General features: G+C 38.9%; 7 protein-coding genes, 1 long non-coding RNA gene and 1 other non-coding gene across 10 annotated transcripts; 6 read left to right on the top strand and 3 right to left on the bottom strand.

The window, feature by feature from the left end:
- Positions 1-13,890: 13,890 nt before the first annotated feature.
- On the bottom strand, positions 13,891-14,888 carry LOC145034975 (uncharacterized). The gene is made up of 2 exons (XR_013678278.1): positions 14,396-14,888; positions 13,891-14,284 (listed from the first exon to the last, which is right to left on the bottom strand). It is a non-coding gene; the product is annotated as an uncharacterized LOC145034975 (long non-coding RNA).
- Positions 14,889-15,021: 133 nt separating this feature from the next.
- LOC145034974 (F-box/LRR-repeat protein At3g26922-like) lies at positions 15,022-17,911 on the top strand. The gene is made up of 4 exons (XM_078983553.1): positions 15,022-15,273; positions 15,986-16,981; positions 17,056-17,235; positions 17,333-17,911. Exons 2-4 carry the CDS (start codon positions 15,989-15,991, stop codon positions 17,618-17,620), a joined length of 1,461 nt encoding a protein of 486 aa, XP_078839679.1. The 5' UTR covers positions 15,022-15,273; positions 15,986-15,988; the 3' UTR covers positions 17,621-17,911.
- A 25,049-nt stretch (positions 17,912-42,960) lies between these two features.
- On the top strand, positions 42,961-43,068 carry LOC145038099 (U6 spliceosomal RNA). The gene has a single exon (XR_013679168.1). It is a non-coding gene; the product is annotated as a U6 spliceosomal RNA (small nuclear RNA).
- A 2,528-nt stretch (positions 43,069-45,596) lies between these two features.
- LOC145035317 (ubiquitin domain-containing protein DSK2a-like) lies at positions 45,597-47,519 on the top strand. Its single transcript, XM_078983880.1, has 7 exons — positions 45,597-45,655; positions 45,731-45,797; positions 46,248-46,403; positions 46,489-46,598; positions 47,055-47,083; positions 47,166-47,255; positions 47,344-47,519. The coding sequence occupies exons 1-7, from the start codon at positions 45,597-45,599 to the stop codon at positions 47,517-47,519; spliced, it is 687 nt and encodes a 228-aa protein (XP_078840006.1).
- A 764-nt stretch (positions 47,520-48,283) lies between these two features.
- On the top strand, positions 48,284-52,925 carry NEF1 (no exine formation 1). Its single transcript, XM_078983546.1, has 4 exons — positions 48,284-49,588; positions 50,516-51,087; positions 51,172-51,391; positions 51,462-52,925. The coding sequence occupies exons 1-4, from the start codon at positions 48,362-48,364 to the stop codon at positions 52,809-52,811; spliced, it is 3,369 nt and encodes a 1,122-aa protein (XP_078839672.1). The 5' UTR covers positions 48,284-48,361; the 3' UTR covers positions 52,812-52,925.
- A 51-nt stretch (positions 52,926-52,976) lies between these two features.
- Positions 52,977-53,938, bottom strand: LOC145034973 (7-dehydrocholesterol reductase-like protein). Its single transcript, XM_078983552.1, has 3 exons — positions 53,791-53,938; positions 53,470-53,628; positions 52,977-53,341 (listed from the first exon to the last, which is right to left on the bottom strand). The coding sequence occupies exons 2-3, from the start codon at positions 53,621-53,623 to the stop codon at positions 53,106-53,108; spliced, it is 390 nt and encodes a 129-aa protein (XP_078839678.1). The 5' UTR covers positions 53,624-53,628; positions 53,791-53,938; the 3' UTR covers positions 52,977-53,105.
- Positions 53,939-54,051: 113 nt separating this feature from the next.
- On the top strand, positions 54,052-55,718 carry LOC145034972 (E3 ubiquitin-protein ligase At3g02290-like). The gene is made up of 5 exons (XM_078983551.1): positions 54,052-54,222; positions 54,540-54,741; positions 54,835-55,249; positions 55,329-55,438; positions 55,523-55,718. The coding sequence occupies exons 2-5, from the start codon at positions 54,628-54,630 to the stop codon at positions 55,547-55,549; spliced, it is 666 nt and encodes a 221-aa protein (XP_078839677.1). The 5' UTR covers positions 54,052-54,222; positions 54,540-54,627; the 3' UTR covers positions 55,550-55,718.
- A 523-nt stretch (positions 55,719-56,241) lies between these two features.
- CYP51G1 (CYTOCHROME P450 51G1) lies at positions 56,242-58,179 on the top strand. The gene is made up of 3 exons (XM_078983548.1): positions 56,242-56,406; positions 56,515-56,977; positions 57,061-58,179. The coding sequence occupies exons 2-3, from the start codon at positions 56,516-56,518 to the stop codon at positions 58,051-58,053; spliced, it is 1,455 nt and encodes a 484-aa protein (XP_078839674.1). The 5' UTR covers positions 56,242-56,406; position 56,515; the 3' UTR covers positions 58,054-58,179.
- A 267-nt stretch (positions 58,180-58,446) lies between these two features.
- On the bottom strand, positions 58,447-60,372 carry LOC145034971 (FKBP-like peptidyl-prolyl cis-trans isomerase family protein). Of its 2 annotated transcripts, none has more exons than XM_078983550.1 (9): positions 60,161-60,372; positions 60,005-60,074; positions 59,779-59,916; positions 59,607-59,692; positions 59,448-59,498; positions 59,289-59,369; positions 59,110-59,210; positions 58,944-59,019; positions 58,447-58,835 (listed from the first exon to the last, which is right to left on the bottom strand). In XM_078983550.1, the coding sequence occupies exons 1-9, from the start codon at positions 60,233-60,235 to the stop codon at positions 58,740-58,742; spliced, it is 774 nt and encodes a 257-aa protein (XP_078839676.1). In that variant the 5' UTR covers positions 60,236-60,372; the 3' UTR covers positions 58,447-58,739. The 2 variants fall into 2 exon arrangements, with proteins under 2 accessions (XP_078839676.1, XP_078839675.1); XM_078983549.1 differs by having other exon boundaries at positions 59,779-59,919; positions 60,161-60,371.
- Between the last annotated feature and the right edge of the window lie 9,960 nt (positions 60,373-70,332).

Below are 70,332 nucleotides of genomic sequence, written 5' to 3'. Positions count from 1 at the left end.
CAAACAAGGAACAGGGAATGAGGCGGAAGGCACACCCCCTATTGTTTGTTAGATCATCGTTGTATATAACCTTGGCATAATCACTTGGTACTCACGAAGTTAATTGCAATAGTTCCTTTATATTTGATGAAAACATTCTTTAAGAAAACCCTTATTTCTTTTAGTAAAAATGGTAACCACAATGGTTCCTTCTATAATCATTTGGTTTATACTGGCTATATGTAATCTAATATCGAATGGATAGTTAGTTGTGTAAATCTGCCCTAAGCCCACAACCAAACAAGGAACATGAAGTAAGGTGGAAAGCACAAATCCAACTACCTATCGGGTATTAATTATATATAACCCTAATGTGTAGACCAAGGTATTATAGAATTAACCACCTAAGGTCCTTTAAGTTATACTAGTTTAATAAAATGAATTAAACCCTTTACTAGTAAGTTTCTCGTTGTGTCCACCAAATGTTCTAATTGAAAAGTATGTTTTTGTGCTAGAAAACGATGTATTGACTTTATATACTATGAGCTGACCGATACCTGGTACTCCTTATGATTACTTGGTGTATACGGGATATATATATATATATATATATATATATATATATATATATATATATATATATATATATCAAATCGGATAGATAGTGGACTGGATGGATCTGCTCTAAGCCCACAACCAAACAAGGAACATGAAATGAAGTGGAAAGCACACATTCCACTGTCTGTCGGATGCTGATTAATATATATCCCTGATGTATCTACTAAGGAATCATAAAGTTAGCATTATAGGCCCCTTTCTAAGTGAATGAACTAAGACTCGACCGAACTGTTTATCTTTTGTAATAATAAAAGTATACAGTAGTATTTTAAAGTGACTACTAAAGTACTGACTACTTTAAAACCAGCTTGTTAATTAAGGTTAAGATGTGATGTGGTTGTAACCATACTGATACGACACGTGATGAACCTGACGCCCTAAGGCGTCAACGCGAAATGTGATATTTGTCACCCTTGGACGTGAAGTCCTACTCTAGCTAGCAACAAGGAGTGGGGGTGTCAATCACGTATAGATCTATACACAAAGGAGACTCTGGTTACAAAACGCAACCTAGAAAGTAAATTTGCTAAGTCGTGAAGTAGTCTCACATATATGTTATCTTGTTCTTGTTTTAGTATGCTCCTTCTGTTCTAGTATGTAGTGTGTTCCTCCCTGTTTCTCATTATAGTATGTGTTTACACCCCTAAACTATACCTATTATAGTTTACTAGTATGTTTGTTTTGAACTGTTACTGACTTAAAGAAAAGACTCATTTTATCTACTAAGTTATGATTGTAGTTTAAAAACGGAGTTTTATAAACTATAAAGTAACATAACTTTAAAAGAGTTTTTGAAATGTTTTGATCACTTATTAATACGTAAGAAATCCTTAACAAGATGTTTATAAAAACATTTACACAATTAACATTGTGTTCAACTTGTATCCCCCCCCTGAAAGTAGTTAAAAACATTTAAACGTTTGATTATAGGGGTATGAACTCACCTTATGTTGGGATCCAAATGATGGTTCAAGTAAGGATGAGAAGTTCCACGAATGAAATCCCGAGACACAAACGAGACACTAAATGACATATAATGCCATATATGTATACAATTACTGTTTTAAACAACTAATATGCAAGGGAACCAACTTAGGGACTAGGAAACACTTGAAATGAACTGTTGAATCACATGTGATTGTATGAAAGAGGGTTCACTGTAGTGCCCCGATTCTCAGGTAATGTTAATATGAGTTTTTGGATTAGGCCCTGCTCGACGAGTTGGTTTACCTACTCGTCGAGTAGCAGTGAAAAGGATTGCGGGTTAAGTGACCTACTCGACGAGTCCATATTGGGACTCGGCGAGTAGGAGCTGGCAAGTGAAACCCTAATTCCTGGGGTTTGCACCCCTATTTAAAGGGACCTTAGCCTCCCTTGGGCCCCTTATAGTTCCAAAGAACCCTTGAGAGCCTTATTCGTGTGTGTTTTTGAAGCTTGAAAGAGAGTTCTTGGAGGGAGAAGACTTGGAGGAGAAAGAGATTGAAGCAATTGGAGTGTGGGAATCAACACTCATCTCAGATATCAACTTCAAAAGGTACCCAAACTGTCATTCTCATTATAGATCTCCTTTATTGGGTGAGTTTTAGGGTTTTCATGGAATATCAAGTTGGTATGATGAGCTATGGGCTAGATCTGAAGTTGTAACTTCAGATCTGGACTCTCTTTGGATTCTAGAAGCATAAAGTTGCAACTTTAGTCGTGATTGAGGTCCCCTTTGTGCATAAAGACCCATCAATAGCTTAGATTTGCCATTTTGAGCCTTTAAAGTCATGCATGCACGTAAATTTTGCAACTTTACGTGATAAGCATGCCCTAGAAGCTTGGATATGTGATTTGGTGTCGTTGCATGGCTCAAAATGGATATGTATGGAAAGATGACTGAATGGACTCGGCGAGTCACATGAAGATGGCCATTGAACTTGATGAGTTGGTTGAACAACTTGGCGAGTCCGATGAAGATTGACATGAGACTCGACGAGTTGTAGAACAACTCAGCGAGTCGGATGAGTTTTAACCAAGAATATGTTCGCGAGTACATCCGTCGAGTTGCATGGAGGGAACTCGACGGGTGGCCTTAAGGTCCGATCGGGATTCGAAGGAACTCGAAGAGTCACCTCGATGACTCGGCGTGTTGGTTTGTGCTTCAAGGGACTTGGCGAGTAGCTTGGTGTACTCGGCGAGTTGAGGTCAACATGGACTGTTGACCTTGACTGAGGACTTTGACCTTGATCAGGGGTTGACTATTGGGTTATGGAGTACCTTATAAGGTTAAAGACTTATGCGTATATTGAACAATGGTTATAGGTGGTGGGCCTATGTCGAGTGATCCGAGAGTCGGAGTTTACCTTCCGAGTCGACATCTGCAAGGTGAGTTATCCTCACTATATCGATAGGGTCTACGACACCAAGTCCGACCCTTTAGCTGTAATTGTTATGGAATGTTGCATGTGGTTATGATTTGTTAGTTTGGAATCGAGGTAGACATTTTATGATCCGTAGGGATTGGTGTGATAGTGACCTGCTAGGTCGGTACTCTAGTTACAGGAGAATTCTATGATTGTGATCAGTGAGATAGATATTGTAACACCGTAAATTTCAAAACAAAATTTTCAAATTTTATAAAACATGATTCACTTAATATTCATAAAACAAACATATTTGAACATTCGATCCAAGTAATACAAAAAATTCCAAGATCTCAAAATCATAAATCCCATGCGTGTGTACTGATCAAGCTGACGCCTTCCCACGGTCGTCACTAGTACCTGAAACAAATAACACCAAACACTGTAAGCACAAAGCTTAGTGAGTTCCCCAAAATACCACATATAACACATATTAGCCACTCAAGGCTATAACTATGTGGGTCCGTGCACCCAAACTCTGTGAACCCTCAGGTTCTAACTCTGTAAACATGCACAGCATAAATCACAAAGAATAATGCAGTGCAACACATAACATATAAATATAGCATACAAGCATTGTATCACATAACTCTATTTACCTACTCAAGGTAAATTATAGTGAGAAGACTCACCTCACGTATCTCGGTAATTCGTAAATCCCTGAAATCACTAGTGCGTGATCTCCCGAGCTATAGTCCTCCTATAACACAATACATCTCTAATTAACACTTTCGCAACTAAGGTTGACTATCCCTTAACAAGTCAACATAGGTTAACACCGGTCAATGGTCAACGGTCAACTTTGACCGGACTCGGCGAGTGCACTATAGCGATTCGGCGAGTCTAAGCGCATACAAGGATTTCCCTGGGATCATCACTTGACACGTCAAGTATTCTCCTAACTTGACGAGTTCCACCTGGCATGAGTTGTGGGGCCTCCATGACTCAACTCGCCGAGTCTCAAGAACAACTCGGCGAGTCTTAGCTTGACTCAGTCCACCTGTCAACCCACTCTGACTCTCCCAGACTCACTGAGTCAATCCCTCAACTCGGCAAGACCACTCGCTGAGTGTTGCTGGGCAATCTTCATGCTACTCGCCGAGTCGGTTCTTCGGACTCGGCGAGTCAATGCCATGCAACGACTCAAACTCACTCCTAAGGTCAGATCTATTCCACTAACTCATAGATCCAATCCTTCCAAGCTTATTTATCACGTAAAGTCGTTATCTTGATGTACATACAACATCTATATGACCATATATGATGATTTAGCCACAAATACCACAACTCAAGGTCATAACCTCCATTGCTCTTCATAAAGCTTAATGAGTGAGGCTCTCTGGACCTCTATGGATCCAGATCCAAAGCCTCATCACTAGAAAGGGACTATTTGGGCATCAAATCAACCCAACAAAGGCCACAAGAAACCCTAATTCCAAATATACTTCATAAAACAGAAGATGAGCTAAAATAATACCTCAAGTTCGATGATCTAAGCTTCAAATCCATAGTATAGCAACCTCCTTTGCTTCCTCTTGGCTAGGACCTCCTTCTTCTTGCTAAACAACACCACAAAGGTCAAGAATGGTTTCCTTTCTCTCTCGAAATGTTCAAGCACTCTAGGGTTTCTCTCTATGGATTGGTGAGCACAAATGACGGCCATAAGGCCCTTTAAATAGGTCTCAAACCCTGGGAATTAGGGTTTCATTACACATTGTGGACTCGCCGAGTCCAGACGCGAACCCGCGTCCAAAATCGCGATCCTACTCGGCGAGTTCGAGCTCCAACTCGCCGAGTCCACTCACAATTCTAAAAAATGCACCAATAATAAATACCTGGAAATTCCGGGCTGTTACAGATATGTTTGATGTTTGTATATGCCAGTATATGATAGCTATGCGCACATGGTTATTTGCTTGTTGGTTAGGTTGAGGTGGTCCTGCTTTGTGCTGAAGGCCATCATACCCTATGAGCGGTCCGAGGAGACTGTAGGCCCATGTGGTGGACCAGTCATACCGAAGGCTCGGGATAGATCCAAACAGACTGTAGGCCCGGTAGGGCGGTCTAGTCAGGCTGATGGCCCAGTATGCATGTTGATTGATTGATTGATTAGTAATGTTAAGGTATTGACAGTGTGGTGCTGGTATTTTGGGGGTAGCTCACTAAGCCCTCGGGCTTACAGTTTTCAGTTTACTGTTTCAGGTACTTCAGGAGATCGTGGAAAGGCGAAGGCGTGACCGTACCGCTCATCATCCTTATGTTATGATCTTTGGGACACTCTGATGGAAAATGATTTGAAAACATTATGTAAACAATGCTATGTGGTTTTTATTTATGATTGAAAAAGTTTAAATTTGGTGTGAATTTTATGGATGTTACATTCACGGCCACACACTTGGTGTTTACGGCCAAGATAGATGAGTTTACGGCCAGTCAAGGAGTTTATGGCTATAAACTCATGAACATTATGCGAAAGAGAGTAGTTTAAGGTCCTATCTATCATCCATTAGGGGTTCAAGGCCTAATGCTTGGGTATGAGAAGGGTTTGCGGCCAAAATGTGTCCAAATCATGGGTTTACGGCCAAGGAAGATTCCATGGCCGTAAACTCATGATGTTTATGGTAAAGTGGTTGTTTTAATGATGAAATCAAGAGCTTCTAATAAAAATCAAGTATATGGAAAGGATACTTACGATTTGGAAGCTAAAAGAGGTGAATATGGCCCAAAGAACTAGTGTGTGTTCTTGGTGTTCTTGGTGATATAACAAAAAAAGGATGATTTCATGGATGAAATCATGGAGTGATACTAGATCAAAGAGTGAATCAACTAAACAAAGGAATAAATCACTTACATATTTGAAGATCAAAGTGAAAGGCTCGATGATACTTGAGAGAGAATGGAAGTTTCTTGAGTTGAAAGTGTAAGAATGAAAGAAAGTGAAGGAAATGAGACTTAAGGGGGGAGTTTACGGCCAACCTAGAGTTTACGACCGTAAACTCATGTGTTGTGGCCGTGAACTCCTTTTGGTGGTGTTTAAGGCTTGAATGTTGTACAATAACTCTAGCAGGTACTTCCTAACACTCATTCCTTGAATGTACTAGGCTTGGAACACTCAACAGACTCTAAATAGTGCTAAAGATAGCAGGAGCGATTCTGACTTAATGTTGATTGGCTTGAATTTACAAGGCAAAAAATTTCGGGTTGTCACAAAACATATGACACATACCATAAGTAAAGTCACGGAAGTGCCTTTCGAAAATCCACATACTCCAGCTTCATTAAAGACTTCTTGAGCTTGCAAAATACAAATAAGTTTACTGGAAACCCGAGAGGTAAATCAAATAGTTTTATATATGGGAACAAAAGTTCCAAACTAAGATATGGAGCACAAAACGTTAAGGCTTACCATGAAAAGTGGCCAAGAAGATCCATGGGCTCGCTGAAACAAAAATGGTTGTTCAAAGGTTAAACACACACATACATACAAAGAACTAATTAACAACCAGAAAGAAAGTATTTATGGAACTTTAAAAAGATAAAGACACACTTACACATGATTAGATGAATGGATTAGTGTGAGGGAGACCTCGATGGTGATGGCAGTGCGGGCTTCACGGGAGTCCTGAAAATCCAGTTAAATCGTAAATTAGAAAGAGATGAAATCGATAAAATCAATGATGGTGGTTTACATGGTGGTGTGTGGTGGTGAACGTTGCCGGATAGGAAAAGAGATGGAGGAGAGTGTTGGTGGTGGGTGTTGCCTTCTACAATGTAGATGATGGGGGTGGCAACATTCGAGCTAGATTTGTGGAGAGAAAATAAGAGATTCGATCTAGTGTTTGTGGAGAGAAGATAAGAGAAATTTGTGAGTTGGATTGAACCCTATAAGACTCAACGAAGGCAAATGGTCACTATATCCAGGATTTAGAATAGAGAACGCAAAGATATGGGAGAAATGCTGAGAAACATGAAGGAATTTGTCAAAATAATAGACGATAGATGTGAAATCTTACCATTATAAGCACCAAAAATTTCAAACTACTTAATATTTCTATATATATGTTGCAAGTAGAACCATATCAAGACCTACATGTAGTTGGTCTTCTTGATGGAAATTAGGGCTTTTTAAAGAAAGAGAGAGATTTCGACAATGAAAAGGGTAAACTGTAATGGTGCTCTGGTAGGGGTTACTCATGGCGGTGAAATAACACAATCTGATATGCTTGATCAGATCCCCCCTCTATCCCCACCAATATGAACCATAAGTCGTCGATAAAGGAGATAGTTTATAGGGATCCAACAGTGGGGAAGAGAAGGTGGTGTGTAACGCCCGTAGATCCGTGCTAGTCAATTTAGAAGCAGTAGGGGTCGAAAAATGACTTTTCGATAAAATATTATTTAGAATAAATAATCTTAACCAAGTTGTGGAATATGTCACAAGGTTTCCGTACATATAAAGAACGCCGAAATCCGAGTTATAACGAATAAGTTATAATCCGTCGAAGTTTCGCGACGGAACCGGCACGACACCGGGGAGCGTAAATAGTGAATCTACGATAGAGCGAGATTTAGCCTTAGCGATAAAAACAAAAGTCGTAGAATATGTTAAACTAAGAACATCGATAAAAAGAATGCCCAAATCTAACTTCGTATGAAGAAGTTATGATTTTTTGAAGTTTCGAGTTAGCAGTGCACAACCCGAAATTCGAATATTAGATCGAGCAGTTTTTAGCCAACACGACCTAAACGAGAATCAAAGTTCATTAAGAGTAGCGTAACGAGAAAAAGATGGGTGAAAACGGACGTCAGATGAAGAAGTTATGAGGATTTAACGGACCAATCCTGTCCCGGTCTGTTGAAAATATAAAATTTAAAATCGAGTCAAAATTAGCCGATGAAGTCTAAATGAAAGTTGTAGAGTATGTTCCCACCTTCGCGTGGATATAAAGAACGTCGAAAAAGGAGCTCGTATGCGAAAGTTATGGTTGTTAGAAGTCGAGAAGGAAAATTGCGAAACTGAGATAACGTGGCAACATCTGGACCCTCCATCGCTGATCAGACCTCGCTTCGGATCATGCCACGAAGCCTTCGCATTACGCCCTGCGTACGAGGTCCGGTACGCCCCGCGTACCTTCGGTCTTATCCGGGTCCTGTCCGAGTGCGAGCCAGCTGGAACACGCTTGTCCGCCTTATCCGACGCTACGCCCCGCGTAGGGCTTCTGAACGCCCAACGACGCGAGGCCTCTCGGCCTATAAAAGGGAACCGAGGGCAACCTCATTTCTTGCACCTTTCCACCTTCTTTCTCTCACTACTTTCTCTCTCTAGCTCCTCTAAATCCCCTAAGCCCTAGTTAAACCCCTTAGCTCCCGAGGGAAGCCCCGAGGCTCCCGGAGTCCCGAGAAAAAGTGTCTTTCGGTTTCGAAACGCTGCTCCAAATAAGTTCCGGTTTTCGATAAAATTCCCTGTAAGTGTGCTACACTTACACAATTTTTAATATAGCATTCAAATAATTATAGGAATGTTATTAGGTCCTTAAAATAATTATTTGGGCTATTATTATGAGTTATATTGAGTGTTATTAACGTTTATATAATAATAATAATAGTTAGACTAATTAATTGGTCGTGGTTATCGTTAGACTAAACCCTAGTGGTATTAATACTAGATTTTATCGAAGGAAAGTTGTTTTGAGAATATCGAAACGTTGTCCGAGTGCTGAGTCACCACCTTTCAAGTGAGTGCATAGTCCCTTTCATCTTACACATATATATGAAATATTTTATATAAACTACGTGTTATGTGTGCATATTATCTGAATACTTGCTGCCTATGCTGGATGAACGTTTTATACACGTTTTAAATGATTTAAACTGTATACGTATTTTATATATACGAATATGTTGGGTATGACATGGGTAGATGATTGACGAGAGATATAAGATGATGAGAGTATACATTGGAAGCTATAGACTTAGTGCCTGTTGGACAAACACCGGTAGCTATGGATTTAGTACCTGTTAGACGTTGGTAGCTATGGATTTAGTACCTGTTAGGAATTGGTAGCTATGGACTTATTACCTATTAGTTAGATGCTGGTAGCTATGGATTTAGTATCTGTTAGGAATTGGTAGCTACGGACTTAGTACCTATTAGATGAACATTGGTAGCTATGGATTTAGTACCCGATGAGTAGACTATAGCAGCTATGGAATTAGTGCTTTATGAACGAACATTGGCAGCTCTGGATTTAGTGCCAATCCTATAACCCTGGAAGTAAGGGACTTCGGAATAAATGAATGCAGGATAGATGACTCTTAGGATAAATCCTTAAGAGTAAAGAAGATAATGGGGATGGGTAATTGGGTTGATTGTTTGATTGTTTAAACATAATAATTATATTATAGTGGGTTGAAAACCCTATGTACTCACCAAGTTTCCCAACCTGACCCACTTAGTTTATTTATATCGCATATGTTGAAATGAAGTCACATTACACTGAGAGATTTAAAGAGATGTAGATCACCAGTGTAAATAAATGTAAGTTCTGTTTATGCTTATGTTTTTGTATTAACGATGACATCCCAAATGTTTTGAAATGAATAAAATACGTTTCTTCGAAAATGTTTTAATAACGTATTTATCATATTTTCTCTGGGAACAAATTCCACAACATTTTTATTAAAAGAAGAACTCTGATTTTTATAAAGCATAAATAAAATCGGTCTTTTCTGGCCGTGAAAATGGGGATGTCACATGGCGGTAGTGATTTTAAGAAGAGAAACAGAGGAGAGAGATCGATAGAGAACATCTAAAGCAGAATAACATCGTGTAGGCAGAACGATACTCTATTTGTTGGAATTGTTTCTGTTGGCGGTGGCAATGTTTGTTTATAAACATAAGAGAAACAAGAGAAAATGACTCAAATCCCTTATTTCAAGGAATAGATCGGGAATAAGTCTTCCATATTTAGTTTGATTCTCGTTAGTTAGGTGGAGATTTTTAAGGGATATAAGTGAGACTATGTATTATATCGTTTGACTAAATAAGATTCAATGCATAAATTCATTGTATATGTTGCATAAGGTCTTGTATCTCTTAAAATTCAACAAAACATGGTAAATGCTTATTAAGGTGTGTGTGTGTATATATATATATATATATATATATATATATATATATATATATATATATATATATATATATATATATATATAGAATCAAGATCAAATAAGAAGGAAATTTTTGGTAGGAAGGTAAGAAGTTTTTTTTCTACATATCTTTTTCACGAACAAACAAAATGAATCATTAGATGATTCATTTGTAAGATGATTCACAAGAAAAAATTCTCAAAAAAACATCTCGATGATTCATTTATATAATGATTTTGTTGTTATTCACTAAAATTATCATAAAAAGTGAATTTTTTCTTAATTTACTTAAAAATGAATCATAAAGATGTTTTTCTGAGAATTTTTTCTTGTGAATCATCTTACAAATGAATCATCTAGTGATTCATTTTTTTTGTTCGTCAAAAAAATATGTAGAAAAAAAACTTCTTACCTTCCTACCAAAAAAAATTTCTTACCGGATCTATATCATATATATATATATATATATATATATATATATATATATATATATATATATATATATATATATATATATATAGAGAGAGAGAGAGAGAGAGAGAGAGAGAGAAAAATTTTCAATAGAAAACCATTATTAATTAAGGAACCAATGAACCAATCCAAAGCGTTGAAATTTAAAGCGATCATGGACAACAAGAATGGTTGTAAACTTTTACAATGGACGCACATGCATTGGATTATAACAAAACTCACTTACTTTTTTTTGTTTAAAATTTTTTTTAGGCCATGTTTTTTATCGAAAAAAACCCGAATATACCGTTTTTCATGATTTTCTTCATCTTTCCATAGAGATCCATGATAATATATAAAAAACAAATTTTTTTTTTTCAAAAAAAAACTCACTTCATTTTCTTTCTTATAATTCAACTTCTAACATGATTTACTTCCAAAACTTTTATAAATTTCACATTTATCTTTCTTTTACATGATTTTCATTTTCAACTATAATATGCATAGCTTAGTAGGTGTTTAGCAAAAAGATATGATGTAAGAGAAAGATAATAGTGAAAATTTTGAAAATCTTAAAAATAAATCAAGTTAGAGATTGAAGTTTAAGAAAAATATAATAAATATATCAAACAAAACCACGTATTATGGTGGGTTTGGGTACCTAAGTTTATATACCCTTAAGGGTATATTCACTTTTCCATATATATATATATATATATATATATATATATATATATATATATATATATATATATATATATATATATATATATATATATATATATATATATATATATATATATATATATATATATATATATATATATATATAGAAAGAGAGAGAGAGAGAGATAAGTTCAAATGTTTTCACTATCTATTGTGTGCATTTATGATTGATTCTGGACCAATCATTTTAGTTATTTTAAGAAAGTAGTTAATACATATTAAATGCTGAATATGTAATAAATACCCATTATATCTTCAACATGTAATATGCATTAATTATTTTCTTAAAATAACTAAAATGATTGATCCAGAATCAATCATATATGCACACAATAGATATTGAAAACAAAATAACCTAACCCTATATATATATATATATATATATATATATATATATATATATATATATATATATATATATATATATATATATATCTTCTTTTATAATAAATGAAACCTAAAAATGACACGTGTCGGTTTTTTAGAATGTCTCTTTGACACGTAGCATTTTTCTATGATCCTTCTTAATAAATGAATGTTTTTTTTTTGCCACATGTCAATCTCTCATTAGTTTTGACATTTGTCATTTTGTTATTTTTGAAATAAATATTATCTACTTGTCAATTTTTGGTTTGTCTCAATTTTTAAAATTAAAGTTGTACAGTTATATTTGTAAAGTATTAATATGATATTAAATTGCAATAAATATGTTTTTTTTATTTTTTATTTTTTTATTTTTTTTAGTTATACATTAAAAGATATTTTTTGTTTACACTTTAATGTTTAGTGTTTTTTAAATCAACTCGTGTACACCTAGTATATATATATATATATATATATATATATATATATATATATATATATATATATATATATATATGGGGGGGGGGGGGGGTGAATAACATGAAGAAATAGAATTTTTTAAAAATTTGTTTGTTAGAAAGAATTGAATGGAATGAGCAAGTCATCGCATTGCCTGATCATGTTCGGTTGAATATTGATAAAAATTATTAAAAAAAAAAAAAAATTGTCATTAATATGAATTAAAACCGGTTATATTGGAATTTATAGAAAGGAATTAATAAAAAACACCTCTTGGCTAAGTAATGAAAATTAACAAAAAAAAATTCACACTCTTTCAAAAATTGTCCATTCCATTTTAATTGAATAAAACAATCTCATTCCGTAGGAGTGAACAATTCCATTCATTCCTTGTCTATCATACAACACCTTGGTTTTCAGAAATATTTCCCAAAAGAAGATGAACATATAGAGAAGAAATAATTCATTTATCTTAGTCACAATTTATCTTTTCATTTTCGACATAACATAGTGAATTGTGGCCTTTTAATGACATCAAGATGTTACATTAAAGAAGAAATTTAACATTATTATGGTTGTTAGGTTCTTTATACACATGAATAGAAACTTAGTCTATCCTCTTGAAATTTTAGGCAATTGCATTGCAATGATCTTTGGAATCTGATGGATTAATATGAGTTTAAAATACGAGAAAGGAATAAGACAACCAACCCCCAACACCCAACAAGAGGTTATAAACCGAAACCACCTTAAAATCGTAAGTGTAATACAATGAATCAAATAGCAACTCAAAGTTTTCTCTTGATACTTTTGGCAATGCCATGAATAAACGGCTTTTTAGTGGCTGAAATAAAAATTGCAAACCACAAGTTTTACCTAAGGTAAAGCCGTGGAAATAAGTGATAAATAGAAGAATGTTCAGAAGGTCTATGAATCATTCCAATAATTAAAATACAAAAGTTGTTGCCTCTATCTATTAAGTTCTTCAAACAATTTCATACATTGGTCCTAATCGAGGAAGCCGGTGTACAGGGCTCAAAAACTTTTCCGATAACATATTTGCACTATCATGGTTAAAGAAACAATAATGAGTTTAATTGCACATCCAAACACCCCTAAAAGATAAAAGAATGGACATTTTCTACTTAGAAAATAAAATGAATTGAGAAATAAGAGATACCCACCTAAATCTTGAATTAAATATAACAAATGACTAAGATGATACACACTTTGATTACTTGGCATTCGTATCTGTAATTTTCCATTTAGTACCTAAACTAATTTTAATCTTTATTACTTTATTCAATAGTTTTGACGGCAATCTCAGTAGCTATGAACAACAATCTTTAACATTTTCAGATGTTGGGTCCATCAATATATTTACACCACTATGTCTATGTGGACCCATGGTAAATATAATAGATTCAGATTTGCGGTTTCTTGAGGCATATCTTCAAAATCCGAGAGTCCTAACTTTGAGCAAACAGAGAATATGATTCTCCATGAACCAACTAATATGAGCATATCCATCAATCAGTGCATTCAACACTAAAAAATTTCTTTCAAACGTTTTCATCAAACAGGTTATAGGAATCCGACAAAGCTCCTATATATGTCCGAATCAGAAAGTGACTAACTTCCACATGTGCAATCTTTAATGCTTCCCTATTTCATAGCATTTAATCAATTATAAATGAATTTTTCTTAACAACGATGCATTCTTTAATCAATTATACATGAATTTTTCTTAACAACGATGCATTCATATTATTAATTGTCACATTTAAATGAATATAATGATAAATTGTAAATATTATTACACAAACTTCAAATCAAAGGTTTACCACTTTACTTTCTGCAACAAGATACTTGTTCTTGAAATTAAGAAGCCCTAACATTAGAAAAGATAAAAAAAAGGAGATGATGATGCAGGTTCACTTAAGAACCTTGAAAATTCTAATCAACCGTGATGCTTGAAATAAAAAGCAGTCTCACCTAATTTTCAATTTGAAGAACATAGACCAGATGCTATGAAACCCCATTGTCGCAACACCTGAAAACCCTCGATGTAATCCAATAAAGATTCTTCATCTTCGGGCCTGAACTGCTTCGCTTTCGAGTATCTGCATTATGCCCTGGAAAAACAAAGCACATTGTTGATGATGAGGTAGAGAGAAGGCGTATGGAAAACTGAAGAGTGATTGAACCAGATTGAAGTTTGAATGGAAAGAAGATGACATATATACCGTATTTCTGTCTTCAAGATGTGTATGAGAGGTTGTGACGATTCCGATGCATCGTTTTCCGGAAGCTGGCTAAAACCGTGTCGATTCACCATGATCCCTTAGACTTTAACACGACGACATTTGTCTTTCTCTATGATCTCTAAAAGCAAGTATAGGAAAATTAAAACCCAAATTTTCAGAAACACATACCATAGAAACCAAAGCGTCTCCCAAACAAGTTACCCGACGTCCTTGGAAAACGAGTAAATGCGATGTGGACGATACGAGAGAAAAAGCCTTTATATAGAAGGTGAGGAACGATGATAACAAGGATTGAATCGGCACAATGGTAAGTTGCGTCGTTCTGTTGTGAGGATGGAAGCAACGTGTCCGGGATTTGGAAATAGAAGCCTGAAAGAAAGCGTTTGAGGAAAGATGTACCTTTCTCTTTGAAACGTCTTGTCTTAAGCGACGATTGACTGTCTTCCACCGTTTGTCATATGCGCTTTCTTGAGGCATGCTTCACGCGTTGTACGCGCTTTCTAAAAAATAAAGTTTTTTTATAATATATATATATATATATATATATATATATATATATATATATATATATATATATATATATATATATATATATATATATATACACGATTTGGGAGTGTATCGTCGGAGAAAACAAAGAGGTTTCTGGTTTTTGTTTTTTTTAGATCCGTTATAGAAACCTGGTGACGAAATGCAATTATTTCTGTTTTACGGAAACGGTTTTCGTTTGCGGTTGAGATTTGAGATCCATTCAGTAGACCCAAAGCGAAAAATTTCCGTTTCCGGATGATTTTCGCTATGCATGATTTGGAGGAGGAGATCCGTTAAACAGATGCAAATCCGTTGAAATCCAACAGGTCAAGAACATTTTTTTTCTATATCTTTGTTGCTTGTTGTACAATATCCAGAAAATTGTGTTACAACTGTTTAAGGTTAAGGGCGAAGAAGACGCTGGATGATTTTTAAAAAAAATCTCGTTTTACAGCTCGATTTCGTTGTTTGTTACAGAAAATAATCGCCTTTTATTATTATTATTATTATCGATTTTCGTCTTGAAATCGTGTTTTTTAATTTTGAAAAGTTTGTTAGAGAGTTTTAACTTTAGTTTGGTTTGTTTGGTGAAGATCGTGAGTTATCGATTTCGATTTGTGTGTTCCAGATGGAGACAATTCCCCATCGTTGTTGCAAGTTATTTTTGAATTTTTGGAGTCTTGAGATTTTTTATCTTTCTCTCTTGATCTCCCTTTGATGATCCTCTGCTTAGTCACTGGTTTGCAGGCTAATAAATATTTTTTGATTTCGTTTAAAATAAATATTGATAATAATATATAAATGAATAAGTAAAATAATAAAATAAAATTCGCAAATAGCCTTAATACATCTATGGCAAAATGATTTAAGATATTATTGCTGCTGTGTTCCATATTTAGTTCCATTAGGTTAGGCGTAAGAAGTTAATTGATTTAACTTTTAATTATGGAGTGCAGATATGGATTTTTAAATTATTATTGGAATCACTAGCTAGAAAACTAAGATTGTATTGTATTTGTATGCTGGGTCTTGATGCAGAGAATGGAGTTTGATCAAGATAATATCAGACCAGTGGTAGAAGAAGAAGAAGAAGAAGAAGAAGAAGATAGATTGAGCAGGTTGCCAGATGAGGTTATTCGTAATATCCTGTCTTGTATTGACATGAAATTTGGTGTTCAGACATGTTTGTTGTCAACAAGATGGAAGCTTGTCTGGACATCAATTCCTTGTCTTAATTTCTCAAGTCGGAAATTTGGTTGTTTACAAAAGTTTTCCGAATTCGTGACTAATGTTTTGTCTAAACGCAACAATCAAATACAAGTGTCATCCATCAACCTGGTATTTTCCCATAGACAAGATTATTGTGAAGTTATAGTGAGAAAGATTGCAAATTATGCCTTCTCTCACAATATCCAACAACTAAATGTCGCTGATGATGATCCTAATAGGCTCCATGAATTCCCTGCTTGCCTTTTTAGCTCTCACTCTCTAAAACATTTTACACTTCGTAACTGTTGTATAAAATCACCACCCACAACGCCTTGGGATTTTCCAGCTTTAACAACTTTGCATCTCAGTTACATCGTATTAATGTCTAATAAAACCACTAAGGACTCTGTACATGATAACATTTTCACCAAGTGTGTCAACTTAAAAGACCTCACTCTGGAACATTTCCGTCTCATGGGCATGAAGGTATTTGACATGGTAGCCCCTCGACTTTCTAATCTCATTCTTATCGAGGGAAGAAATGTAAAAGTCGTCAATGTGATTGCACCACAACTTGAGAATCTCACGATAATTGACACCTCATTGGAGTACTTGAATGCTCCAGCAGGAGTTTCATCTTTGTGCTACAAGTGTTATTATGGTCCTCCCCTGCAATTGTCTAAAGATGGATTTCACTCCCTAAACCACGTCAATATCTGCTGTTTGGGTTGCTATCCAGTATTTGAAGATGCTCGCAAAATTATTAACATTCTTCAAGAGCTCCATAGTGTCAAATATCTAACACTTAATGTGCAAATTATTGAGGTATATATGCATGTTGATTTCATTTCAATATGTGCATATATATTTTTATGTATAATATATATGCACGCTTGCAGTGTATTTCCTCATTTCCGGATTATTTATCGCACCTTCCATCACCTTTTGGCAACTTAATTTGCTTGAGTATGGACTCTCGCATGAATGTGGATGCATACAAAGTAAGAATGTGTAGTGCAGCTAGAAACTTCTTGTTTGACAACTCCCCAAACGCGACGTTCACCATGGACTTACCCGAGGTACCACTTTTATAGTTGTAGATTATGACATCGAGTTTCTGTTTAATTAAAATTTTTAATTAGGGTTAGTTGATATTTTTAATTTTAAATCTAATAGGAAACGCCTGGGCTTGCTGTTACGCCGATTGACTGGTGGAGGTATGTACGTAAGTACACCTTCACGGTGTCAACAGCTGCCATTGTAGACGATAGTCATGTATTTAAGAAGACCAAGAAGGATAAGAAGAAAAAGGAGGAGGAGAAGAAGTTGTCACGTCTGGATGCCATCATGGTGATTCAGAGGGCTTTCCGAGCATATGTGATAAGGAGGTCCCAGGCTCTTTGCCTGCTACGTGACCAGGCTGTTGCAAAGGGAGAAGTGCTTAAGGATCTCTGGGCGTGTTGATCTAAAAGGAAAAAGCACGTCATGATTATAATTAATTAATTATTTATTTATTTAGGTTTAAGAAAATAACTGTTTGACCCAAGTTTGATATTTGTGCCTTCTCTGGTTCCATGCTATGTTAAGCTTGTAGTTGTATTCATAAGCTATGGCTACATCGAGTCTAATACTCGTTTACATTACCTTGTTCCCATACCCAACCTGTGAATCAGGCTGCTGGCCTGATCAAAAGAAATCAACCTGCAATAGTGAAATATATGACCTGGTCTAGGCCTTAAGCCCTATTGATTTTGACTTTTGTGATGCTGGAGGATAGGATTGTTGCGTAATGTTGCATTTGTGTTTTATTATGTATTAGCCTGTTGGAACTTTGTTCTACAAAAATACATGTGAGATTTGTCCCACTACAGGAAGAAGAGAAAACCTTCTTAAAATCTCACATATAGGAAGAAGAGAAGAGAAAACCTTTTATGCTTTATAAGACTTTTCCTACTCATTTAGGACTAGGTAATGTGTTTAGTATCTTGGGTTTAGGTTTGGGTTGTGGTGTTGCAATATTTATTATATATATTAATCTTTATTTATTAAAATTTGTTAAGTATATAGAATTAATTGTTTGACAGTTTATTTTTATTTATTAAATTTTGTTAGTTAGAGAATTAACTGCTTGACAATTTTTAGCAGTTATTTTTGGTTGATGTTTTACAACCACCATTGGAAGCCTATAAATATTTGGATTCTAACCCGACATAATCCGGAGGCTAATGAAACAAACACATTCTCTTAAAAATTGTTCTTGATATAACATGGGAGCATGGTGATCTTCGACATATTCAAGATTTGTTTTTTAATTGATTGTTGTATCCTCAAGACAGACCAATACCGGACACTGTAATTCGCAGGATTCAATCTACATATTTTCGTGGTTGTAAATCTGTTTTATACATCAACATTCAAGTATGTATTATGAATTGTGAATCTTTAATATATATATATATATATATATATATATATATATATATATATATATATATTCGATTGATTTATATTTCTGTTTGTTAAATTTCGTATTTGATTACTTTTGACATAACATAGCCCATGTGAACGATTGGATTTCATGGAAAACTATTCAATCAAACTGAAGGGTACTCTATCCTATTCTAACACTACCCTATGTGAAATTATTCAACTGTCAATTTATAATTCATTTAAATGATTTCCATCAAATAGCAAATATTAAAAGTCTTGACCCAGAAAATTATCATCAAACTTCTATCTCATATTGTTTCTTTGACAACATTAGAAACATAAACATTAAGGGAAAAAAGATACATAAGTATATTTGTATATGCTGTTATATTTGTATAGTTTATTATGTGTACCCAAATGTATGTCAACCATTACCCTTGTATTGTATTTATATTCTTGGTGGGATACAATTTTGGATTATGGGAAAATCACTCTATTAGATGGTATTAGATATCTCCTAACCCTACCTGAACTCCTAACTCCACTGTCGACTTTCTCTTTGTAGATCTCCTCTCCATCTCTTTTTTTTTTCTTATGTTCTTTGTTTTATCCATGGACACTCCATGACACGAGGGATTAACCCCGTGTGTTTTTACCATCTATCACACAAAGGCTCCATGATATGAGATTGTATTGACAATTTCATGTACTCTTCAACCATCAAGTGTAATTAAATACCTCCACCTCTCTTTCTTCCTTGACTACATTTTGGAAATTTGATCGAGCTCACAAAGAACTCCAAAAAATGGTGATATACGCATGTGTTAGAATTTCAGGGTAATAGAGGCACTTATATATTCTGAGAATTGTGATTTCACTGTCAAATCAAAGTATTGAGTGGTACTCCCTAATCTTTTATTGGATAAGACTCAGAAGAGAAAAGAACAGAGAAGGAAATGTATGAATTTCATATGTACCAGAAAAACTGACCAAAATTGGTTAAGTACCTCCTTTGTCTGAAAACTGTCAAAACTATCATATAACAGTTTGGCAACCGTAAAAAAACTGTCATAATCCAGGGTTTTTATAAGGATTAATATCAGCTCGATCCCAGCTAGGGGCTTTGTCCCTTGGACCCCGCTAGGGGCTGCCGCCCATTGGACCCCCGTTCCTTCAGGGGCTTCACCCCTAAATGACAATTTACTTTTAATCTTGAATAAACTTAAACAAGTGTGCACTCCACACCTTCCTTACTTGTTTAATATTTATCAAGATCACTTTTGGTCAACAAAGTAATCCCATTACACTTACATAACATCAGTGAAACGAATCACCAACAACATGTGGTAGCCAAGATGTGATAGTTACCTCATGGACAAATTTGAATCCATGTCGAAGATTATGGGGTTGTTCCTGAACAAGAAATAATTGTGGGTTTGTGGGATGGTTTTGTGACAACCCGAAATTTTCTATTCCGTACAATCCTTCGCTTCAATAGAAGTCAGATCAACTCCTGCTAATTTTCAAACTTTTGGAATAAGTTTGAGCATATTAGGATTAACACTTTAGGAGATATCGGGAGAGATGATGCCCTAGAGTATTATGTGCATCTTAAAAGTTTCAAAACTCCAAGAGTTTGGAGTTTACGGCTCAAATGATAATTTTTGACCAAAAACCCCAAGGGGTATAAATATGGCCCTTAGCCATTTTATTTCATTTGTTCCTTTTTCAACTAGAGAAAACCCGATTCTCTCTCAAGGATCTTCAGGCTTTCGTCCCAAATCATAAGTGCTTCTATCTTAGAGTATAATAGGGCTTGTTATATGTCTATACATCAAGAAATCACAAGGAATCACCAAGATCAAAGAGTTTACGGCCCAAGAACACCTTGGACCGTAAACCCTTATTTAAGGGCCAAAAGTGTGCCCTAGTCCCTTCCTTCCCTGTGAAACTACTATAGACTCATACCTTAATGAGTATAGGACTTGAAAGCACAAAAATACCATGGTCCATATGAGATTACGGCCACAAACACAAAGGGATTTGGCCTTAGGGCCGTAAACCCCTTTTAAGGGTGCAAATGGCACCCTAACACCCTAGTGAGCCTTGGATAGTAACATAGAACCTTACACCATTGAGCTAAGGACTTCATTGCACGAAATGGTACTCCTTACCATGATTTTACGGCCGTAAACTCATGGGGGAGTGGTCCCAGGGCTGTAAACACCATACAAGGTCATTTTAGGACCTTAAACCCACCCAAACCCTTGTTTAAGCTTTGGAGCAGTTAACCACTTAAGCCCTTAGAGATTTAGGCTCCATTTGGTGACCCAATAGAGATTTTATGGCCAAGAGTAAACTCCCCTGGGCCGTAAAACTCCTTAAGGTATGGTCCCTTGACCATAAACTCCCGTATGAGGCCTTGCACTTCTTTGTTGCAACCCGATAGCCTCCTAGCACTTAACCAAAGTGTTTTCCTCACAATAGGATGTTTTTACATGTTTAATTAGTGTTATAATAACTAATTGTTTATATACATATGTCTTCATATGTAATTAGGATCATTGTGTGTGTCTAAGTCTCCACTTGACACCAAGCACTTGTCCGACACTTCCTTCCGATCCGCTCACTGCAGGTGAGTTCATACCCCTTAATCAAAGATTTTAATGTTTTTAAATGCTTTTATGAGGGGGGGTATACAAGTTGAATGATGCTAGTTATTATATTAATCTCATGTGATTAATAAGTAGCATACATAAGGATTTACTACTCTTTTAGCTGTTTTACCAAACAGTTTACTTCAAATGGCTTTCTTAAACGTTTTTACTCAGTTAAAACTCTTTGTTAAACTGTCTTGCATATTGAGTGTATCTTTTCAAACCCTGTTACAGTTGTGATTCAAAACAAATGTTTTCCTTATACTTTACATTGTTCTTATCAAACAAACTGCTTTCAAATCGTTTTACAATTTGACATCAAGTCATCCTTTCTTAGATCGAAAACTTTTCAATGGTTTTACAAAACTTCTTTTATGCTTTTATATTGTCAATTTCATGCCTATATATGTATAGTTACATAAGTAATGTTTAAAGGACTTAGGAATGTTAGCCCGCTTTATTTCCTTTTCCCCGTTGGGATGTGGTCTGGTAAGGTATCAGGTATCCGTTCGAAGGTCGTTTAAATATTAGTTATATATCATGTGTACATATATAGTCATAAAGGTTCTTCCAGTCAGTTCAATACCCTTAGGTAGCAAGGGTATACTTCCATGTTCATACGTACCAGTTACATTACTAGTAATCTACCATAGGGGTAGTTCAAGAAGATACTAGCACTATTACTAGAACGCAAAATCATACAATGAGTTAGTTCATTCACGAGTCAATACTTGCTAGATAAAGAGAGAACACACATTACAGCTAGTACACACAGTACATTACTATACATGATAAATAGAGAGAGAACACACATTACAGCTAGTATACACAGTACATTACTATACATGCTAGACAGAGAGAGAACACACATTATAGCTAGCACACGCAGAACATTACAGTACATACAGACTAGACAGAGAAAGAGTACACTTTACAGTAGCACATTTATTACATGTACATTCATGCAGTTATGTGAACCATTAAACGGGTCATGGCACTTCCTGTCATGACCGTTTGTGTATACTGAATCTCCTTTATTGGGGAGCGTCTGAGTTTGCGTATAGATCTATACTGGATTGACTATCCTACACCTTGCTGCTCGCTACAGTGGGACTTGCAAGTCTACGGGTGCCAAATGTCATTTCTTATGGCGTCTTACATCGTCGTTTTACTAGAGTCGGTAGCAGGATACATGTCGATCACATGTTACTTTAAATTGCGTTAGATTTAAGGTAGTTAGTACGGCTGTAGTTATTTGATACTACACCATAGTACTATTTCATTTTCCCATTACATTCACTTCGTGAACATTCACACGATGCACGGTAATGTAGAAACTATATTTTTGGTTAATGATAGTCAGATTTGGGAAAATACACACTCTTACAATAGACACACATAGTTACTAGATGCCTTGGTAGAAGGCTACTTTCAGTAGGAAGCATAGGGCTTTCTAGGAGGTTCAAAATGTTTTCATACTTACATTTCATATACGTACAAATACTTACATTTCATATATGTACAAATACTTACATACAAATTAAGACACTAAAATACTTATGATCTCACCAGCTTTAAAGCTGATACTCTCTTTCAAAATAACTTGTATCCTCAGGTCAACAGTAGACAGGTACCGATGCAAGGTTTAGAGAAAATGGTGCTCGTTCAAGACTCATCTTTCATTTTGATTTATACTTTAATGTTTATCATAATTTGGCAGAACACACTTGTATTAAAATTATATTATTAATATAATGGATGATGTTGTTGCTTGTTTACTACTTTTCATTGTTGTGATACTGTACATGACGTTCTCCGCCCAAGAACGTTTCCGCCGTTCATGGTTGCCAAAACTCCAAGGATTCTCATGTTTGGAACATATAACACTAAAATGACCACAAAGATCCATAAAGTTGCCAACTTTATGGAATCCAACCTTCCAAACTTCCAAATCATGAAGATTAAGGGACAAGAGGACTAAATCTAAAAGCAAGTAACATAAAGATTGGATCTTGGACACTTACAAGGGTCCAGCGAATGCATAAGAGAAAGAAGATGAGGCTTGCTTGATGAATCCACACTCTAAAGCACCTTCTTCTTCTTTTTCTCCAAGTTACCAAGAACACCAAAAGGACCAAGAATCACAAAAAGGAGGCTAGCGTTCGGTTTTATGAGGTTTGAGGGTGATGAAGGCTAAGGATGAGCAAACCCTAGCCCATGTTTCCTTTAAATAGGCCTTAAAACCCGGAACATTAGGGTTTTAGTAATTAGGTGGTCACTACGCCATGGGGACCAAAAGAGATCCCACATTTGTAAGCGTATTGCCACGTCGTGGTGGTGCCTTCACCATGCTATGACAACCTCACAATCACAAATAACTTCAAATTGGTGATAATCGGATCTCAAATCTATCTTTGAAAAGTAACTAGCTCCTTGAAGCTAGTCAAATAGATCATCGATTCGTGGAAGTGGATACTGGTTTTTGATGGTAAGCTTATTCAATTCCCTATAGTCAATGCACATCCTGAAGGATCCATCTTTCTTTTTAACGAAAAGAACCGGAGCTTCCCATGGAGAGAATCTTGGTCTTATGAATCCTTTATTCAAGAGATCACTTAATTGGCTTGACAATTCTTGCATTTCAGTAGGAGCCAACCTATAGGGTGATTTGGCGATCGGAGTGGCTCCAGGCACTAGGCCGATTCGGAATTCGATTTGTCATTCTGGGGGTATTCCCAAAAGTTCTTCTGGAAACACGTCCGGGAAGTCACATGCCACTGGGATGTTTTAAATGTTCGCTTCCTCTTCGGTTTTATCCACCACATGAGCAAGGAATGCGTAGTTCTTCTTTTGTAGACACTTTTGTGCCTTGATACTCGAAATAAGGCAAAGGTTTGTGCCGGGTTTATCTCCGTATATTATTAGGGTTTCATAATTAGGAAGATGAAGGCGAATGGCCTTCTCGTGACACATAATATCGGCATGATGGGGGCTTAACCAATCCATGCCAATGATCACATCAAAACTTCTAATATTTACAGGCATCAAGTTTATTTGGAAGGTGTGATTGTTTAGAGTTAGTGTACACCCTACGTAGATATCCCTAGTTGATTCAATCTTCCCATTAGCCATTTCCACCGTGAAGGCTTCATTAAGCTTTTGGGGTTGTTTTTTTAGTAAATGTTTGAACTTATTACTCACAAAACTTTGCTCCGCTCCGTTATCAAATAAGATGCATGCATACGAGTTGTTAAGTAGGAACGTACCGGCGACAACGATTGGGTCCTGCACTTTTCACCCTGACCCATTGTTAGCACTCTTCCTGCTGCTCCTGCCCCTTGATTGTTTGTGTTGGGTCAATTTTGCCTGATATGCCCGATTTTCCCACATCCGTAACAGGTATAGCTGGCTCTAGCATTGGTGTCGTTATTATTGTTGTTGTTGTTGTTGTCTGTCACCTGGTTCTATTGAAGCTGAGTCCAACAATACTTTGCTATATGGCCATTCTGATTGCACCTTGTGCAATTCATCTCTCTGCACTCCCCGTGGTGGTGGAAGTTGCATTTGCCACACTTGGGGAGATTTCCCGAGTGCTGCTTTGTAACGCCTATGTTTCTGGGCATGTCATTAATGATGATATAATAGTCTAGGTTAACCTTTATAACCCGTTTTGAAATAATAGAAGTGTATTATTTGAGTATTATGTGGTGTGATTAATTAAGAATAAAAATAAGCGTCAAAATTTAAGTATAAAATAAACTTGATATCTTTAGATAATGTTTTAGTAGTTGAAACAAGGTTTCCGAGGATATAAAGAATGCCGAAATCCGAGTTATAACAAAGAAGTTATGACATGTCGAAGTTTCGCGACAGAACCGGCAACGCTGAATGACGTAAAAAGTGAAATTTATGTTAGAGCGATATTTAGCCTTAGTGATCTAAATGAGATTCGAAGATCTCGTTGTTAGTATCAAAGCGATAAAAAGTTAGGCGAGAACGGACGTCAAACGAAGAAGTTGTGAATTTATAACGAAATTTTCTGTCCCGACCTATTAAAAATAAATAATAAAAATAAAGTCAAAATTAGCCGACGGAGTCTAAATGAAAGTTGTAGAGCATAGTCTCACCTTCGCGTGGATATAAAGAACGTCGAAAACGGAGTTCGTATGAGGAAGATATGAATTTTCGAAATTTATTAAATAATTAATAATTAAATTTAATTATTAAATCTCGGTATTATCCGGAGGCGAGTCACCGGACTCATCCGGAGTACGCCCCGGGTACATCGAAGAATGTCGCCACTCGCACTCGAGGACTTCGGATGATGCATGCGCTTACGTTTCGGAGGCAGTACGCCCCGCGTACTCCAAGACTCCAGCCTCCTATAAATAGGATGCGAGGCTGCCGAGTTTCTTTGCTATTTTTCTCTCTTCTCTCTCCTGTTGTACCTCGATTTGTGTGCCAGAAGTACCCCGAAGCCCCGGTAATATTCCCGAGCCCCGAAGCAAGTTTCGAAGCCCCGAAGATCCCGAGAAGTGCGATTTCCAAGCCGAAGCTCTGCCCGCGAGAAGTTCGATTTTTTGTAGAGATCTTCCAGATCTGCTGAGGATTACTACTTCTACAAGCCGTAGTGTTGTCCGATCATCTTCTGATCAAGTGAGTGTGTAGTTAATTTCTTCTAACGCATAATTATGAAGTATTTTATACGAAATACGTGTTATGTGTATAATTTTGTTGTTATGTGCGTGAATGTATATTCACTCTCTTCAATCTCATAGATATGATTTGTTTTCTATGAAATACGTGTTATGTGGGTATGCCTCATTTTTTATGTGAAATATGTATTGGATGAAAATGCTATACAGGTTTTAAACTATGTATACAAATATATTTTTTTTATCTACTAATATGTTGGGTAGAGCATGGGTAGATAGTTGGTGTGTAATAAACATATGAGAGGCCTCGATGTTGTTGTTGTTGACCTTGTTATTCAACGGAGTATGGATAACGACCACAGACTCCTTCTAGACAGTCTCGTGGAACGCTAGCAGGTTCATAACCTGTAGGTGTTGTGAACGATGTGTTCACCGGTGTACTTTATCCCCCTCATGGTTGCCTTTAGGATATCTATTATTGAGGAAACCCCTTAGCAGTAATGTCCGTCCCGAAGAAAATCCTAGATTAGGTCCCTTGAGATAGATGTTTTTTTAGGGACGTAAAGCGAGGATAACGGGAATGGGTAATCGGGATAGTGATTGGTTGGTGAAATTAAATATAATTTATTTATTGTGGGTTGAAAACCCTATATGCTCACCAGGCTCCCAAGCCTGACCCACTCAGTTTTATTTGTATTACAAGAAGTGGCGCAAGGGCGTAAGATGGATGAATCATCAAGTTGTTTTGTTTACAAGTCTGTATATGTATATATTTGTTGAATGACTTGTAATGTTATCGTTTATGCTTTATGGTATGTATCGGAACATGACACCCCGAGTTTTAATTATATAATGAAAATGCATCTCTCGATGAAATGCTTTGATAAATATTATTTTATCATGTTTTGTTTTGGGAACAAATTCCGCAACACTTTTAAATCAAAAGGATTTACTCTGAAATTATTTTAAAAAGCATAAATGAAAATCGGTTTTTTCTGGCCATGATTTTGGGGATGTCACATGCTTCGAAGCATTTGATGTGGATGAGGTTGGATCATGTGGTGTGGTGGTGGCTTGAGTTGCAGCATGGATAGTCACAGTTTGTTACTTCTTAGATGATTTCGAGTTCTGTTTCCCCTTTCTCTTGTTGTTTCTCCCTTTCTTGCTCTCTTCTTCCTTCTTAACCTCCACTTCCAATGTTTTGGCACCCTTGTTATTGCCATGATCATACAGTTTCTTGTCCAGTCTCTCGGCACTATCAAATGTCTCAGGGTTTGCCGCAATGACATTCCCTTGGATCGGTGCAGTCAATCCCCATATAAACCTCTCAATCTTCTTCCATTATGAGGTGATCATTCTGGGACACAGAAGAGATAGCTCACTAAACATGGATATGTATGCATCGATATTGGAGTTTTGAACCGTGAGGTTCCACAACTCTTGTTCCATCTTCTGAATTTTAGGACAGTATTCCGCCAACATCATCTCCTTCAGCTCTTCACAAGGCATCGCGTTTGCCACCGGGAGTGTTATGGTCTCTACGTGGCCATTCCACTAGGAGAGGGCTTGATCATTGAATGTGCAGGCTACAAACTTGACCATACAATCATTCGGACACCCGCATATTTCAAAAACAGATTCTACTTTCTAGATCCATCGCTTCAGGGCTATGACGCCTCCTGTCCCATTAAAGGTTTGAGGTTTGGTGTTGGTGAAATCCTTGTAGGTGCATGGTCGTGCAGCTCTGTGGTTTGTTCCTTGATTTGTGCTTCCAGTTCCCTGTTCGTTTCCTTCTCCGTTGTTTCCATTGCGAATCTACACGAGTGCTGCAGTGACTGCGGCGGACACCGTTGCCTGGAATGCAACCGAGTTAATTTCTGAAGGCGACGACTCATGGTTTCCACGAGTGAGTCGTTGAGGCATCATTCTGTCAGGGAACAGAAAGATGTTGAGTGCCTATTGTTTTGCGAGTTGGAAATTTCCATAGGCTAGGTGTATAGTTTGTATTTAAGTAATTTCACGCATTAACATAAAAGAAGGAGGTAAAAAACATAGCAGATAACAACATCATGATAAAACATAAAGCATTTTCATTAACACTAATAGTTTTGATACATGAAAATTTGCCAGAAGGCATACAATACATAGAAATATAAAATCCGGCAGCATGACGACCCTATGAGTAGTGTAGTCACTTAAACATAGAGTCAATAGTACTTAACATAGATCACATAGATATAATACTAACGGAAAATACGGCTGGTCCTAATCATGGTGGGATGTGCCAGGGGGTGGTGTTGAGGAAGTGGATGCTCCCTGAAGGCGAGTCACTTGTTGCTCCGCGTCTCGAAGTCGAGCCTCCCACCTCACCTACCTCATGTGGAATTCCCATATAACTTCTCATGTTTCCTGATCTACCCTTACAACCCTCGTTCGCATCGGGTGCATCTGATCAGCAGTGCTCTGAGCCAAATCATCGGTATCCCTTTCCTGCTCAGCTTGGACAGCTTGTGCCTCCATAGCAAATAGTTGTTGCCGAAGTGTGGCAATATCTGCTTCCAGAGAACGATCCTCACCAACGGGATTCCCTGGTGGAGTAAGGTGGTCCTAGTGTGCCTCGTTAGTAGGTGGTTCGACGAGGGCTTCATCAATGTCCCCATCCTCCTCCAGGTCTTCGTCAGTCCTATCAAACTCATAGTCTGTATCAATGTACTCGTCGGGCCCAAAGTTAGGGGCTCCCCCTTGTTCTTCTTTGGGATTCTCCCCAAGCATCCTATGAGCCACTAGGGCTTGATAAAAATGTACTCATTGCTGATCATCTTCCATGGTGACTACATGAGGGTGTAGGAATAAGTCATGATTTGATTATTCATATAGTATATTTTAATTATTTAGGTTTAGGTTCTCTAGGGTTATTGGAGAGTGCGATAGGCTTTTGGATTCATTTCCCCTAAGACTACTCATGAACATATGTTGGTCATATTCTAAATAAATATAGTTGATCACGCTATATTTATCCCTAATATGTGTAACATCCCGGAATCGCAAGAGTAGAGTTGAAGGGCTAAAAGTGTAAGTTTAGAGGATGACTCGGCAAGTCCATGGATAGACTCGGCGAGTCAGGTCGCGGTCATGGTCGCGAGCCGAGTGGCCTACTCGGCGAGTCCCAAGTATGGACTCGGCGAGTAGGTGCTGTATGGAGAAAACCCTAGTTTCCGGGGTTGAGCCCTATATAAAGAACATTATACCCCTCCACAGCCTCTCTTATTCCCCCTTGAGTTCCAGAAACCCTAATCTCGTGGAGAAGAGCATTGGTGGAGCAAATTGGAGCTCGGAGAGGTGTTGCTTGTAGAAATCTTGAAGGAGAAGTGGTTTGGATCAAAGGGCTTTGCTTGGATTCGTGTTTAGCTGTTATTGAGGCATCTTCTGGAGGTAATATCTTCGTCCTTGAGCTGTGCATTCCTAGTTTCATCATTTGGGGTTGTGTGGGATGCTTGGTTGTGTGACATTTTGGTGTTGGAGGATGGATCTGAGGTTGCTACCTCAGATCTGGAGTGGAGAAGTCATTGAGTGCATTAAAGTCCCAACCTTTGTGCTATGAGTGAAGCTATCATGTCCCAAACCTTGGTTTTAAGGTGGAAATGGCCTAGATCTCGTTTGATTCACGTAAAGTTTGCCACTTTACGTGATGGATGGATTGTAGGAGGCTGGATCTATGTTTTGGATCAATTGCATGGCCTGAGATGCTTCTGTATGGATTCAGACCGGTGGAACTCGGCGAGTCACATGGGTGGACTCGACGAGTTGCTTGAAGATGGCCTTGAACTCGACGAGTTGGAAGAACAACTCGGCGAGTAGGTTGAAGATTGCCTTGGACTCGGCGAGTCCAGTTGGACTCGGCGAGTCATGTCGAGGAAGTCCCAATATTCCTGGTTGAGTCGACGAATCGGTGAGTCGAGGGATGACTCGGTGAGTTGGGTGCGAGTGGACTCAGAGTTGTTGCACTCGAAGAGTCTTGGGGTGACTCGGCGAGTTGGGTCGCTAAGTGAGGGAAGTCTGAGCATAAGGACTCGGCGAGTCATCGGGTTGACTCGGCGAGTAGGGTCTGTCAGGGGTTGACTTTGACTTGTCCAGGGTTGATCAGTTGTCTTCCAGGGGTATTTCGGTAATTATGGGTATTTATTGGGTTATTGTTGATGTTCAGTGGAGGAGTTGTGTCAGAGTTCGAAGCAGCGGGATCTTATCTTTTCAGCCGTCAGTTTCGAGGTGAGTTATCCTCACTATATCAACAGGGTCTAAGGCACCAAGGCCGGCCCTTTAGTGTATTGAGATTCAGTTACATTTATCATGTTATTGCTGGTTGTGTCTGCATCCTGGTAGTTAGGATGGTACATGCTAAGGGGACCTTATAAAGGTCAGTCCTCGATATGCAGAGTAATGTTATGCTAGTGAACGGGTAGGTCGGTAGCCCGGTTAGAGTAATGATATGCTATGTGATCTGTTTACTCGGTTTGTTGATCATGACTGTTATATGAATGTATGTTTTGTGCACATGGTTGTTTGGACTGGAGATGGGTTGAGGCGGGTCCTGCTTTGTGCTGTAGGCCAAGATACCCAGGGCGGACCGGTTGTTCCGAAGGCCCAGCGAGCGGTCCGGATATGCTGTAGGCCCCATGAGGGCGGACCAGACGTGCCGAGGCTCGGAGAGTGGACCAGGCCGACTGTAGGCCCAAAGCGGGCGGACCAGTCACGCTGTAGACTCAGAGAGTGGACCAGGTGGGTTGAAGGCCTGATGCGGGCGGACCAACCCCACTGTAGACTCGAAGGACATAACTAGACCCGGAGGATGGATCCGAAGGACTGAAGGCCCGATACGGCGGACCAGTCACGTTAGACCCGATATGCATGGTTGTTCTATGTTCTGTTATGTTATGTATGATTTATATATTTTGGACCGGAAGGTCGTAGCCTGGAAGGGCGTATGCGTGGTTGGTATCTTGGGGGTATCTCACTAAGCTCTCGGGCTTACAGTTGTGGTTTAATGTTTTTCAGGTTCTTCAGGAGACTGTGGCAAGGCAAAGGCGCGATCGTACCGCTCCTTATGATTTCGTATCGACATGATTCTGGGAATACTTAAATGAATTGTATTGAAAACCTTTTTGTAAACATTTTAATGAAAATCGGGTTGTTTTGAAAATTTTAAATTGGTTGTGTTTTTTGGACGTTACAAGTTGGTATCAGAGCCTTGGTTTGAGTGAATTGGAGGAACACTTGTGTGACTCCAGTCTCAAATCGAGGAGAGTTTTCAAAAAGAGAAATTAAAATGGTTTTCAAATAAGTAAAGGAGGACGCGGAGGTACGATCAGCCGGAGCCAGTAGGTAACCCCAAAATACCATACATGGCAATTGTTTTATTGAGCTTTGATAGAACAGCATGCTAGAGTTGGGCTAGGGATCTTCAGGATTTATTGATAAGTTGCCTGATTTATGATGCCTGCTAGCCTAGGGTTCCTTGTGAGAGATTTCTAGTGTTCCTCTAGTTGTGAGGATAGAGCGTTGTTATGTGTGTCGCTAGGGTGTTGTGGGAGTACTTCATGCAAATATGGGTTGGTGTGGAAGGTAGTATGGGCCCGTACTACTGAAAGCACGGACTCATACGCGTATCAGGGAAACCATGACCTTTAGGGTTGGGATGTGAGCCGGTTCCCGGGATAGTGGAATATGTCTGAGATTTGGTGTTTTATTTTCAGTATGGAGATTTCAGGGCACGCTGGGAGTGGATCCGGGTCAGGATCAGGAGCCGGAGAGGGAGTTCCGGGTGGGTCTGTACAACCCGAGGTTGTCAGCCAGATGAGTACGCATGAGTTGGATGCGAGGATTCGTGAGATCTTGCATGATGAGGTTGCCGCATTGTTCGGGCTGAGCTGCCAGAGTTGTTTGGGTCGATCAAGACCGCCATGGTGGAGTATTTTGATGAGCGTTATGCAGCTCTCACGGAGACGGCTGTCGCGGCGGCTACCGCAGCAGTAGCAGCGGCAGGGGGAGGAGCCAGTAGAGGTTTTCAGTATCGGGACTTCGACAATACGAAGCCTCCCACTTTTGATGGAGTTCAGGATCCGATCGTTGCTATGAGATGGTTATCAGATGTGGAAGGATGCTTCTTCACGTGTTCATGCCCTGCTGATCAGAGGGTGAGATGTGCTTTGAACCTGTTGAGGCTCGGAGCAAAGGATTGGTGGAGATTGACCACGGGGTCGTACTCGGATGCGCAGAGGGCTGCGATTTCATGGGATCGGTTCAGAGAGATGTTCAGCACTCATTATGTTCCGCAGGTCAAGAGGGAGAGGTTGGCTCAGGAGTTCTTGGAGTTGAAACAGGATTCGGAGTCGGTGACGGAAATCACCAGGATGTTTACTGAGAGGGCGATGTTTTGCCCTGAGTTCGCTTCGGAGCAGGCTCAGATGTCCCGATATCTGAGTATGCTAAAGAGAGACATCAGGCAGTTTGTGTCTGCGCAGAGGTGCGAGACTTTGCTGGAGTTGCAGGAGGCCGCCAGGCGGCGTGAGTTAGAGATTGAGTTGCAAATGCGTGAGCTGAGGCAAGCTCCGGTTCAGTCGCAGCCGCCGACGAAACGGTCTAAGACCGTTGATTCCAAGATGGGAGATCAGGGTGGCCACGTCTGTGGAAAGTGTGGAAGGGGTCATGCCGGGGTTTGTTGGTCCGGTGGAGCATGCCGCAAGTGCGGGAAGGAGGGACACTATGCGAGGGATTGTCGGCAGTCAGTGCCGGTTCGGGATTTGAGGATATGCTATCATTGTCATCAGGTTGGACATTTGAAGGTCAACTGTCCACAGCTTGCTGCGAGATCGGTGCAGGCTCCAGCACCGGCCACGTTGAGGATCACAGGTGGAGGTCAGGGTGGAGCAGAGCCCCCAAGGGCTTAGGGCCGTGTTTTTCAGCTTGCTGCTTCGGGTATGTTCTTTCTGCTGTTTTGATTATTTATGATTGTTGTAGAGTATTGATATCTGCTGGTTTCATTAGTTGGTTATGGAATTGCGTTTCGGGTTTCGTGTGGTATTCATTGTTCCTTGAGGGTTTGGCGAGTTGTGATCGAGATTTCGTTTTAGTATCTTGTGTTCCCTGGGGGATCGTTATGGTTATGGGTTTGTACTTCGAGCTATCGTTGATTATCTTTGTGAGGATTGGTGGCGGATGCGGCGTTGGTTTGAAGGACAGTTAGATTCGGTAGTCTGAGGAATTGATAGTTGAAGATTGGGTTCCTTTCGAGCAGGTTGTGCAGCATGGGAACATGATTGTATGAAAGTTGTTGGTGCTGGTGAAAAACATTTTGAGTGCATGTGTTGATTCCTGCAAGGTTGCTTGGGGAGATCGATGATGGCAACCGGTGACTATCTGTCAGTGTCTTAAGTGGGGGAGAATTGGAAATTCTCCGGATGATCGTTGGGCCTGAGAGGTTGTTTAGCTGCTTGGGAAATTCAGCGGTATTTCTATTAGTTGAGAGCAGGCTCGTATGAGTGAGTAACAGGCGTGCGGGGCGGAATACAGACCTAGAGCAGTTGATTGAGGAAGGCATGGGAGCAGGCCGGGATCGAGCATGTAGGATGGAGATAGAGTTCGGAACCCCTAGAGGGTTAGAACGGTATGCACGGGAGGATTTCCTGAAGAGATAGTTCGGAATAGTGAGTGCTTGTTGAGCGGTCCGGTTAGACTGAAGGCCGTAGGCGTACCAGTCAGGCCGAAGGCTCGGAGGACGGTCCAGTCAGATTGGCTGAAGGTTCTGAGAGTGGTCCAGATTGGCTGAAGGCCCGGGGAGGCGGTCCAGTCATGCTGAAGACTCTGCGGGTAATGTTAGATCGGTTGGAGGTTATGGGTTGCGTATGTTGCAGTGGGAATACATTGGGAGGTCTGGCCCGGCGAGCGATCTTTAGCGGTAAAGGTAGTGCACGGGCTTGAGAGTCCTTGTGATGAGAGGCAGAGTAGCGGTAATGCATGGATGTTGAGTACGTTGTAAGGAGGTAATGTGGCGTAGGTTAAGCACCAGGGTGCCTGTCATGATGAGCGAGCAGACGAGTGATTTCCTTGGTAAGGAAAGAGGGAGGAATGAAACTCCGAAAAGGGAAAGCGAATTCACGGAAGTGAAAGCGGCAGTGTGGAGTTGCGATCACTGTGGTCCGTCGATGGTCTTTGAGTAGTGTGTTGCGGCGGCAGAAAATAAGCTTATTCGACTCGATATGTTGCTTTGGGCGCAGAGGGAATATCGCGACGTGGAGTCAGGGAGAGGAGTTCGGAAGGGATACAGAGCAGGAGTCTTGGACTCTCAGTGGGATCATGATAAGGGTTCTGGGTATGTGCCAGTGGTTTATTCTGGAAGGATGTTGAGGATATCGTCTGTATATCAGGTTATCCGCACCTGAGGTTGCTAGAGCTGGATCGGCATGTATGTGTGTTTGCGATAGGAGAACTCGGGGGAGTTGCTCCGAAATGGAAGAATGAGTCTATCGGTCGTTATGGTAAGGGTAGAGTGGAATTTGGATCGGGAATCCGAGGGTTCGTAGCTCTATAGCCATGCGAGTCAGGTGAAAGATGAGAAATGGAGCAATAAGGCATTATGGGTAATTCTCGGTTGTTGAGTATGGTTATCGGAGGGTACAGTGGGTGCCGGTTTGAGTAGGTGGTGGGAACACCGTATGGAAGGAGAAAGCGAGCTTCTGGTTCTATGGTTGTACTTTGGGGGGGGGGGGGGGCTGGTTCGGTCAAGGTCAAGTGGCGCATAGTGGGAAGTAAATTGAAGATGAGATGCCGAAGGCTTCGAGGACGAAGCCTAATTTAAGTGGGGGAGAATTGTAACATCCCGGAATCGCAAGAGTAGAGTTGAAGGGCTAAAAGTGTAAGTTTAGAGGATGACTCAGCGAGTCCATGGATAGACTCGGCGAGTCAGGTCGCGGTCATGGTCGCGAGCCGAGTGGCCTACTCGGCGAGTCCCAAGTATGGACTCGGCGAGTAGGTGCTGTATGGAGAAAACCCTAGTTTCCGGGGTTGAGCCCTATATAAAGAACATTATACCCCTCCACAGCCTCTCTTATTCCCCCTTGAGTTCCAGAAACCCTAATCTCGTGGAGAAGAGCATTGGTGGAGCAAATTGGAGCTCGGAGAGGTGTTGCTTGTAGAAATCTTGAAGGAGAAGTGGTTTGGATCAAAGGGCTTTGCTTGGATTCGTGTTTAGCTGTTATTGAGGCATCTTCTGGAGGTAATATCTTCGTCCTTGAGCTGTGCATTCCTAGTTTCATCATTTGGGGTTGTGTGGGATGCTTGGTTGTGTGACATTTTGGTGTTGGAGGATGGATCTGAGGTTGCTACCTCAGATCTGGAGTGGAGAAGTCATTGAGTGCATTAAAGTCCCAACCTTTGTGCTATGAGTGAAGCTATCATGTCCCAAACCTTGGTTTTAAGGTGGAAATGGCCTAGATCTCGTTTGATTCACGTAAAGTTTGCCACTTTACGTGATGGATGGATTGTAGGAGGCTGGATCTATGTTTTGGATTAATTGCATGGCCTGAGATGCTTCTGTATGGATTCAGACCGGTGGAACTCGGCGAGTCACATGGGTGGACTCGACGAGTTGCTTGAAGATGGCCTTGAACTCGACGAGTTGGAAGAACAACTCGGCGAGTAGGTTGAAGATTGCCTTGGACTCGGCGAGTCCAGTTGGACTCGGCGAGTCATGTCGAGGAAGTCCCAATATTCCTGGTTGAGTCGACGAATCGGTGAGTCGAGGGATGACTCGGTGAGTTGGGTGCGAGTGGACTCAGAGTTGTTGCACTCGACGAGTCTTGGGGTGACTCGGCGAGTTGGGTCGCTAAGTGAGGGAAGTCTGAGCATAAGGACTCGGCGAGTCATCGGGTTGACTCGGCGAGTAGGGTCTGTCAGGGGTTGACTTTGACTTGTCCAGGGTTGATCAGTTGTCTTCCAGGGGTATTTCGGTAATTATGGGTATTTATTGGGTTATTGTTGATGTTCAGTGGAGGAGTTGTGTCAGAGTTCGAAGCAGCGGGATCTTATCTTTTCAGCCGTCAGTTTCGAGGTGAGTTATCCTCACTATATCAACAGGGTCTAAGGCACCAAGGCCGGCCCTTTAGTGTATTGAGATTCAGTTACATTTATCATGTTATTGCTGGTTGTGTCTGCATCCTGGTAGTTAGGATGGTACATGCTAAGGGGACCTTATAAAGGTCAGTCCTCGATATGCAGAGTAATGTTATGCTAGTGAACGGGTAGGTCGGTAGCCCGGTTAGAGTAATGATATGCTATGTGATCTGTTTACTCGGTTTGTTGATCATGACTGTTATATGAATGTATGTTTTGTGCACATGGTTGTTTGGACTGGAGATGGGTTGAGGCAGGTCCTGCTTTGTGCTGTAGGCCAAGATACCCAGGGCGGACCGGTTGTTCCGAAGGCCCAGCGAGCGGTCCGGATATGCTGTAGGCCCCATGAGGGCGGACCAGACGTGCCGAGGCTCGGAGAGTGGACCAGGCCGACTGTAGGCCCAAAGCGGGCGGACCAGTCACACTGTAGACTCAGAGAGTGAACCAGGTGGGTTGAAGGCCTGATGCGGGCAGACCAACCCCACTGTAGACTCGAAGGACATGACTAGACCCGGAGGATGGATCCGAAGGACTGAAGGCCCGATACGGCGGACCAGTCACGTTAGACCCGATATGCATGGTTGTTCTATGTTCTGTTATGTTATGTATGATTTATATATTTTGGACCGGAAGGTCGTAGCCTGGAAGGGCGTATGCGTGGTTGGTATCTTGGGGGTATCTCACTAAGCTCTCGGGCTTACAGTTGTGGTTTAATGTTTTTCAGGTTCTTCAGGAGACTGTGGCAAGGCAAAGGCGCGATCGTACCGCTCCTTATGATTTCGTATCGACATGACTCTGGGAATACTTAAATGAATTGTATTGAAAACCTTTTTGTAAACATTTTAATGAAAATCGGGTTGTTTTGAAAATTTTAAATTGGTTGTGTTTTTCGGACGTTACAATATGACTACATAACTGCCCAGGTTTAATCATATCGTTGAATTTCCTCCAAAAGCTTTCATTAAATATTGTTAGGTTATCATCCTAATATGCGCACATAAGTGTGAAATTTTTGTTTTGTTCAGAGTTATTTAGTCCCATTGTGTTTATAGTTGCATATCATGTATGGTTAGACATGCTAGTTCACTATAAACATTGCTCTGATACCAACTTATCACACCCCCAAACCAGACGGTGGAAACATCTGGGGGCTCGTGTGACTAACAATTGAATAATCATCACAATGAATATACATGAAACATAACACATTCATCACCAATATTACATATTACAACCATCATTGTTCACATCAAGTACATTGTTAAAAATACATAAGTTCAAATTGTTAAAAGTACGATAAGTGATTTTACATAAAAACAAACCATACACACTTGAGAATCTTCCAGCTTAATGATTACCTGAGAATAAAAGTTATTTTGAAAACGCTTGTAACGCCCGTAGATCCGGGCTAGTCAATTTACAGACGATAAACATCAAAAATGACTTTTTGATGGAAGATTATTTAGAAGGATTAATCTTAAACAATTTGTAGTATATATCACAAGGTTTCCGTGCATATAAAGAACGCCAAAATCCGAGTTATAACGAATAAGTTATGACATGTCGAAGTTTCGCGAGAGAACCGGCATGACCCAGCGCGACGTAAATAGTGAATTTAAGGTAGATAGATATCTATCCTTAGTGATCTAAACGAGATTCGAATATTTCTTCGATAGTAGTCCAACGAAAAAAAGACAGACGAAAACGGAGTTCAGATGAAGGAGTTATGAATTTCGAACGGAGTTTTCCTGTCCCGGCCTACTAAAGATATTATATAAGTAATATAATTATAATATATTAAAAAATGAATTCAAAATTAGCCAATGGAGTCTAAACGAGAGTTGTAGATCATAATCTCACCTTCGCGTCGATATAAAGAACGTCGAAAACGGAGTTCGTATGCGAAAGTTATGAATTTCTGAAGTTCGGGGCGCGAAACCCCAAAACTGTCAGAGACCACGACGTGGCAAGTCTCCTGAAACCTCCAGGAGTCCCCCAGATGCAACTTGGGATGACGCATGCTGTGACGATCAAGCCCACAACGTGGCAAAAGGTTCCACGACGTGGCAAGGGCCAGTTTTTCCCTATAAATAGATTTGAAGGGCCAGGCGAGTTTGGTTGCTCATTCTCTCATCTCTCTCACATATTACATCGTTTTACGTGTAATTTTAACCCCCCTAAGCCCTGGTATCAACCCCGAGACCCGAAGCGAGTCCCGAAGTCCGAAGATCCCGAGAAGAAAAGAGTTTCCGAGCTGCATCTCTGCTCGTGAGAAACCCAATGTGTGAAGTGATCCCGGTTTCACCGAAGAATACTTCTTCTTCAAGTCGTAGTGTTGTCCGATCATCTTCTAATCAAGTGAGTGTATAGTCATTTTCATCTTACACATAGATATGAAGTATTTTATAAAATACGTGTTATGTGTATATATATTGCTGTTTATACGTGTGAGTATGTGATCACTTTCTTCTAACATATATATATATATATATATATATATATATATATATATATATATATATATATATAAAGTATTTGCTATGAAATACGTGCTATGTGTTTATATATTGTTGTTTATTTGATATGAGTGTGGAATGGATGTTTTATATATGTATTAAATGAGTTAATATGTATATGTATTTTATATCTACAAATATGTTGGGTAGAACATGGGTAGATGAATTAGATGATGTGTGATGATAATTAGGTGATGAGAAATAGGTTATGATAATTAGGTGATGAGAAATAGGTGATGATAATTAGGTGATGAGAAATAGGTGATGATAGAAAGGTGATGATAGATAGGTGATGATAAATAGGTGATGTGAGATGAGAGGAGATACCATAACCTTGATCGGCGATGTGGCAATTTGGCGATGTAGTCATCTACCAGAGTATATATGGCGACCACGGACTATTCTAGATGACCCCGTGGAAACACCAACAGGCTCACAACCTGTAGGTAATGAATTACGAGTCCAGGCGATGTTGTGGCTACGTATTCATGCGATGATACTCTAACCCTTACTGTGAATCACGAGTCCAAGCAATGTTGTGGCTACGTATTCATGCGATGATAGACTAACCCTTACTATGAATTACGAGTCCAGGTGATGTTGTGGCTACGTATTCATGCGATGATAGTCTAACCCTTTTTATGATTTACGAGTCCAGACGATGTTGTGGCTGCGTAATCATGCGATGATACCCTAACCCTTACTAGACATATATTGAGGGAGTGATCCCCGAATTAGTATTGTCTATGCAATGTAGGCGATGATCCTTAGGAAAAGTTCTTAGGAACAAGCATATAAGGATATAAGATGTAAGGAGATGAGCGATAAATATGATATAGGAGATGACGCTTAGGATAATATCTTTAGGGAAGATTAAAAGAAGATAATGGGGATGGGTAATTGGGTTGATTGTTTGATGATTGAATATAATAATTATATTATTGTGGGTTGAAAATCAAGTATATAATGCATGTGTGAATTTCATAGTTGTGACGTATATGAATGTGGTTTAGATTTCTTTGTGTTGTAAGTAAGTGATAGTTGTATATTAATATTTCCCCAGAAAATTCGATATTTTCTGATTCTCGACAATGTTGAGGTTCTTGTATCGTTAAATAAGTCGTATTGTATGGACACAATCGAAGGGGTAATCTTCGAAGTATTAATTTTTGGTATAGAATCCTAACATGAGCAGTTATAATCATACATGATAATGAATAGGTCGCCCGTCTTAGTATTTTTCCAAATGTCGGTATTGCTCAAGATTTTGTCGCCCTATACTAGCCTAGTCTATATGTAGCAAACAGCTAAGGCGTGGGGGGTCACCTCGTATAGATCTATACACAAACTCCCGCTTTCCCTCCAAGAATTTCTTATTATAACTACAGATTATGGTTGTACACTAAAAGGTGCCAACCGACAAGTCTTACTAGATTCTTAACCCCTTGTACTATGTTTAATGTTTACGTGTACGTTGTATGTTTTCATATTCAAACGGTACATATATGAGTATACGAAGTTCAATGATTATGCAAAGGTATAGTTACGATCTACTAGCATGTGAATTCCATTCCAAGCCTAATTAACATGTAAATGGACCACGATGCCCAATAACATGTAAGTGGGTAATTTGGGCCCAATAGACATGTAAATGGACCATAAAGGCCCAATAAACATGTGATCCATATTTCATGCCCAAATTAACATGTGAATGGGTCGCCCAAGGCCAAATAAACATGTCATGGAAGATATTGGGCTCAATATAAACTTGAATGGACCTTTAAGGCCCATTGGCCACGTAAGATGAATATTAGGCCTAATAAAAGTAATATCGATGTATTTCCGTCCATTCGTATTGTTTCGTTGTTGATTTTATCTCGTGATTTACCAATTTATTATAAAAAGTCACCTTTTTCGCAAGACAACATGTTTGGTCAAAAGCCTTAAATTTTCAATTAAGGCCAAAGTTTTGTAAAAATGACACTTTAGTCCATAATTTGTAAAAATTTGCAATTTTGTCCCAAATATCTTGAAATTCACGGTTTTAGTCCAAAAATCCATATTTCAACATTTAAGACCTAGTTTTGCATAAAAATGTATTTTCGGCCCTTTGGTTGTAAAAACTTACACTTTCGGCCCAATTTTGATAAAAGTTACATTTTGGTCTAATTTGAAAATAAATGTTATTTTCCCCCCAAAATTTTTTTATTTACATTTATGATTCAAACTTTACTCAAATAACATTTTAGTCCCAAAACTTTCCCTTTTTCGCAATTTTGGGCCCAAAACCGTGGGGCCCAAAAGCTTGGCCCATTAAGCTAAAATTTATATTTTTGCCCCTTTGGAAAGCATGTTTACCATAAAATCCATTTTTATACAACTAGGACCTGTTTGATCCTTATAAAAACATAAGTGTCGCTTTTTACCCTTATCTTTTGTTTTCTTGACAATTTTGACCCCTAACAATGTTTTTGCCTTAAATTTTTGTATCTTAAACATAAAGCAATTTTAACTTGATAGTTTGATGTATAAGGTGTCATAGTTCATGGATCTTAACTCAATGTTACTTAAGAAGTCGTGATTTGCCAAGATCTAACATATTTTTACAACATAAACTAAGAAATCACACAAGACATGCATATAACACATAGATCTACACATTTTACTTGCATTCTCCCCCAAAAATCATATGAAAACCAAAAACAAGGGGGTATGAACTCACCTTTGCTTGATGTTTCGGATTTTGAAGAAAGATGAAGAGATTTTTTAACCTAGCAAGCTTTCTTGAGTGGATCTCGAACTTAGGAAGGTTTCTAGGAGTATGATTACCAAAAAAACTTGCTTAAAGGAGTAATCTAACACGAGGATGAAGTTATACAACTTGGGTGTGTAAAGACTTACCAAGAAATGATGATTTTCTTGTGAAAACCGTCTTGAAACACAAGCAAATTTCGAGATTCTTGATGGAAAGAGGAGGATATCCTTGAGAGTGTTAGATAGAGTTTGATGTAGTATGTGTGTGTGTGTGTGGTTACCTTCGGTCGTGAGTAGAAGAGGAGAGGGGAGAGAAGAATGAGGTGACTTTGCATGTAAATATGAGATAACTTGCCTTGTTACATGGTGAGTAATATGGAGGTGGCACCTCCAAAGTCAACTCCCCCCCTTTCCATTTCATTTTTCATTTTTTTAAATGTTGTTGGGCCAAGGGTTTTGGGGCTAGGAGGAAGGGTGGAGTAGTTTGGGCCTTGACTTGCCTTTACTCGAGATCATGAGGCACAATGATTACTTTTCGGCCCAATGGGCTCATTAGATAGCTCACGGCCCATTTTGAAAGAAAAATGGAGTTTATGGCCCAATAAGGCCCATTACGGGTAAACTAATTTATTTTGGGCCCAAAATGCTAAGTTTTATGGAAGTGGGTCCAATTAGAATCCAAATAGGGTTTCCAAGCCCAAAATGGTTGAATTGGATGCTTATTGGTCAATTAGGCCCAATAAGGAAATCCTAGTCCAATATGGACTTAAACCATGGTTCTTAGGGCTTCAGACTCTTTGATGAACATGAATGGTGAATCTAAATGAGCATTGAATGTGATTTACTTAGAGTATATGTTTTACAATAGTTGAATGGTTACATAATAATAGAATTTCCTAGCTGAAATGCTAATTGTGATACATGCTCCTTGTTTTTAAGATAAAAGTCTTAGAAATAATTGGCTTCATACTTATGTATGCATTATAAGGTAATAGTGGGGTACCCGCGCAATGCTGCGGCAACATATAGTTTCTTCTATGGCTAGTTTTTTTTTTTTTTTTTTTTTTTTTTTTTTTTTTTTTCTATATAAATTTTTTGAGATTAAAATAATAGTATGTTTAAAAACACATAACATTGAAAAGATATCGATAATATCCATACACAACTGTTTTTTACTTATCATGTAAAACTTTTTGATACACCGCGTTGAAATGAAACTTCAAGTTGTTTCATCATCCAATTCTAAGCTGAAAAGTGCGAGGGGGTAAACCTCACAATTAAAGAGTTCAAAATTTTCATCGAATAAAATTTGTTCTTATCATTTTCTACTCCGTCAAAATTGTATTACACTTTATCTTTTCCATAGAACTTATTGATCACCTGATCACTAAATTTGTTGTCATTTTCACTTTCAATTGTTAATACTGCTCTAGAAACATATATAATTAATAATAAAAAAAAAAGTTATCTTGTGCATATCGTTAGTTATTTAAAAGTTATATTATAAATCAAAAATAAAAAAAAAATGTCAAAAGTAACATATAAAAAATAAACTTAGTTATTTCTTATCATTAAATTCAAATTCATTAGCATTTTTAACTCAAATTTAAAAATTAAACGTTTTGAGATTTCTCTCTTGGACATCAGATAAAATTGAAACTATACAGAGAAGATTAAAATGGCCCTAGCGCAAGGAAGACACGTACAAATCGAACAATGGTAAAAAAAAAAATTATAAATTAGTTTTCTCATTAGTCAAAAACTGAAGAATGTTGTCAGTTTCTATTTATCTAATCCATAATTTTTTTTTATTTAATTTATGATTAGTTAATCAAACTAATGGATAAAATAGTACATTTCATTATTTGTTATACATATATTATATTTATGTAGGTCAGTTTGTTTTATTGAAGTTATGGTTTGAGATTCTAGCTAAATAGACATGTTAATACACAAAATAGTCAATACATTTACTACATACCTGTATTTTCCCTTAAAAAATCTATATACCTGTATTTTGCCTTAAAAATCTCGAAGCTATACAAATATTAATACACAAAATAGTCAAGACATTTACTAATCTTAAACCTTTTGCTCAATATTTGTACCAATACAACAAAGATCTGAAATTATACTTCATAACATTGTATAAGAACATTGGGTGTGTTTGGCTTAGCTTTTGAGAGACCAAAAGTCCTTTTAGGAAAAGATCAAAGGTAAAAGATGTTTGGTAAAAGCACTTTTAAAAGCTACTTTTTGATTTTGAATATAAGGAAAATGAACTTTTTAGAAAAGTCAGAAAACCTAACTTTTTCCAAAAAAGACTTTTGGCCTCTAAAAAGATAAGTCAAACATCTCATTGTCAGGAAACCAACACCAAGTGATGCATACTTACAACCAAATTTAAAATCTTTAGGTAATACAAATCCAATAAATATAAAAAAAAGATGAAAACACCTATTGTTTTTGAATGAATATACAACAGTAAAAATAAAGAAGATGAACATATTTGTTTTGACATTATCTTTGCATGTCTAACACTTGTGGTCATGAGGTGGTGTTCGTAGCCTAGGATGTTGGAGACAGAGGATGGCGGTGGCGGTAGTTAGAGGAAGTTGAGGTTTCTTAAGAGTGTAAAGAGTTTTTCTTGAGAGGGTGTGTCGGCCAAGAACGATGGGAGCGAAAAATGTTGATAGAAAGCGGTGATGCTAGACGACAGTAACGACAATAGTTGGGGATTGTCATAGGGTTTTCAGATTGTCTAAGATGAAGATGATAAAATCGATTTTTAGTGGGAGAAAAGGAAGATGGTGCAGGGATGTGAAGTTTTAGCATGAGAAATGAAGGTAAAGAGCATTAGGGTTTACAATGGTCAATACTCTATATGTAGTATATATAATGTGAAATGTATTTTTTGATTGGTCAAATTTCTTTCATGTGGATTATCATTATATTATATTTTGATCTCCACCATCTAAATTAAATACAAATGTTCAAATTTCATTTCCTTGTGTTAAATTTTGATTATCCCATATTATATATATATATATATATATATATATATATATATATATATATATATATATATATATATTAAATTTATCCCTCCTTAGCTACAGTGAAGCTCCTGAGTTTTTGACAGTTTTGGTCCTTTGTCTATCAAGTTGTTTTACAATTGTTTTTCGTTTTTGTAGAGGCATCTTTTTCCATTATATGTATTCATTTATGGACACGTGTTATCTTTATTTTGCTTCACCGTTTCCTTGCCTAATCGGATTTTGATTTCTGTATACACACGTGACATTGATTTCATCAAGAGTAGATAACACTTCCAATTTCTTCCTCACTTTACCTCGGGCGCTTCTCTTCGGTTTTGCCTCACCGTTTTGTCGACCAATCGGGTTTCCAACTCCACCGCTTTCACTGTTTATTCTCGATTCTTCTTCATCATACCCTGATGATTTCTTCTGCAACACACCTCCTCCGTCCTCACTGTCGGTGGTGGCTGCTTTTATCCCTAATTTTGGAATTCGATTACAAAGATTCAAGATGCATTGTACTCTATCTTCTCCACCGAAATTGCAGAAGTGGTTGATTGTCATCGGTTAACTCCACCGTTGATTCTGGGTAATCATTTCGTCTTTCTGCTTTACTTCGTATGTGATCTTTTTTTGACTTCATGGATTTGACCTATTTGACAGGAATGATGAAGGAACTGTGCCGGTGGTGGAGATTCCCAACAACAGTATGTATTCATACTTCTTATGTTCTTTAGCACGATTTGGAGCCGTCAAGTAAAGAAAGAATGTGAGAAGGAGCAATGGAGCATATTGATACACATATACCATCCACTATCACCCTCAAAACCTTTTTTTTTCTTTTTTTTTTCTCTCTTTCAATTCCAAACCAAACCCTATTTGATTTGATCCGCTGTAAATACTGAACAGTGAATCCGACTCCTTTATTTTGTTTTTCGTTCTTATAAAAATACAATATTTTATATTTTTTTCATGGGCATTGGTTTATGGATTTGGGAATTGATGCGTTTTTGTTAATCCTAATTTAGTTGTCCTTATATGCGCTGACAAATCCGTTTAGAAAAGAGAATAAAAGGAGGTTTATTATTTGAAATCGAAGAAAATGTCGGGTCAGAAACAAGCAGAGGCTTCGATAATCTCATATAATTTCAATGAAAGCGAACATGAATGAGGAGGGAAAGAATAAGGCTTCGAAGAAGAAGATCACTCAGTTTTCTCCATGAAAGATGCTCTTTGGCATAGAGGCTCTTCTTGGGAAGATTGGTTTAGTTGCTCTTCAAATCAAGTAATTAAATAATAAGATTCCCAATAAAAAAATCTTTCTTTTTCATTAATCTTGAATGTACCACTATTTATGCAGGTGTCACAAGTTCTGTTCATACTACCATAAGCATGTGCAGATACATATAATGAGTGAAATACAGATTGTTTATATTATATATACTGAATTGCCTCGGCAGGGCTGATGCAAATTATGCTCCTGGACGTTTGATTTATGTGGTTTCGATTTATGAGCAAATCTGGCTTTGATTTCGATTTATGTGGTTTCCATTTGTTGTGTGTCTGTTTTCGATTCGCTATTTATCTGATTCGGCCCAGTGATTTCGATTTGTAGTCATATTTTATTCAATTTGAGATGACACATTTTCTGGTCTTAGAAACTGAAGTCAGACCTTCAGATGTTGTATGTGCGATAAATCCTGAAACAACTCCAAGCTCTACAACTCCTAATTCTAACCGACTTCCTAACCCTGGGGGTGCCCCTTCTGGTATAAAAGACATTATAAACTTCACATTCAGGACTTTTTTTTTTTTTTTTTTTTTTTAAACTATTATCTTATATCTTTGTATGGTGAAAATGATTAGGTGGTTTTTAGCCAACAAGGGCACCAAATGTATCTGGGTTAGGTGTTCGTGGTTTACTAGGGGCAGACAGGACAAGTGGCACGTCGGACATGAGCCAGCTGTTGCAGAATCCAACTGTTTCTCGGATGATGCAAATCTTACTTTCAAATCCCCAGTATATGGAGCAGGTATGTTAAAGATGATATACACTATAGTTGAGGTATTGGATCATTTATAAATTTTTTTAATGGTATTGGTGATGTGAATTTGTAGATTGTGAGTCAAAACCCTCAACTTCTCACTATGTTCGATTCTAACCCTCAGTTGAGGGAAATGATGCAGAATCCAGAAGTGCTTCGTCAGTTAATTTCACCTCGAATGATGTAGGTATACAAATTGTGGAGTAATTTTGGTTTGTAACTTTGACTGTTGTAAATTTGAGTTTGATGATAAGTTGGTTTGTTTTATACAACAAATGATGTCTTTACAGCAGCTTCTACCCCAGCTTAATCAACAACAATCAACTTTGTAAGTGGAAATGCTTTTTTTAGTATAACTAATTTGATTTAAGTGCCAAAATGATCCAATTAAGTTGGTTTTTATGTATTAAGTAAAAAAGATTCACTTGAATATATCCATCATTGGTAAAGTAGTTGAATGGATTATATTGTATGTCTGAATAAAGTATTGTATACAACTATACACGAGGCCTGTTTCTTTTCTAGACTGAATAGATGGTCTGGATGACTAAATGACCATTTTAACCTTACATTTCAAAAGACAAAATTCACAATATTCGTCAGTTTTACATGCTCAACCCATTAAGTTTTATGTTTCAGGAATCCTACTCAGACTGGTGCTTCTCCAGGTAGTAACTAGACACTTCCATTGTTAATAATTTTTATAAATCATATGCCATTTTAGTATTATTTCAAGTTTTTAATCTACAGGATTACAAAACAATATGGGATTCGACATGTTGATGAGTATGTTTGGTGGACTTGGAGCTGGTGGCATGGGAGTCCCAAATGTCCCTGATGGTAAGTCAAGTTCTTTTGTAAATTTATGTTTTTTACCCCTGAACTTTTATTTATGATGATGACGATGATTATTGTTTTTAATTTGTAGTGGCACTAGAGCAACTTTATGCAACTCAACTATCTCAACTTCAGGAGATGGGGTTCTTTGATTTGCAGGAGAATATTAGGGTTTTATGTGCTACTTCGGGCAATGTTTATGCTGCTGTTGAGAGACTTTTGGGGAAACTTTGGTCCATGATGGTGATGGTGTGGCATTCTTTATGATTTATTTAATGATGACATGTTGGCATGTAATGTAAGTTGTTTTTTTCTTTAAAGTATTCAAATCGTTATCAAACTGACCAGGGGCATTTCGGTGGAATTTTTTTTTCCAGTTTTTGGATCCCATTACCAGTTAATCAACCAAACAATAAATCTCACATCACCCTTACACTCTAAACATGTTCATGTTAAACGGAAGTAACTTTTAAGTTAGTTTAGTAAATTACATTATTGATCAGTTCCTTTCACACCCATTCCCGCAACATGGGATCCTCATCTAGTTTTATAAATGTATTAGAGTAAATTACTGAAATCGCCCCTATGGTTTGGTCAAGAATACACATTTGGTCCCTAATTTTTTTTTTGCACTCGGATCGTCCCCGTGGTTTGATTTTGTTGCGTTTTTCGTCCATGTGGTTTGATTTTATTGCATTTTTCGTCCCTTACATACATAAAGATAAGGACAAAACTTGTAATTTTTACCAAACCATAGGGACGAAAAACACAACAAAATCAAACCACAGGAATGATCCGAGTGCAAAAAAAGTTAGGAAGCAAACGTGCAATTTTGATCAAACCACATGAACGATTTCAGTAATTTGCTCAACCTATTGTAATAAAGTATAGAACTATAGAAGGACTGATTTAGATAGAAAACGATCTAACGCTTGTAGATGCATGGTGGGTCACATGAAATTGTAATCCAACGGCCGCGAGCGTCGCAGACACGTCACACCCAACCCTCTCCTCTCAGATCAAACCCACCACTCTTCTCACTTTCCGACTCAGCTCGCCACGGCAGTGCACTCAGATCCCATTTATCAATTAAACCTTCGCCTGTGAATATGTTACCGCCGGAGCTCCAACCTCCTTCATATCGCCCCTACATCTCTCCTTCGATGAGTGCCCCCAGCTTCTCCACCACCTTCAATAATGGCCACTCTCCCGAGAGGAACCCTAGCCCTATTTACACCAACGGCAGCAGCAGTACTCGCAGATCGCTGAAGAACTCTCGCTTCGCTCCGTCTTCCTTCGTCCACAACGCTAGGATCGCTATCGCGCTTGTGCCATGCGCTGCCTTTCTTCTCGATCTCGGCGGCACTCCAGTCGTCGCCGCCCTAACCCTAGGCCTTATGATCGCTTACATTCTCGACTCGCTCAACTTCAAGTCTGGCTCCTTTTTCTCCGTGTGGTTTTCTCTCATAGCTGCACAGATCACTTTCTTCTTCAGTTCGTCTCTGTTCGTGACCTTCAATTCGATCCCTCTCGGCTTGCTTGCCTGTTTTGTATGCGCCCTGACTAATTTCCTAATTGGTGTTTGGGCGTCCCTTCAGTTTAAGTGGATTCAAATCGAGTACCCGACCATCGTCCTCGCTCTCGAACGCCTTCTCTTTGCCTGCATCCCTTTCATAGCTTCGGTTCTTTTCAGCTGGGCAACTGTCTCTGCTGTTGGTATGGTCAATGCTTCCTACTATCACATGGCCTTTAACTGCATTTTCTACTGGCTGTACTCAATTCCTCGCGTTTCATCCTTTAAATTGAAGCAAGAAGTGAGTTACCATGGTGGAGAAGTTCCTGATGATAATTTAATCCTTGGCCAGCTCGAGAGTTGCTTGCACACGTTAAACCTCCTATTCTTCCCTCTGATGTTTCACATTGCATCGCACTATTCGATTGTATTTTCCTCCGCCTCTACAGTCTGTGACTTGTTCCTTCTTTTTTTCATTCCCTTCTTGTTTCAACTATATGCATCCACCAGGGGGGCTCTCTGGTGGGTCACCAAGAGTGAACACCAACTGAGAAGTATTCGAGTAGTGAATGGTGCTGTTGCTTTGGTCATTGTTGTCATTTGCTTGGAGGTCAGGGTTGTTTTCCATTCCTTTGCTCGCTATATTCAAGTTCCTTGGCCATTGAATTATCTTCTGGTCACTGCAACTATGCTTGGAGGGGCTGCTGGTGCTGGTGCTTATGAAATGGGCATGATTGCTGATGCTTCCAGTTCATTGGCTTTCACTGGTTTGGCCGTCTTTGTGAGTGCTGCTGGAGCAATCGTTGTGGGATTTCCTGTATTGGTATGTCATTCTCAAGTAACTGCTATCTTTTTCATATCAAGGTTATATTTTATTCTTGTCATGCCTTTCTCATTCAACCGTCACTTTACCATTTTAAAGCTATTCTTTACCTTGTAAAATTTGGTTGGTCATTAACCAGATTATCAAAAGTAGTTCAGCTTGTCTTTTTCTCCCCACCCAGTAATGGACATTGCTCTTTATATGAATTGAGCTGTCAATCCTCTCAATTTTCTTCCAAGTGGCTAGTTAATAAGTGTCCAACCATATTAAGTAATGATGAAGTGTGTTTAGACAAAGTTAAGCCAGAATTAATCACGTGGACCAAACATCCTAAAGCAGCTACCTGGATTAACATTTACACAAACTTTTTCCTACCCTTTATAGGTAGTGATCCAACCAATTTCCTTAGATTAGTTCCAAATCTGAATGCTTCCCCTCAAATCCTACTCAAACTAGGTTACCTTGGAAACTGTGATATAATGATTTATTAGTTAAAAATAGCAGCCAGTTCTTGACTTATCGTATTACTGGAGTTAATTTGTTCTATGTTGCATAACTGAGTTGAGGCAGATTTTGGTGTTGCCAATGAGCCCAATCCTTGGATCCACATTTATCAATATCTCAACTTTGACATGTTTACTTTTAGAGCATCTCCAAAGTGAAAGTCCAATGCAAGCTTTTTGAAAAGCTTTTTACCTTTTGAATAGTTCATTTAAAGAATAATGACCTCCTAGCAAAAAGCTTTTTATCCAATAAGTAAAGCTTTATGCAAATTTATATGCGTTGGGGTAAAAGTTTTTTAAAGCATTTTATCAATCTGTTAGTGGAAAATCTAGTTGTTAAATACAATTAGTTTCTATAAAGACCTATGCATTTGATTATTTTTTTTAACACAAGTGTTATTATTTTTTCATTATTATGTTGTAGTTCCTTCCACTCCCTGCAGTAGCTGGATTTTATCTAGCTCGTTTTTTCACAAAAAAGAGCCTCTCATCATATTTCGCTTTTGTCATACTCGGGAGCTTAATGGTGACATGGTTTGTCTTGCATAATTTCTGGGACCTCAACATCTGGCTAGCAGGCATGTCATTAAAATCCTTCTGCAAGCTCATAGTTGCTGATGTCATATTAGCAATGGTGGTTCCTGGTTTAGCCCTTCTTCCCCAAAAGCTTCATTACCTAACAGAAGTCGGTTTGATCAGTCACGCATTACTCCTATGCTACATTGAGAATCGTTTTTACACATACTCAGGGATATATTACTACAGCTTTGATGATGAGGTGATGTACCCAAGTTACATGGTGTTTTTAACAACTTTTCTCGGATTAGCCCTCGTGAGAAGACTCTCTGTGGACCACCAAATCGGATCAAAAGCCGTTTGGGTGTTAACTTGTTTGTATTCATCAAAACTCTCCATGTTGTTCATGACCTCAAAAACCGCTCTATGGGCATCCACCGTTCTTTTATTAGCTGTCACTCCTCCATTGCTTCTATACAAGTAACTATTCCATTCCCCATCCCTCACCTTTTTACATTCTTCATGATTTGTAAACACACTTTTATATATTCTTTTTGATTTCAGGGATCGATCAAGAACAGCCTCGAAGATGAAACCATGGCAAGGCTACACTCATGCTGCAGTTTTTGGTTTATCGGTCTGGTTTTGTCGCGAAACAATCTTTGAAGCTTTACAATGGTGGAACGGGAGATCGCCATCTGGCGGTTTACTTTTGGGATTCTGTATACTCTTGACCGGATTAGCTTGCTTGCCCATTGTTGCCCTTCACTTTTCTCATGTCATGGTAATAAGTAATAACAATCTTTTTTTCTTTTTTTTTTTCTTTTTATTAATATATTATTTTTCATGTGCAGTCTGCTAAAAGAAGCTTGGTGCTGGTGATAGCAACCGGACTCCTTTTCATAATCATGCAGCCGCCACTCCCAACATCATGGACATACCATTCGGAATTAATAAAAGCCGCCAGACAATCCACCGATGACATCTCAATCTACGGTTTCATCACATCAAAACCTACATGGCCATCATGGCTGCTGATGTCAGCAATCCTCCTCTCACTTGCAGCAGTCACCTCAATCATCCCTATAAAGTACATTGTCGAGTTACGTATGATATTCTCAATCGCCATGGGAATCGCCTTAGGTGTCTTCATATCAGCCGAATACTTCCTCCAAGCAACAATTCTACACCTCCTTATAGTTGTCACAATGGTGTGCACTTGTGTATTTGTAGTCTTCACACACCTCCCATCTGCTTCAAGCACAAAAGTCCTCCCATGGGTGTTCGCCTTACTCGTAGCCCTCTTCCCAGTCACCTATCTGTTAGAAGGCCAGGTCAGAATCAAAACCTTACTCGCGGAAACCGGGGTCGGTGACGTGGGCGAAGAAGACAGTAAGTTGACCGCCTTGCTGGCGGTGGAAGGGGCAAGAACGTCACTTCTCGGGTTATACGCCGCCATTTTCATGCTTATCGCGCTCGAGATCAAATTCGAGCTCGCCTCACTCATGCGTGAAAAATTCAACGACCAGGGCGCTGGTGGTCTTAGACATAGTCAATCCGGTCAAAGCGCGAGTTTCCCGCCAAAAATGCGGTTCATGAATCAACGCCGCGTGTTGACCGTTCCCGCTTTCACAATCAAACGGATTGCAGTGGAGGGGGCGTGGATGCCAGCTGTCGGGAATGTGGCGACGGTGATGTGTTTCGCGATATGTTTGATTTTGAATGTGAATTTGACGGGCGGGTCGAACCGGGCGATATTCTTTTTGGCTCCGATTCTGTTGCTTTTGAACCAGGATTCGGATTTTGTTGCGGGATTTGGGGATAAACAGAGGTATTTCCCGGTTACGGTTGTGATATCGGGTTACTTGATGTTGACTTCGGTTTACAGTATTTGGGAGGAGATATGGCAAGGGGATGTGGGTTGGGGGATGCAGATTGGTGGGCCCGATTGGATTTTTGCGGTTAAGAATTTGGCTCTTTTGATTTTGACGATTCCAAGTCATGTGATGTTTAATCGGTTTGTGTGGAGTTATACAAAGAGGAATGACTCGATGCCATTGCTTACAATTCCGCTTAATTTGCCTCCTTCGATTATAACGGATGTTGTCAAGATAAGGATTTTGGGGCTGTTGGGGATTATATATTCCTTAGCTCAGTATCTAATATCCAGACAGCAATATGTGTCGGGGTTGAAGTATATCTAGGGACTAGGGTTTTACTTTTAGAAACAAAAGCAAAAGTAGAAGAAATATTTTGTACAATTAAATGTCTTTTGATTTTGGATTCAGGAAAGTAAAAGTGATGTTTTCTTTTTGACATGATTTGATTTCAGTTTGCATAACAAAAAATGAAACTAGTAAAACAAAAGATTCAGGAAAGTAGAAGTGATGTTTTTTTTTTTATTTGACATGATTTCATTTCAATTTGCTCAACAAAATGAAAGTAGCAAAACAAAAGATAAATGCATGCAAATACAATTCTGGAATGGTAGCTGCTACTTAGCCAGGGCCAACTTTTGGGATGTCGTAGTGTTCGCTCATGTTTGCGAGATACTGGTTGAAGTCAGAAATCCTGTCACGATGTGATTTGTTTGATGTTTTTGCCATCTTTTGCATGTCTATTTTCTGTCGTTGATCCATATAACGCTTCTCAGCTGGAGTCAAATTATCTACATACGAACCGGAACCATCTTTTGATTTCTTCCCATCGTTTGTTGTCTCTTCCAACTCCATGCCTGTAACACATGTTAAATTTGAAAGGAAATGAATTAGAATCAACTGCTGAAAGCAATCTTGAATCAAGAATCGAGGTTATACTTATATGGTATGATGAATGTAGGAAAGCATTGTGAGGGATTATTACCTTCAGAAAACTCGTTCTCGATTGTTTGAGTGATTTCATTAGATAAAACTTTGTTTTTCTTCTTCTTCGTCTTCTTGGTTCCACCAGCTTTGACGTCAAGGGCCTTACCCTTTAGTTTCAGCTTTCCTGTAACAACGTTCTCGTATGCCGACATTTGCACTGCAATGGAGGAAAAACATATAATAGCAGACTAAACAATCCTTGTCGATACGCAACAATATTATAGCAAAACCCTAATTAATAATCGAGGCAATCAATATTATAGCAAAGCCCTAATTATTAAGTAAAGCAATATATTTATGAAAATTTCTGAAATCATACCAGTGGATTCGGTTTCGCTGTTGAGAAGGTTTTCGGAGTATCACTGCCTGCGAATTGCGAGAGGAAATCTCCGATGGTGTTATGTTAAACTGAAAGAGGAAGGCGATCTTGATATTGGGGAAAAAAAAGGAGAGGGCAATAGCGGGTTTTAAAGGAAATAGGAAGGGCAAAAGAGTCTTTTTATTATTTTCCACCAACAAATATGAAAAACCCGTCGGTATCTCCCAACTAAAAGAGTAATAAAAGTCGGTTGATTGTGGGGCGTGTTTTACTTTTTAGGAGACCATATACACATTTTCATTTTCTCTCTTCTTTCTTCTCTCGAAACTTCTTCCTTCAGTAAAATACAAATTCCTGTAATCGTTATCAGTTTTCTTGGAATTCGCAGATTGTTGTAAGGCTGTCGCCCTGGACTGGCGCCATGATCCACAGGTAATTTTATCGGAAACCCTAACACCTTCGTCTTCTTTCTGATTCTAATTCTGATTTTGGTTGTTAGTTGTGTGGTCTATTTCAAATCTTTTTCCATCCGTCTCTCTTTTGGTTTACATGGATCGTCGGCATGCATCTGATGTGCAATTCGAATCGAAAATGCCCTTTTTAACATGATGCTAAAATCATACGGGTAAACTTGAGTTTTAAAGATACTCACAGTGGCCTAAATCCAATAAAAGATTAGGGTAGTTTCAAGCTTCCTCCTAAACATTATATTGATCGTCTATTCATACCGAATTGTCTTTCAATTACAGGTTCAAGCTAGCCGATTGCATAACCAGGCTTTAAGAAATCAATAATCAATCGATTGAGCTGCTTGAGCCCGGATCAGTAATCATTGAGATGAATTCGATTTGTTGCTGTCAGTGTGGCGATGACCTGGAAGAATTTCCCACAAATGCTATATATAGACACTGCCTCTGCTTACGATTCTTTTTCCACCAATTATTTTCTGGAGTAAGCATAATTTCCTTCACATTCTCTCTCAATCTCCTTCAACTTCATCTTCTCCGATTTCTGAAATCCTCTTTTCTATTGTACAATATGCAGTATGGTGCATTGTTTCAGAGGATCGAAGGGCTACCAGTTTCATCTCCCATTCAAGGAACTGCATCATCTTCTGTTGGCTTCACACTTCCAACTTCTTTAAACGATGAAATCCACTCATCCACAAGACCTTTACCTTACGAATCAGACCATAGATTTTCACGTCTGCAACGTGGCCTGGTGTCAAGACGTGAGAAATCAATGACACATTTCCAAGAGGATTCACAAGCACTCAGAAGGAGCATGAGTAGTTCTGGTATGGAATTTTTGGATTTTGGAAAGAGAAAATCTGGTATTGATTCTACAGATGATTCCAAATGTGGAGTTCCAGAGTCTCTGGAGAAGGTGAAAGTTCCAGAAGGGGTACCCTACGAGCAATCTTCAGACAATGAAGATGTCTGCCCAACATGTCTTGAAGGTAAAAACTAAAAAGTTTTCATATCTCATGCTTCCATAATCATTAATGGCCTTGTGTTGATAAAATTATGAACTTGCAGAATATACTTTGGAGAATCCTAAAATAGTGACACAGTGCTCTCATCATTTTCACCTTGGTTGTATATATGAATGGATGGAAAGAAGTGACACTTGTCCAATGTGTGGCAAGGTTGGTTAATCTTTTTACAGGGTGGTATCTTTTTGTTAATATTTCTTTGTCTTATTTTTGTTATTTGTTTGTTGTTTTTATCAGGTGATGGAGTTCTGTGAAAGTCCATAGCTATTTTATGGAGTTTGAGAGGTTTTAAAGCAACTTGTATTGTTAATAATGGAAATTAAGTTTACTTATCGCTAACCAATACCAGGCTTATGTCATCTCCATTTTAAACTCCATGGGTTATTATTATATATGTAATGAAATGATTAATAGAATGTTTCCATTTTTGTCATTCTGTTTCATATATCCCCATATGTTTGATCTAGCAGTAAAAATTGTGAGAATCAACGATTAAAGTCTCAAAAGCCTGAGTATCAGTTTTTTTGTTCAAGGCATTGTGATTTATGTTAATATTTACATTTTTTGAGTTATTAAGTAGACAAACGTTTGGTTTTTTTATTAAAAAAAATTGAGAAATCATAAGGACCATATAAATTTTATCCATTGGAATATTAACATAATAACAATATCTAAAAAAGAAAGTTGCCGTCATAAGTCTGTGATTTGTAAGGATAGAATGGTTATATTGGAGGATGGTGCTCTACACGTAGACTGGAGCTAAAATCCAAAATAAAACAACCTGGTGCTACAAATATATGCCTATGTGTGTGTTTGGCTTTTGGTTGCTCACGTGACACGATTCTTTTTAAATTACCAATTTACCACTAGGGCTCTAATTTTTAACCAATCAATTTTCTTGAAATCTTTTGTGAGAAAGTTGCAAAATTTATGATTCAAATATTTATTGAAGAAGTGAGTCCAGTTGAGGAGTGAAACTGGATCAAGATTCCACCTGTTTTCCGGTTTGGCCCATAGAAAATTCGGTTTTTAGAAGTATTTAAATACCAATTAACTCATTAAGTCACAGCATTAGTGCCTCCCTCAACGCCCCTGGTCCATCGCCACTCTCCCGTTATCAGGTTTGATTCAATAATCTCTTTAAATTTCAAGATTTACAATCGCTCATTTCAATCTTCATGTCCTCTGTTTTCATTTTCTGACCTTGGATTGTTCCTCCCTGATTGAAGGATGGAAGTCGACTCCAAATTACTCAATGTGGGTGCCCTCCTCATCGCCACTCTCGTGGCTGCCAAAATCATCGCTGCCTTCTTGATCCCCAGATCCCGTAAACGTCTTCCGCCCGTCGTCAAAGCATTTCCGGTTGTCGGAGGGTTGTTACGCTTCTTGAAAGGGCCAATCGTCATGCTCAGACAGGAATACCCTAAATTGGGAAGCGTCTTCACACTCAACCTTGTCAACAAAAACATCACGTTCTTGATCGGACCTGAAGTTTCAGCCCATTTCTTTAAAGCTTCTGAGTCGGATCTCAGCCAACAGGAGGTTTACCAGTTCAATGTCCCGACTTTTGGCCCCGGCGTTGTGTTCGATGTGGATTATTCCGTCAGGCAGGAACAGTTTAGGTTCTTCACTGAATCTCTCAGAGTTAATAAACTTAAAGGATATGTAGATCACATGATCTTCGAAGCTGAGGTACTTTACTTTCCTACTTTCTTCTTCCCCAAAATTACATCAATCCAAGTTTATAATAATTCTCTGGTTTTGAAAATTTGCAGGAATTCTTTTCAAAATGGGGCGATAGTGGTGAAGTGGATCTGAAACTCGAACTAGAACACCTAATCATTCTTACAGCCAGTAGATGTTTATTGGGTGAAGAGGTTCGCAACAAGCTCTTCGATGACGTGTCTGCTCTTTTCCATGATCTTGATAACGGCATGCTACCCATCAGTGTCATATTCCCGTATCTCCCCATCCCAGCCCATCGGCGCCGCGACCAAGCACGGAAGAAACTTGCAGAAATCTTCGCAACCATCATAACTTCCCGGAAACAAAGCGGGAAATCTGAGAACGACATGTTACAGTGCTTTATCGATTCCAAGTACAAAGACGGCCGCCCTACATCTGAATCGGAGGTCACCGGACTTCTCATCGCTGCTCTTTTTGCTGGGCAGCACACGAGTTCTATCACCTCAACATGGACCGGAGCTTACCTCCTCTGCAACCAGAAACACATGGCGGCGGTGGTTGAAGAACAGAAGGATCTTGTGGAAAAACACGGCGACAAGGTTGACCATGATATCTTGTCGGAGATGAATGTGTTATACAGATGCATAAAGGAAGCGTTGAGACTCCACCCTCCTCTAATCATGCTCTTGCGAAGCTCACACAGTGATTTCACAGTGACAACGAAAGAAGGCAAGGATTATGACATTCCAAAAGGCCACATAGTTGCTACGTCACCTGCCTTTGCAAATCGACTCCCACATATCTTCAAGGATCCGGACACTTATGACCCAGATAGATTTGGCCCGGAGAGAGAAGAGGACAAGGCTTCAGGGGCATTTTCGTATATATCTTTTGGTGGTGGAAGACATGGTTGTCTTGGAGAACCATTTGCTTATCTGCAAATAAAAGCGATATGGAGTCATTTGTTGAGAAACTTTGAGTTGGAATTGGTGTCTCCATTCCCGGAGATCGACTGGAACGCTATGGTGGTTGGTGTCAAAGGGAAGGTTATGGTTCGTTATAAGCGAAAAGTGTTGCAGTGATTATAATAGATTAAGGTTTCATCTTTTTGGTTTTCTTTTCTAAATGTTGGTGTGTTAGTGGTATTCATGTCTTTGGATTATGTATCTTTCAGCTTTCTTCAATTGCACTGGTCAAGCTTTTGTGTCTGTTTTTTTGTTTTTTTTTTCCACCATTTTTTAACATTAGATTTTGGTGTTAATGGGAGTGTTTAACATTGAGGTCTACTTAAGTTCAATTTCAGAAATTGGATGTTGGTTATGTGGGTGACATTGATGTTTTCACAAACCACTAAACCCTTCTCAATTCTTGATGCTATTCAAGTTAGGAATTGTAGACCATATATTAAAAAAGTCTAGTGTTGATTGATTAAACAAAGCCATGGAAATGTGAATAAATATGGACTGATTCCAGCATATGTAACTTAGGAGTATATTCTTTAACATCACTCTTTTACAAAGTGCAACAATCATCTTAAGCCTCACACTTTGAGCTTCCTTAACAATGTACACAATGTAGCATGAGAATAACCAATCAGGGAAACACAACATTTGTTTCTATGACTCTTTGTACCAACAAACGGAATACAACACTTGTATGAAAGAAAACCGAATGATGAAAATGTAGAAAGTTGCAAGTCTCATTATATAAGTAGTACAAGACTTGTATAAATTATGAAAGAAAGAAAGGTGTATATTGGAGATGTTCCTCAGTTGGGTATGATGTTTAAAAGCTCAATGTCAAACAGAAGGGTTTTATCAATCAATCCTTGGTTCCTCAGCACAAAATCCAATGCTCTTTGGCCCTGTGGAACATGCATATGCTAGTCAGTCTTACAACTTAGAAGACACTTTTACATATTAATTATTATTATTATTATTATTATTATTAACACAAAAAGCATCAAAGGTACCGAAAATGTTGTTGGTCTTGGACCACTCTTGTTATAATCATTCTCAGGGTATCCAAGATCTGGTGGCACAATAATCCTGAATATAATATATAACAAACAAACTATCATCATTGACATTCATAACACTTGAAATACATAATTGTGTCCATTGAACTTGATACTTCACCTTCTGATTCCACCCAAAGACATGCCTGCAACAGCTTCCTCAAAAGCTGGTATTACCTCATGGGAACCTAATCGGAATCTGTAAAAGGACTTGTCATCACCCTGCAAAGTGAAATGTTATTTATAAGTTTACAATCAAGAAAACCCATTGATGCATTATGATAAGTATGATATGTATACCTCAAAGGAACCACCCTTGGTCTTGTTTCTAGCTTCAAATATGCGCCCATAATATCCAATCGTGTAACCATCCCAATCAACCTAAAATCATTCATTTCATTACAACTTTCTTTGTGTATTTTAAGCTTTTCTATTCTATCTTGTTTTCTTTCTTCATACCACTACAGTGTCACCAATCTTTGGTGTTGCACCACTTCCTGCTCGTAAATCCTGCTTTCATTCACAGTTTCCAATTAAAAGAGATGAGAGTGGGAATGTGGGATAATCAGAAAAAAAAAAAAAAAAAGGAAATTACGAAATTATCCTCTTTACAAAGACCTTGTATTGGAGTCCGGAGCTTGTTTCAGCATAATCAGGATACTTCATCTTCGTTTTCCCATAATCCTTCCCCTTTAGGGCTGGCACTGCACAACCACCAGTATTAACCGTTGTTAAATTGTTCCTTCTCTACGAAGGAATCTTGAAAAAGTATGAGGGATAAGAAGGTTACTTTCAGCAAAATTTGACGCCATTGCAACGCCATTTCCTAAAGGATTTCCCAGTGATACTGCTAATAGCCCAACCGATGAGACCAACCATTTTCTTCGATCGATATTGGAAGATTTAGTATCATTGATTCGAGCACTGTCTTCTGCATCCAGCAATTATTTATAGCAAATTGGAAATTTGACAAGTAAGATAGACGATAATAGGAATAAAGATTCCGACTTACGAACCAGATAAGGAAGAGGATGCGTAGATGGTATGTAGGGTTGGGGATGGTTTGATTTCGTTGTGCATCCATTGCTGTAAAATCAGAGGACACCCGATTTTAGGTTTTGATAAAAGACTATGCAGAAATCCCAATAAGTAAATGGTGAAGTTAAGGGTACCGATGAAGAAGAAGGTTTAGGGGTAAAGAATGAGGAAAGAGATCCGGCAGCTGCAACTGTAATCCCCAACACCATTTATTAGTATGAATCCAAGATTCACCAACTTCTACAACAAACCGATGAAGAATTTTCAATTTTCCACTAGTTTTATTAGGCAGGAGTACGTCAAGATTAAGAGGGAAAGATAACGGCCTCAGCTTCATTTCCCGAACAGACGAACAGTAGGACTTTATTTGAATTTACCATCCTACCCATCTCCCCCACCATACATTTTGCCACGTGGCAAAGAAGAAAAAAAAGCTAGGCTTGAGTCACCGAACCATGGTATTGTTTATAAATTATAATAATATATAATATATTAGGTGCGAGATCCATGTATTACATGAGTTTATTTTTTAAAAAATTTAAATATAAAATTTTAACAATTTGAAATTTTTGAATTTATAAGAAAAATAAGAATTTTTTTTAATTATTAAAATTAATGAAGTTTTAATGTATTGAATACATTACATGTATAAATATTTTTTAATAAATACCTTACATATATATTACCTTACATATTAAATATGGAATGGAGTGACTGCTCGGCCAGGTTCATGGCCGAGTTTGCACCAGTTATTGAGGTGCAACAGTTAGCACGGGAGTTCCAGGACCTCCATCAGACTACAGAGACTGTGGCGGAGATCACCGCCAAGTTTAGAGTAGGGATGAGCATGGGACGGAACCAGTACCGACCCATACCGTTGCCGATTTCCCAAATACTGAATTTGTTCGAAAGTTAATCCCGAGTACCGAACCGAATTAACATCACCGATACCGGTACCGGGAATGGTACCAGTACTCGGTACTAGTACCTGTACCGGCGGTAACGATTCCCGAATTTCATGTATTTGGAGTACCAAGTACCGTACCATATTTTTAAATTCAGTACGGTTTGGTACCGGTACGGGATCGGGATTTGGGACAAACATATCATCCCTAGTTTAGAGAGAGAGAGCCCTTCTTGTTCCGCCGTATGTGGCGGACGAGGAGATGAAGAAGACTTGATATCACGAGATGCTGAGGAGAAACATCAGGAAGTTTGTGAGCCGATACAGCTGCAATATGCTAAAGGATATGATTGCTCGAGCCAAAGAAAGAGAGATTGACTTGGAGTTCGAGAGGAAGAGGAAACCGGATGAGCGTCAGTTGTCCACAGGTTCAGGTAAGAGACCCAAGGGGTCGGATTCGAGATCGAGAGACTTCTAGAGCCGCAGTCGTTGTGGCAAGTGCGGTCTACCGCACGAGGGTGCGTGTAGGAGTGGCAACGGTGGTGGTTCTGGTTGCTTCAAGTGCAGCCAAACTGGTCACTTTAGCAGAGATTGTACTGCTACCACCACCCTGGGATTAGATCTGATATGCTTCCATTACAGTCAGAAGGGCCACAAGAAGGCCCAATGCATGAGTTTGGCTACATCAGGACAGGTGATAGCACCTGCACCTGCTACTTTGAGGATCACCGATGGCCGTCAGGGCCGGACAAAGGTGCCCGCAGAAAGGAGTAGGGCATTCCAGTTGATTTTAGAGGAGACGCGAGCAACCCCTGATGTGTCAGGCGCGTATCTTTCACTTTCCAATTAGTTTTATTTTTTATGATTCATTTGTTATGGTACTACATTGATATTTGTGAATGTACTTTAGAATTTTGTTTCCTGCTTGTGATTGAGTTATATGCCATTTGCATACCATGTATTATAAACTAAGCAGTTGTCGCGGTCGAAAATATAATAGCGGTCACTGACCGCTATTTGAAATCGCGGTTCTCACGGCGATATAGCGTTTTTTATATGATGTACAATTTATATATATTAGAGTATTAGTCAGTGAATCATACTTTAAATTTCAACCAGATCCAGTTAATTAGTTAATCAGTAACTCATACTTCACATATCATATTTAGTTAATCATACTTCACATACCATAATTACTTAATTAGTTAATCATACTTCATAGACCGGTTACCAATGTCAACGTTAATCATATTTTAACACATCAAACAAGAAAACATAGGCAATGCTTACCATTTTGTCATACTACAACACAATCACAATTAGCAAATAAAATGATTAAATAATTTGATATTTAACCATAATGTAGTATTTCAAGTCTTCAACACAATTAACAAGACAACACATACATGGTTTCAATGGATGTAATGACAATCCCAAAATCACAATATTATTCAATGGAATGACACAAAAGTTTTGTTTGGGCTAAGAAAAAACAATTTTATTCAATGGAATGGCATAAAAAATGTTTTTTTAATGTAAAATAGCCCAAAAGTGGACTTTATTCAAATAACGGTTATAGCGCCGCTATAGCGGTGACCATAATCGCGTTAAATAGCAGTAAATCGCGACGCTAATAGCGCCACCGCTATTCTAAACCGCTATTTTGAAATAGCGTTTCTTTACCTCCGCTAACCGCTATAGCGCCGCTATAGCGCCGCAATTGACTACATAGATTATAAAGTAGTAATTTGGAGACGTTCCCTTCTAGAGTAGGTTCTCAGGATGCAGTAACTGTAGCAAGCGTGGTTGGAACTCAGGATGTGTTTTGCTAGTTTCCAAAGAGGGGTATTGATTGGTATCGATGAGTTAGATCACCAGCAGTGGTGAGTGTAGGATTGCCAACAGATTGATCATTGGATGGTAAGAAGGATTGGGAATCCTTTCCAAGCTGTGAATTGTAAGAAATTAGCTGGATCAAAGTGGGGGAGAACCACTCAAGTAGTCAGAAACAGAAGCAAGTGCAAAAATGGGATAAGTTAACAATCTTGTTGAGAAGAAAAGCAGCCTAAGTGGCTATTTGGATAAAGGAGCGTGTGATTGTGGAGTTTGGGAAACTTCCCGACGTTGAGTTCGTGTGCTCATGATTAGTTGATGGTTGGTTGGAGATTTTTCTCAGCAGGACGCGAGTTAGTAAGAATGTAAGAATACACGATAGCTGTAACATTCACCAACAGTTAGACAGTGTGGAAAGTGTTGTAAGACCGCGGGCAAGTCGTAGCATTCATTAGCAGCTTAGTTAGAAGAGTATTGGTGGGGGTCCATATCTCCTAGTTAGCGGAGTATGGGCGGGGGCTTGTATCTCATAGTTAGCATGATAAGAAATTAGGAAAGGATAGCACGCTGGGATTCGATGAGGAGTTGGACCTACGTAGCCCTAAGATAGGCGAGACTTGCGGGGAAGGCCGATCCATAGCATGGTTTGGGTGGGACCCGTGGGTGAGGCTCGTGTGCTTATAGCAACACATGAAGGACCTAGTAAAGACCTTAGGGTTAAGGTAGGGGATCGAGGATCCCATGAATTATAGAGCCGGAGTGGCAAGATAGACTCAACAATTTTAGATAGCCAAAGTTTTCTTTGGAAGTCACTAGTAGCAACTAAGAGATTGAGCTTGGGTTTAGTAACTGGTGGGGGTACAGTATTCCAGATAATGGCAGATTAGTTGGGACTAGGGTGGTCTTGGTCCATCCGGAAAGCGGATAAGGGGCAGTAGGATCTCCAGATAGGTGAAAGGATAAGAGAATTCTTGCGTAGAGTAGCCAGTTGACCGAGTAGTGCTACGTCCCTCATAGTGGGATCAAATAATCTCAGAGGGAAGGATTTGATTCTGTTGCGCAGCTCTCGTCTGAGTCTAACAGTTGCAGGAATGTATCTTTTACTTGAAGGATTATCTTATCCATTCACCGAGTTAGGTGTTTAGCACTGAGACATGATAGAGGAAGAATTCGGTTGGTAGCAACGAAGGGACATCACTGGGGGTGGTTGGAGATTTAGTTATAACAAAGGGTAGAACCACACAGAGATGGAGAAGGTTATTGCTTATGGAAAGTGGCCTTAGGAAGGCTAGTGACCGTGCAGGGAAAAGGGGGTGAACCCCCTTGGATGTCCGACATAAGTACTCGGGGAGTACCGGAAGGATTGCTGATTGGGTAAGAGCGATATAGTCAATGTTTATAGTAATTGGATGGTTCTCAAGAGGATACCTTTGAGGATTATCATTTTGCTTAGGGAGACCGGAAGGAAGGCCAATTGTTGAGAGAAAAACTTTTGAGAAACACACTTGAACAAACGTTAGAAAAAATTATATATATTGCGGAATAAAGTCTATCTCAAAGGATCATAAAGCTCAACAATAATAAGAAGTTAGAGTTGTTAGATAGTTAGATGATTAGATGCGGAAATGTAATTGCGAAAATGTAAGGAAATATAAATGACAACAATTAATATATCAAGTAAACACTAAGTTGATTCGTAACACAATCAAACCAAGTTAGTATGTGTGCTCAGCTTAAAGTGATGAAGTCAAGATGACTTGCTCCGAAGGAGAGATTGAGAGTTTGATCTTACGATATGAATTTAAGTTTAGTAAGATCTTTAGAGATAAGATAATTGAGATGCAGGAGATGTTGAGATGAGAGATGTGTATTTCATTAGAAGCGGAGCACTCTATTTATATAGTTCCGAGAACATACAGGAGTAATAAAAAAAGACTATAATTCATAAAGAAGTGTTCATGCAAGGTACATTGGACAATACAATGTAAATAGAAAAGATAAAACTAAGTCTTTATTGCTGATGAAGTCGGTGCAGATGACTTCATCACGTCACATTGCGGTAGGAAAAATATCATTGCGGTAGCAAGGTAACTTCGGATTGAGAGGTTTAAGAGGGTCACTTTCTTGATTCAACAATTTCCCCTTAAGTGATCTCTTCAACCTTTTTACTTGTTGAGTTTCAAGAACTTGATCAGCAACCACCAGAATTTTCTCACTTCACCCAACCAGGTGATCCTTCTTATGATCTCGAATTTTACTTCATCAGTCGTGTGCTTCGACCTCTGCACCGAAATCAGGGTTACTTCCAGTTGCCTTCGGGTTAGGTGGTACATGGTTGTGATGGGGACGAAGTACTTAACATTGTTGTTGACTCTTTTGAACACAACTCCCAGTTCTGGAAAGTTGGTTGCACCTATGGATCGGTCTTGATATCCTTCAGTAAACACATGTTGGTTCAAGTGTAGGAAGGTTGAATTTTTGAACAAGGGTTGGATGAATATCAGTGTTAATTTTTGCAAAATCGAACACTGCGCATCTCAAGTACTCAAAAGCTTTTTCGTAAGCAATCTGCATTTTGGAATGCATCTGCGACTTTATCTGAAACACCCAAGCAATTAAGAACACCTCTTCCGGATTTATACAGGGGAAATCAGCCCGAGTTTTGATATAGTCACTGCCTCTTCACGTCAGAGTGCACTGGAGGAACTCTGATTTCATGAACTTTCTGATTTTGTAATCTTGACTCCGGATGGTTTGTCGTTGGACCATATGTTTTCAAAGGCTTATCCGTGCTTGTCATGAAACTTGCTTAATCTTTCAAACTCAAGTGGAAGCCTATGATCATATGGAAGACCGAGGTCAAAGGGTTCAATGCCCGTGAAGAACTTCGCATTTAGAGAGATGGGGATGTCCTAGTAACCATCTTCAGGTGGTTCGACATATGTCAAGACTGGCATGTAGTCTTCTTCAAGTAGTCTTCTTGATGGATTAACCCAGGAGTTGATCATGGTTTCATCCATTGTGGTGTCAAATCCATTGTCTCTCCAGATTTGTTTAGCAAACTTTGTCGCTTTCCAGTCTACTTTACGATTTTTAGTTGTGAGAGAGTCATTAGAATGATCAGATGATATGGTTGGCTCCAAGTTTTTGATTAGTGGTGGAGTTTCTTGATGAGATGGGGATTGATGCAGAGAAGGAGGATGTTGTGGTGGAGAATGGTGAGATGGCGCCAGAGTGTGAGTTTTCACTTGATCTGAAGTTAAAGTTGGTAAGGATTGATGAGTTTCGATCCTTGGCTGATCAGAGGCAAAGTGTGATGGACCAAAGTTTGGTATGGGGATAGTTGAATAAGATTGATGGTGATGCGGATCTGAATGTTCACTTCCCCCTTTTGAGGAAGTAACTTGTTGCTCCTCAAACCATTGTCTGAGACCATCAATCTTGGAAAAAACATCGTTGAATTGTGGTTTGATAAGATCGGAGAGTTGTTGATTATATGGGACTTTGGTGTTGAAAAAGGCGTTGATGGATGTCTTTGGTGAGCTTCAGTAGTTATTGACCGTGGAAGCTTGCAGTCAGGCAGCGCCGAAGGTTGATAGTGGATTGAAGCACTATAATGGTGGACTCATAAGCATTATGATTTTCCTCAACAAGTTTCTTTGATTGGACAGCCTGATCCGCAACTGTAGATTAAATTTCGGTTTTGATTGCGGAGATTTCTTGAATTAGACGTTAAGAAGTTGCCAAGAATTCTTTGTGGTCTGCGGTTCTGTTGTTGTCCAAGGCTCTAATACCCTTTTCAACTTTCAGTGAGATTCTTTTAGCAGCTAGTCTTTCCATTGTTTTTAGACGTTCAACCTGCTCAGCGATGGACTGCAGACCAGCTACTTTAGTTTGTTGCGGGGTTGTGACTGCGGCTAAAATCTTGTCCACTTTCTCTTGAAGACTTAGAAATTCCTTGCGAGTTACAGCCATTTTCTTCTTCTTTTTCTTCTCCTTTGTCTTAGAAGTGGAGTGCTGAGAACCATTGGAGTCTTCTTCATCGAATATCATCATAAACTCATCAGAGTGTGTAGGTTGGTCCATTTCATACATATCAAGATCATCCAGACCGAAGGTTAGTCCGGAGCTAACTTCAATAGCTGTGCCATCATAGTTTGATCCATGCGTTGCAGCTGTGGGGGGAGGTTTTGATTAACCGACATCGTGAAGATTTTGAGCATGTTGAATTTTTGCTTCCATTCGTGACATCCAATCTTGGATTTGCACAAGGTCATGAACAGCCTTGGCGTTACTGAATGTGTCCACCTAGTGTTTTGCAACAGATTGAATTTATTTCTCCTTTTGTTGCTATTGTTTCCTTTGCTGATCCTTGCGGGCTTGGAAGTCCCTGCGGAATGTTTCATATTTCTTGACTTCGGACTCGATATTTGGTTTTAAGGCTACTATTCATTCATTAATTTGTCTATTTATTTATTTATAAACGTTGTGTTGCAGACTCCCTGAGCTATCATTACCACAATAACACTTAATCAAAACTAATAATCCATCTTAGGGTAAAATGACCATTTTACCCCTGGTCTAATTTGTCCAATGCCTAAGGCCCAACACTATAACATGAAAGGCCTAAATCTAAATAATCTTCCCAAACCCACTAATGGCCTAATTTTCTAAATTGGGCATAATTCCTCACATAGGACTTATCGTAAGCCCAACATACTCAGCCCAAAAATAAATAATTTAAAATGGCCCATTAAGGCCCAAAAGACCCAATTCCATAAATCTCAGTTCTAGGCCCAGGGGCCTTACTCTACAGTGGGCCATGAGGCCCAACATTCTAGGACCAAACTTCTAAGGCCCAAAAACCCATCTTCGCTACTCAGCATGCGTACGCACGGCGTACTTGGCACGTACACCCAACGTACGTTGGCCTTGACCAGAGGTGGAAAGTTGACCTAGTATGCGTGGCGTACTAGGATGTACGCCCATCGTACTAAATAGCTTCCTTAAGACCCCTTTTTTATTTAATCCATTAAGTCCTAACGTCCAGAACATAGATCCAGGTCCTTTAAGACATCCTAATTCGTAAAGTTACAAACTTTATGTCTTTGAATGCATAAATGGTGGTTAAAAACATGATTTAAGTCCTTAAACAAACTTTATGACCATCACACACTTGCATGGGTATGGCTTAACCATCAAGGTCCGATTTTTATAACTCTAAATGCTTCCAAGAGCTCAAAAGGACATCTCTTATGGTCTGGAACTACCAAGACACAAGATACCTCTACAATAGAGACAAAATAACCCATAAAACACCCAACACTACAACTAAGCATGCAATTGTCATGTTTGAAGCTTGATACCTCTAATGAGTTAGAAATGATGCTAATCACTCAGATCTACAAGCTTTCTTCAAGTCCTTGCTCCTTCTTCAAACTTATTTCTCTTCAAAATCTCCAAAACAACACCAAAATGCTCTCAAATGGCTACCAAATCACAAGAACACACAAATATGGATTAGGGTTTTCGTGAGAGTTGCTTAAAGGTGAGAGGGAGACTGGACTAAGGGCATAAGGTTCTTTGTATAGGGATCAAACCTTAAATTTTAGGGTTTTAGAGGTTTCATGTGTATGTTGCGCGAACCCTTTTTGTACGTTGGGCGTACGTGCATGGCATCCACGTCCTATTCTCTTGAGTACGTTGAGCGTACATGGCATGGTACACCCCGCGTACGACACTTCTCTGCCCTATCACAAGGACCCAATGGTCCAAGCCCAAACCAATTTAATTCATTAATCTTACATAAATATAAATAAGACCTTATAAGTCTCGGACATTACAGTAGGCACCAGCCGTCGTTACTGTTATGTTTTTATTTATTATTTTGTCAAGATATTTTATTGTATACTTATGAATGTATTCATTTTAGGTACCTTCTTAGTGAACTCCTTGCCTTTTATTGTGTTGCTTGATTCAGGTATGAGTCAGTCTTTTGTATCTCAGTCTTTTGTTAGGGGTTTTGGTATGACTCTTGGAGAGTTGGGTTGTCCGTTGTAGGTTTCTATCACCAACGAACACGGGGTTTCGGCAACGAGTGTTTATCAGGGTTATGTCTTATAGATTTTAGGGTGACTTATCTGATTGATTTGATTCTCATTCCCATGGGGTATGTGTGTGTGATAGTAGGGATGGATTGTTTGAGTAGGTTCGATGTTATGATTGACTACGAGGGTCAGTGGGTGGTAGTTCGAACCCCAAGTGGGGGAGAACCGGTTATTTTTGGAGAGGGTACCAGGATTGGATCAACCTTTTGTTATGTTGACAGGGCTCGACAGTATCTGTAGCATGGGTGTATGGGTTATCTTGCGTATGTGGTTGACACCCGTGATAGGAATGAGGTTTCAGTTTCGTATGTGCCTTTTGTGAGAGTTTGTTGATTTGTTCCCGTAGGAGTTAACTGGCATGCCTCATGAGAGGCAGGTGGAGTTCAAGATCAATTTTATTTCCAGGTGCGGCTCTGATTACCAAGGCGTCATAATGATTGGCATCCTCGGAGATGCAGGAGTTGTCATCTCATCTTCAAGAGTTGTTAGGCAAATAATTTAGTAGATCGAACAGTTCATCGTGGGGAGCATCGATTTTGTTTTTCAAGAAGAAGGATGGTTCACACCGGATGTGCATTGATTATTGGGAGTTGAACAAGTTGGCGGTGAAGAATCATTACTCACTTCCACAGATTGATAACCTCTTCCATCTGTCACAGGCTGCATCTTGGTTATCCAATATCGATTTGAGGTCGGGGTATCATCATATGAGGGTTAGATGGGAGGACGTGGAGAATACCATGTTCCAAACTCGTTATGGTCATTACAAGTTCGTGGTTATTCCATTTGGGCTCACCAATGCGCCTACAAAATTTATGGATTTGATGAATCAAGTATGTAAGCTAATGCTCGGTCGATAAGCCATTGTCTTCATTAATGATATCTTGGTATAGTCCAAGACCAATGTGCAACATGGGGAGCACCTTCAAGAGCTTATGATAGTTTTGAGGCGAGAACAATTGTATGACAAGTTCTCGAAATGTGAGTTTTGGTTTCGAGAGTTTCAGTTATTGGGGAAACTTGTCAACCAGAACGGGATTTTGGTCGATCTGGCCAAGATTGAGGTTGTAATGCAGTGGGAGGTTTCGAAGTCTCCTTCATATGTCAGGAGTTTCTTGGGATTAACAGGGTATTATCGGAAATTTGTTCAAGACTTCTCCAAGATTACAGTTCCCCTCACTCGTCTGACAAGGAAGGGCGTGGATTTCCATTGGGGGTCTAAGCAGTAGGTTGCATTTGAGACACTGAGACAGAAGTTGTGTGAGGCCCCAATGTTGAATGCATAGAAATTCCTTGCGAGTTACAGCCATTTTCTTCTTCTTTTTCTTCTCCTTTGTCTTAGAAGTGGAGTGCTGAGAACCATTGGAGTCTTCTTCATCGAATATCATCATAAACTCATCAGAGTGTGTAGGTTGGTCCATTTCATACATATCAAGATCATCCAGACCGAAGGTTAGTCCGG

The sequence above is a fragment of the Lactuca saligna genome, chromosome 3 (assembly GCF_052625555.1).
Source record: "Lactuca saligna cultivar CGN05327 chromosome 3, ASM5262555v1, whole genome shotgun sequence".
In the NCBI taxonomy this organism is placed as follows: Eukaryota; Viridiplantae; Streptophyta; class Magnoliopsida; order Asterales; family Asteraceae; genus Lactuca; species Lactuca saligna.
This window is presented reverse-complemented; position numbering and strand designations above follow the sequence as displayed.

Coding starts and splice junctions, on each gene's coding strand:
- LOC145034972 (XM_078983551.1), top strand. CDS start 54,628: ATGAATTCGATTTGTTGCTGTCAGTGTGGCGATGACCTGGAAGAATTT. Junction 55,250..55,328: donor CTGCCCAACATGTCTTGAAG/GTAAAAACTAAA, acceptor ATGAACTTGCAG/AATATACTTTGGAGAATCCT. Junction 55,439..55,522: donor CTTGTCCAATGTGTGGCAAG/GTTGGTTAATCT, acceptor TGTTTTTATCAG/GTGATGGAGTTCTGTGAAAG.
- CYP51G1 (XM_078983548.1), top strand. CDS start 56,516: ATGGAAGTCGACTCCAAATTACTCAATGTGGGTGCCCTCCTCATCGCC. Junction 56,978..57,060: donor ACATGATCTTCGAAGCTGAG/GTACTTTACTTT, acceptor GAAAATTTGCAG/GAATTCTTTTCAAAATGGGG.
- LOC145034974 (XM_078983553.1), top strand. CDS start 15,989: ATGGAGTTTGATCAAGATAATATCAGACCAGTGGTAGAAGAAGAAGAA. Junction 16,982..17,055: donor TTAATGTGCAAATTATTGAG/GTATATATGCAT, acceptor GCACGCTTGCAG/TGTATTTCCTCATTTCCGGA. Junction 17,236..17,332: donor TCACCATGGACTTACCCGAG/GTACCACTTTTA, acceptor TAAATCTAATAG/GAAACGCCTGGGCTTGCTGT.
- LOC145034973 (XM_078983552.1), bottom strand. CDS start 53,623: ATGTCGGCATACGAGAACGTTGTTACAGGAAAGCTGAAACTAAAGGGT. Junction 53,342..53,469: donor CGAGAACGAGTTTTCTGAAG/GTAATAATCCCT, acceptor CATGTGTTACAG/GCATGGAGTTGGAAGAGACA.
- LOC145034971 (XM_078983549.1), bottom strand. CDS start 60,235: ATGGTGTTGGGGATTACAGTTGCAGCTGCCGGATCTCTTTCCTCATTC. Junction 59,920..60,004: donor CGCATCCTCTTCCTTATCTG/GTTCGTAAGTCG, acceptor TGCTGGATGCAG/AAGACAGTGCTCGAATCAAT. Junction 59,211..59,288: donor CCAAGGGTGGTTCCTTTGAG/GTATACATATCA, acceptor TTCACTTTGCAG/GGTGATGACAAGTCCTTTTA.
- NEF1 (XM_078983546.1), top strand. CDS start 48,362: ATGTTACCGCCGGAGCTCCAACCTCCTTCATATCGCCCCTACATCTCT. Junction 49,589..50,515: donor TTGTGGGATTTCCTGTATTG/GTATGTCATTCT, acceptor ATTATGTTGTAG/TTCCTTCCACTCCCTGCAGT. Junction 51,088..51,171: donor CCTCCATTGCTTCTATACAA/GTAACTATTCCA, acceptor TTTTGATTTCAG/GGATCGATCAAGAACAGCCT.
- LOC145035317 (XM_078983880.1), top strand. CDS start 45,597: ATGCTCTTTGGCATAGAGGCTCTTCTTGGGAAGATTGGTTTAGTTGCT. Junction 45,656..45,730: donor TTAGTTGCTCTTCAAATCAA/GTAATTAAATAA, acceptor CTATTTATGCAG/GTGTCACAAGTTCTGTTCAT. Junction 45,798..46,247: donor TAATGAGTGAAATACAGATT/GTTTATATTATA, acceptor GGTGGTTTTTAG/CCAACAAGGGCACCAAATGT.